Here is a 72,089-nt window from a genome sequence, read left to right on the forward strand (position 1 = left end):
TACTGCAGCATTGAGCTGTAGGAGGAACTCCCGATGGTCCTCCAGCACCTTGATGTCATGACATGGGACTTGAACCGGCCAACTGACTGTAGCAGAGGCAACGGGCCAAGCGCTCCACACCATTACACCACGGCACCTTTGGGCATTCAGCAGATGTCTCCGGGTGCTTTTGAGTTTTTATTTTTTATTCTAGCCTTGAAAAGTTCAAATTACTGCAGCATTGAGCTGTAGGAGGAACTCCCGATGGTCCTCCAGCACCTTGATGTCATGACATGGGACTTGAACCGGCTAACTGACTGTAGCAGAGGCATCGGGCCAAGCGCTCCACACCATTACGCCACGGCACCCTTGGGCATTCAGCAGATGTCTCCGGGTGCTTTTGAGTTTTTATTTTGTTATTCTAGCCTTGAAAAGTTCAAATTACTGCAGCATTGAGCTGTAGGAGGAACTCCCGATGGTCCTCCAGCACCTTGATGTCATGACATGGGACTTGAACCAGCTAACTGACTGTAGCAGAGGCATCGGGCCAAGCGCTCCACACCATTACGCCACGGCACCCTTGGGCATTCAGCAGATGTCTCCGGGTGCTTTTGAGTTTTTATTTTTTATTCTAGCCTTGAAAAGTTCAAATTACTGCAGCATTGAGCTGTAGGAGGAACTCCCGATGGTCCTCCAGCACCTTGATGTCATGACATGGGACTTGAACCGGCCAACTGACTGTAGCAGAGGCATCGGGCCAAGCGCTCCACACCATTACGCCACGGCACCTTTGGGCATTCAGCAGATGTCTCCGGGTGCTTTTGAGTTTTTATTTTTTATTCTAGCCTTGAAAGGTTCAAATTACTGCAGCATTGAGCTGTAGGAGGAACAGGCCTTGAACATGGAATGTCTGTACTGAAACCCTGATGATTAGACCACTGCACCATCAGTCAGACACTCTCAGGCAAAGTCTCCTGGTAATTTTGAAGTGATCTTTTGTTCGTTAGCCTTCAGTTAGTAAAGTTTAAATAACACAGCATCATATTAATCAGATCTTTCTTAGCGCTGTTGAGGTCTTCTTTTGTATGACAGTGTAACAGCCGGGAATCGAACCCTGGTCTCCCACGTGGAAAGCCAACATCTTAACCACTACAACAATTAGAGTTATCCTCGTTTCTCATCATTTTGGACCTGGCCCATATCGTACTGCATACTACAGCACGCCGTTTTTCATCATTTTTGAGGATTTGAAAAAAATGAAAAAATGAAAAAAACGATGGTTCTGAAATAAAATGGCCCATTTGGATACCAAATTCTAAATTCAATTTCCGCAATTTTTCAAAAAAATGAAAAAACATGGGCTATAACCCATCCTTTTTTTTCTAACACTCCGCAATTTGCTAATGTTTCCCATCCTTTCCGGTAAATACAACACATTGAGCAGGGCACTGCAGGGAGTTGAACCCCGTTCCGGTAAACCAGAAGTCCGACACCAGTGCCTTAGTTTTTGTGTTGTTCATTTACAGGTCCAGGTGTGCATACGCATGTGCGCCTGTGCGTGTGTAGGTGCACGCTTCAATATAACCCATCATTTTTTTCTTTTTTTCAATATTGTCAAATCATCAAAAATGATGAAAAACGGCGCGCTATAGTATGCCGTACGATATAGGCTATAGCCCACGGTCCAAAATGATGAGAAACGAGGATAACTTTTTTTTTCAAAATTTCAAAAAACATGGGCTATAACCCATCGTTTTTGTCATTTCGTCATTTTTTTCAAATCTTCAAAAATGATGAAAAAACTGCGCGCTATAGTATGCCGTACGATATGGGCTATAGCCCACGGTCCAAAATGAAGAGAAACGAGGCTAACTTTTTTTTTCAAAATTTCAAAAAAACATGGGCTATAACCCATCGTTTTTGTCAAATTGCGGAATTGCGGAAATTGAGGAAATTGAGGAAATGGTAATTGCGGAATTTGCGGAAATGGAAATTGTGGAAATTGCGGAAATTGCGGATTTTTTTTTTCATTTTTTCATTTTTTTTCAAATCCTCAAAAATGATGAAAAACGGCGCGCTATAGTATGCCGTACGATATGGGCTATAGCCCACGGTCCAAAATGATGAGAAACGAGGCTAACTTTTTTTTTCAAATTTTCAAAAAACATGGGCTATAACCCATCGTTTTTGTCATTTCGTCATTTTTTTCAAATCTTCAAAAATGATGAAAAACTGCGCGCTATAGTATGCCGTACGATATGGGCTATAGCCCACGGTCCAAAATGATGAGAAACGAGGCTAACATTTTTTTTCAAATTTTCAAAAAACATGGGCTATTACCCATCGTTTTTGTCATTTCGTCATTTTTTTCAAATCTTCAAAAATGATGAAAAACTGCGCGCTATAGTATGCCGTACGATATGGGCTATAGCCCACGGTCCAAAATGATGAGAAACGAGGCTAACTTTTTTTTTCAAAATTTCAAAAAACATGGGCTATAACCCATCGTTTTTGTCATTTCGTCATTTTTTTCAAATCTTCAAAAATGATGAAAAACTGCGCGCTATAGTATGCCGTACGATATGGGCTATAGCCCACGGTCCAAAATGATGAGAAACGAGGCTAACTTTTTTTTTCAAAATTTCAAAAAACATGGGCTATAACCCATCGTTTTTGTCATTTCGTCATTTTTTTCAAATCTTCAAAAATTATGAAAAACTGCGCGCTATAGTATGCCGTACGATATGGGCTATAGCCCACGGTCCAAAATGATGAGAAACGAGGCTAACTTTTTTTTTCAAATTTTCAAAAAACATGGGCTATAACCCATCGTTTTTGTCATTTCGTAATTTTTTTCAAATCTTCAAAAATGATGAAAAACTGCGCGCTATAGTATGCCGTACGATATGGGCTATAGCCCACGGTCCAAAATGATGAGAAACGAGGCTAACTTTTTTTTTCAAAATTTCAAAAAACATGGGCTATAACCCATCGTTTTTGTCATTTCGTCATTTTTTTCAAATCTTCAAAAATGATGAAAAATTGCGCGCTATAGTATGCCGTACGATATGGGCTATAGCCCACGGTCCAAAATGATGAGAAACGAGGCTAACTTTTTTTTTCAAATTTTCAAAAAACATGGGCTATTACCCATCGTTTTTGTCATTTCGTCATTTTTTTCAAATCTTCAAAAATGATGAAAAACTGCGCGCTATAGTATGCCGTACGATATGGGCTATAGCCCACGGTCCAAAATGATGAGAAACGAGGCTAACTTTTTTTTTCAAAATTTCAAAAAACATGGGCTATAACCCATCGTTTTTGTCATTTCGTCATTTTTTTCAAATCTTCAAAAATGATGAAAAACTGCGCGCTATAGTATGCCGTACGATATGGGCTATAGCCCACGGTCCAAAATGATGAGAAACGAGGCTAACTTTTTTTTTCAAAATTTCAAAAGACATGGGCTATAACCCATCGTTTTTGTCATTTCGTCATTTTTTTCAAATCTTCAAAAATGATGAAAAACTGCGCGCTATAGTATGCCGTACGATATGGGCTATAGCCCACGGTCCAAAATGATGAGAAACGAGGCTAACTTTTTTTTTCAAAATTTCAAAAAACATGGGCTATAACCCATCGTTTTTGTCATTTCGTCATTTTTTTCAAATCTTCAAAAATGATGAAAAACTGTGCGCTATAGTATGCCGTACGATATGGGCTATAGCCCATGGTCCAAAATGATGAGAAACGAGGCTAACTTTTTTTTTTCAAAATTTCAAAAAACATGGGCTATAACCCATCGTTTTTGTCATTTCGTCATTTTTTTCAAATCTTCAAAAATGATGAAAAACTGCGCGCTATAGTATGCCGTACGATATGGGCTATAGCCCACGGTCCAAAATGATGAGAAACGAGGCTAACTTTTTTTTTCAAAATTTCAAAAAACATGGGCTATAACCCATCGTTTTTGTCATTTCGTCATTTTTTTCAAATCTTCAAAAATGATGAAAAACTGCGCGCTATAGTATGCCGTACGATATGGGCTATAGCCCACGGTCCAAAATGATGAGAAACGAGGCTAACTTTTTTTTTCAAAATTTCAAAAAACATGGGCTATAACCCATCGTTTTTGTCATTTCGTCATTTTTTTAAAATCCTCAAAAATGATGAACAACTGCGCGCTATAGTATGCCGTACGATATAGGCTATAGCCCATGGTCCAAAATGATGAGAAACGAGGATAACTTTTTTTTTCAAAATTTCAAAAAACATGGGCTATAACCCATCGTTTTTGTCATTTCGTCATTTTTTTCAAATCTTCAAAAATGATGAAAAACGGCGCGCTATAGTATGCCGTACGATATGGGCTATAGCCCACGGTCCAAAATGATGAGAAACGAGGCTAACTTTTTTTTTCAAAATTTCAAAAAACATGGGCTATAACCCATCGTTTTTGTCATTTCGTCATTTTTTTCAAATCTTCAAAAATGATGAAAAACGGCGCGCTATAGTATGCCGTACGATATGGGCTATAGCCCACGGTCCAAAATGATGAGAAACGAGGCTAACTTTTTTTTTCAAAATTTCAAAAAACATGGGCTATAACCCATCGTTTTTGTCATTTCGTCATTTTTTTCAAATCTTCAAAAATGATGAAAAACTGTGCGCTATAGTATGCCGTACGATATGGGCTATAGCCCATGGTCCAAAATGATGAGAAACGAGGCTAACTTTTTTTTTTCAAAATTTCAAAAAACATGGGCTATAACCCATCGTTTTTGTCATTTCGTCATTTTTTTCAAATCTTCAAAAATGATGAAAAACTGCGCGCTATAGTATGCCGTACGATATGGGCTATAGCCCACGGTCCAAAATGATGAGAAACGAGGCTAACTTTTTTTTTCAAAATTTCAAAAAACATGGGCTATAACCCATCGTTTTTGTCATTTCGTCATTTTTTTCAAATCTTCAAAAATGATGAAAAACTGCGCGCTATAGTATGCCGTACGATATGGGCTATAGCCCACGGTCCAAAATGATGAGAAACGAGGCTAACTTTTTTTTTCAAAATTTCAAAAAACATGGGCTATAACCCATCGTTTTTGACATTTCGTCATTTTTTTCAAATCTTCAAAAATGATGAAAAACTGCGCGCTATAGTATGCCGTACGATATGGGCTATAGCCCACGGTCCAAAATGATGAGAAACGAGGCTAACTTTTTTTTTCAAAATTTCAAAAAACATGGGCTATAACCCATCGTTTTTGTCATTTTTTCATTTTTTTCAAATCCTCAAAAATGATGAAAAACGGTGCGCTATAGTATGCCGTACGATATGGGCTATAGCCCACGGTCCAAAATGATGAGAAACGAGGCTAACTTTTTTTTCAAATTTTCAAAAAACATGGGCTATAACCTATCGTTTTTGTCATTTCGTCATTTTTTTCAAATCTTCAAAAATGATGAAAAACTGCGCGCTATAGTATGCCGTACGATATGGGCTATAGCCCACGGTCCAAAATGATGAGAAACGAGGCTAACTTTTTTTTTCAAAATTTCAAAAAACATGGGCTATAACCCATCGTTTTTGTCATTTCGTCATTTTTTTCAAATCTTCAAAAATGATGAAAAACGGCGCGCTATAGTATGCCGTACGATATGGGCTATAGCCCACGGTCCAAAATGATGAGAAACGAGGCTAACTTTTTTTTTCAAAATTTCAAAAAACATGGGCTATAACCCATCGTTTTTGTCATTTTTTCATTTTTTTCAAATCCTCAAAAATGATGAAAAACGGTGCGCTATAGTATGCCGTACGATATGGGCTATAGCCCACGGTCCAAAATGATGAGAAACGAGGCTAACTTTTTTTTCAAATTTTCAAAAAACATGGGCTATAACCCATCGTTTTTGTCATTTCGTCATTTTTTTCAAATCCTCAAAAATGATGAAAAACTGCGCGCTATAGTATGCCGTACGATATAGGCTATAGCCCATGGTCCAAAATGATGAGAAACGAGGATAACTTTTTTTTTCAAAATTTCAAAAAACATGGGCTATAACCCATCGTTTTTGTCATTTCGTCATTTTTTTCAAATCCTCAAAAATGATGAAAAACGGCGCGCTATAGTATGCCGTACGATATGGGCTATAGCCCACGGTCCAAAATGATGAGAAACGAGGCTAACTTTTTTATTCAAAATTTCAAAAAACATGGGCTATAACCCATCGTTTTTGTCATTTCGTCATTTTTTTCAAATCTTCAAAAATGATGAAAAACGGCGCGCTATAGTATGCCGTACGATATGGGCTATAGCCCACGGTCCAAAATGATGAGAAACGAGGCTAATTTTTTTTCAAAATTTCAAAAAACATGGGCTATAACCCATCGTTTTTGTCATTTCGTAATTTTTTTCAAATCCTCAAAAATGATGAAAAACTGCGCGCTATAGTATGCCGTACGATATGGGCTATAGCCCACGGTCCAAAATGATGAGAAACGAGGCTAACTTTTTTTTTCAAAATTTCAAAAAACATGGGCTATAACCCATCGTTTTTGTCATTTCGTCATTTTTTTAAAATCTTCAAAAATGATGAAAAACGGCGCGCTATAGTATGCCGTACGATATGGGCTATAGCCCACGGTCCAAAATGATGAGAAACGAGGCTAACTTTTTTTTCAAATTTTCAAAAAACATGGGCTATAACCCATCGTTTTTGTCATTTCGTCATTTTTTTCAAATCCTCAAAAATGATGAAAAACTGCGCGCTATAGTATGCCGTACGATATAGGCTATAGCCCATGGTCCAAAATGATGAGAAACGAGGATAACTTTTTTTTTCAAAATTTCAAAAAACATGGGCTATAACCCATCGTTTTTGTCATTTCGTCATTTTTTTCAAATCTTCAAAAATGATGAAAAACGGCGCGCTATAGTATGCCGTACGATATGGGCTATAGCCCACGGTCCAAAATGATGAGAAACGAGGCTAACTTTTTTTTTCAAAATTTCAAAAAACATGGGCTATAACCCATCGTTTTTGTCATTTTTTCATTTTTTTCAAATCCTCAAAAATGATGAAAAACGGTGCGCTATAGTATGCCGTACGATATGGGCTATAGCCCACGGTCCAAAATGATGAGAAACGAGGCTAACTTTTTTTTCAAATTTTCAAAAAACATGGGCTATAACCCATCGTTTTTGTCATTTCGTCATTTTTTTCAAATCCTCAAAAATGATGAAAAACTGCGCGCTATAGTATGCCGTACGATATAGGCTATAGCCCATGGTCCAAAATGATGAGAAACGAGGATAACTTTTTTTTTCAAAATTTCAAAAAACATGGGCTATAACCCATCGTTTTTGTCATTTCGTCATTTTTTTCAAATCTTCAAAAATGATGAAAAACGGCGCGCTATAGTATGCCGTACGATATGGGCTATAGCCCACGGTCCAAAATGATGAGAAACGAGGCTAACTTTTTTATTCAAAATTTCAAAAAACATGGGCTATAACCCATCGTTTTTGTCATTTGTCATTTTTTTCAAATCTTCAAAAATGATGAAAAACGGCGCGCTATAGTATGCCGTACGATATGGGCTATAGCCCACGGTCCAAAATGATGAGAAACGAGGCAATTTTTTTTTCAAAATTTCAAAAAACATGGGCTATAACCCATCGTTTTTGTCATTTCGTCATTTTTTTCAAATCCTCAAAAATGATGAAAAACTGCGCGCTATAGTATGCCGTACGATATGGGCTATAGCCCACGGTCCAAAATGATGAGAAACGAGGCTAACTTTTTTTTTCAAAATTTCAAAAAACATGGGCTATAACCCATCGTTTTTGTCATTTCGTCATTTTTTTCAAATCTTCAAAAATGATTAAAAACGGCGCGCTATAGTATGCCGTACGATATGGGCTATAGCCCACGGTCCAAAATGATGAGAAACGAGGCTAACTTTTTTTTTCAAAATTTCGAAAAACATGGGCTATAACCCATCGTTTTTGTCATTTCGTCATTTTTTTCAAATCCTCAAAAATGATGAAAAACTGCGCGCTATAGTATGCCGTACGATATGGGCTATAGCCCATGGTCCAAAATGATGAGAAACGAGGATAACTTTTTTTTTCAAAATTTCAAAAAACATGGGCTATAACCCATCGTTTTTGTCATTTCGTCATTTTTTTCAAATCTTCAAAAATGATGAAAAACGGCGCGCTATAGTATGCCGTACGATATGGGCTATAGCCCACGGTCCAAAATGATGAGAAACGAGGCTAACTTTTTTTTTCAAAATTTCAAAAAACATGGGCTATAACCCATCGTTTTTGTCATTTCGTCATTTTTTTCAAATCCTCAAAAATGATGAAAAACTGCGCGCTATAGTATGCCGTACGATATAGGCTATAGCCCATGGTCCAAAATGATGAGAAACGAGGATAACTTTTTTTTTCAAAATTTCAAAAAACATGGGCTATAACCCATCGTTTTTGTCATTTGTCATTTTTTTCAAATCTTCAAAAATGATCAAAAACGGCGCGCTATAGTATGCCGTACGATATGGGCTATAGCCCACGGTCCAAAATGATGAGAAACGAGGCTAACTTTTTTTTTCAAAATTTCAAAAAACATGGGCTATAACCCATCGTTTTTGTCATTTCGTCATTTTTTTCAAATCTTCAAAAATGATGAAAAACTGCGCGCTATAGTATGCCGTACGATATGGGCTATAGCCCACGGTCCAAAATGATGAGAAACGAGGCTAACTTTTTTTTTCAAAATTTCAAAAAACATGGGCTATAACCCATCGTTTTTGTCATTTCGTCATTTTTTTCAAATCTTCAAAAATGATGAAAAACGGCGCGCTATAGTATGCCGTACGATATGGGCTATAGCCCACGGTCCAAAATGATGAGAAACGAGGCTAACTTTTTTTTTCAAAATTTCAAAAAACATGGGCTATAACCCATCGTTTTTGTCATTTTTTCATTTTTTTCAAATCCTCAAAAATGATGAAAAACGGTGCGCTATAGTATGCCGTACGATATGGGCTATAGCCCACGGTCCAAAAGGATGAGAAACGAGGCTAACTTTTTTTTCAAATTTTCAAAAAACATGGGCTATAACCCATCGTTTTTGTCATTTCGTCATTTTTTTCAAATCCTCAAAAATGATGAAAAACGGCGCGCTATAGTATGCCGTACGATATGGGCTATAGCCCACGGTCCAAAATGATGAGAAACGAGGCTAACTTTTTTATTCAAAATTTCAAAAAACATGGGCTATAACCCATCGTTTTTGTCATTTCGTCATTTTTTTCAAATCTTCAAAAATGATGAAAAACGGCGCGCTATAGTATGCCGTACGATATGGGCTATAGCCCACGGTCCAAAATGATGAGAAACGAGGCTAATTTTTTTTCAAAATTTCAAAAAACATGGGCTATAACCCATCGTTTTTGTCATTTCGTCATTTTTTTCAAATCCTCAAAAATGATGAAAAACTGCGCGCTATAGTATGCCGTACGATATGGGCTATAGCCCACGGTCCAAAATGATGAGAAACGAGGCTAACTTTTTTTTTCAAAATTTCAAAAAACATGGGCTATAACCCATCGTTTTTGTCATTTCGTCATTTTTTTAAAATCTTCAAAAATGATGAAAAACGGCGCGCTATAGTATGCCGTACGATATGGGCTATAGCCCACGGTCCAAAATGATGAGAAACGAGGCTAACTTTTTTTTCAAATTTTCAAAAAACATGGGCTATAACCCATCGTTTTTGTCATTTCGTCATTTTTTTCAAATCCTCAAAAATGATGAAAAACTGCGCGCTATAGTATGCCGTACGATATAGGCTATAGCCCATGGTCCAAAATGATGAGAAACGAGGATAACTTTTTTTTTCAAAATTTCAAAAAACATGGGCTATAACCCATCGTTTTTGTCATTTCGTCATTTTTTTCAAATCTTCAAAAATGATGAAAAACGGCGCGCTATAGTATGCCGTACGATATGGGCTATAGCCCACGGTCCAAAATGATGAGAAACGAGGCTAACTTTTTTTTTCAAAATTTCAAAAAACATGGGCTATAACCCATCGTTTTTGTCATTTTTTCATTTTTTTCAAATCCTCAAAAATGATGAAAAACGGTGCGCTATAGTATGCCGTACGATATGGGCTATAGCCCACGGTCCAAAATGATGAGAAACGAGGCTAACTTTTTTTTCAATTTTTCAAAAAACATGGGCTATAACCCATCGTTTTTGTCATTTCGTCATTTTTTTCAAATCCTCAAAAATGATGAAAAACTGCGCGCTATAGTATGCCGTACGATATAGGCTATAGCCCATGGTCCAAAATGATGAGAAACGAGGATAACTTTTTTTTTCAAAATTTCAAAAAACATGGGCTATAACCCATCGTTTTTGTCATTTCGTCATTTTTTTCAAATCTTCAAAAATGATGAAAAACGGCGCGCTATAGTATGCCGTACGATATGGGCTATAGCCCACGGTCCAAAATGATGAGAAACGAGGCTAACTTTTTTATTCAAAATTTCAAAAAACATGGGCTATAACCCATCGTTTTTGTCATTTGTCATTTTTTTCAAATCTTCAAAAATGATGAAAAACGGCGCGCTATAGTATGCCGTACGATATGGGCTATAGCCCACGGTCCAAAATGATGAGAAACGAGGCTAATTTTTTTTCAAAATTTCAAAAAACATGGGCTATAACCCATCGTTTTTGTCATTTCGTCATTTTTTTCAAATCCTCAAAAATGATGAAAAACTGCGCGCTATAGTATGCCGTACGATATGGGCTATAGCCCATGGTCCAAAATGATGAGAAACGAGGATAACTTTTTTTTTCAAAATTTCAAAAAACATGGGCTATAACCCATCGTTTTTGTCATTTCGTCATTTTTTTCAAATCTTCAAAAATGATGAAAAACGGCGCGCTATAGTATGCCGTACGATATGGGCTATAGCCCACGGTCCAAAATGATGAGAAACGAGGCTAACTTTTTTTTTCAAAATTTCGAAAAACATGGGCTATAACCCATCGTTTTTGTCATTTCGTCATTTTTTTCAAATCCTCAAAAATGATGAAAAACTGCGCGCTATAGTATGCCGTACGATATGGGCTATAGCCCATGGTCCAAAATGATGAGAAACGAGGATAACTTTTTTTTTCAAAATTTCAAAAAACATGGGCTATAACCCATCGTTTTTGTCATTTCGTCATTTTTTTCAAATCTTCAAAAATTATGAAAAACGGCGCGCTATAGTATGCCGTACGATATGGGCTATAGCCCACGGTCCAAAATGATGAGAAACGAGGCTAACTTTTTTTTTCAAAATTTCAAAAAACATGGGCTATAACCCATCGTTTTTGTCATTTCGTCATTTTTTTCAAATCCTCAAAAATGATGAAAAACTGCGCGCTATAGTATGCCGTACGATATAGGCTATAGCCCATGGTCCAAAATGATGAGAAACGAGGATAACTTTTTTTTTCAAAATTTCAAAAAACATGGGCTATAACCCATCGTTTTTGTCATTTCGTCATTTTTTTCAAATCTTCAAAAATGATGAAAAACGGCGCGCTATAGTATGCCGTACGATATGGGCTATAGCCCACGGTCCAAAATGATGAGAAACGAGGCTAACTTTATTATTCAAAATTTCAAAAAACATGGGCTATAACCCATCGTTTTTGTCATTTGTCATTTTTTTCAAATCTTCAAAAATGATGAAAAACGGCGCGCTATAGTATGCCGTACGATATGGGCTATAGCCCACGGTCCAAAATGATGAGAAACGAGGCTAATTTTTTTTCAAAATTTCAAAAAACATGGGCTATAACCCATCGTTTTTGTCATTTCGTCATTTTTTTCAAATCCTCAAAAATGATGAAAAACTGCGCGCTATAGTATGCCGTACGATATGGGCTATAGCCCACGGTCCAAAATGATGAGAAACGAGGCTAACTTTTTTTTTCAAAATTTCAAAAAACATGGGCTATAACCCATCGTTTTTGTCATTTCGTCATTTTTTTCAAATCTTCAAAAATGATTAAAAACGGCGCGCTATAGTATGCCGTACGATATGGGCTATAGCCCACGGTCCAAAATGATGAGAAACGAGGCTAACTTTTTTTTTCAAAATTTCGAAAAACATGGGCTATAACCCATCGTTTTTGTCATTTCGTCATTTTTTTCAAATCCTCAAAAATGATGAAAAACTGCGCGCTATAGTATGCCGTACGATATGGGCTATAGCCCATGGTCCAAAATGATGAGAAACGAGGATAACTTTTTTTTTCAAAATTTCAAAAAACATGGGCTATAACCCATCGTTTTTGTCATTTCGTCATTTTTTTCAAATCTTCAAAAATTATGAAAAACGGCGCGCTATAGTATGCCGTACGATATGGGCTATAGCCCACGGTCCAAAATGATGAGAAACGAGGCTAACTTTTTTTTTCAAAATTTCAAAAAACATGGGCTATAACCCATCGTTTTTGTCATTTCGTCATTTTTTTCAAATCCTCAAAAATGATGAAAAACTGCGCGCTATAGTATGCCGTACGATATAGGCTATAGCCCATGGTCCAAAATGATGAGAAACGAGGATAACTTTTTTTTTCAAAATTTCAAAAAACATGGGCTATAACCCATCGTTTTTGTCATTTCGTCATTTTTTTCAAATCTTCAAAAATGATGAAAAACGGCGCGCTATAGTATGCCGTACAATATGGGCTATAGCCCACGGTCCAAAATGATGAGAAACGAGGCTAACTTTTTTTTTCAAAATTTCAAAAAACATGGGCTATAACCCATCGTTTTTGTCATTTCGTCATTTTTTTAAAATCTTCAAAAATGATGAAAAACGGCGCGCTATAGTATGCCGTACGATATGGGCTATAGCCCACGGTCCAAAATGATGAGAAACGAGGCTAACTTTTTTTTCAAATTTTCAAAAAACATGGGCTATAACCCATCGTTTTTGTCATTTCGTCATTTTTTTCAAATCCTCAAAAATGATGAAAAACTGCGCGCTATAGTATGCCGTACGATATAGGCTATAGCCCATGGTCCAAAATGATGAGAAACGAGGATAACTTTTTTTTTCAAAATTTCAAAAAACATGGGCTATAACCCATCGTTTTTGTCATTTCGTCATTTTTTTCAAATCTTCAAAAATGATGAAAAACGGCGCGCTATAGTATGCCGTACGATATGGGCTATAGCCCACGGTCCAAAATGATGAGAAACGAGGCTAACTTTTTTTTTCAAAATTTCAAAAAACATGGGCTATAACCCATCGTTTTTGTCATTTTTTCATTTTTTTCAAATCCTCAAAAATGATGAAAAACGGTGCGCTATAGTATGCCGTACGATATGGGCTATAGCCCACGGTCCAAAATGATGAGAAACGAGGCTAACTTTTTTTTCAATTTTTCAAAAAACATGGGCTATAACCCATCGTTTTTGTCATTTCGTCATTTTTTTCAAATCCTCAAAAATGATGAAAAACTGCGCGCTATAGTATGCCGTACGATATAGGCTATAGCCCATGGTCCAAAATGATGAGAAACGAGGATAACTTTTTTTTTCAAAATTTCAAAAAACATGGGCTATAACCCATCGTTTTTGTCATTTCGTCATTTTTTTCAAATCTTCAAAAATGATGAAAAACGGCGCGCTATAGTATGCCGTACGATATGGGCTATAGCCCACGGTCCAAAATGATGAGAAACGAGGCTAACTTTTTTATTCAAAATTTCAAAAAACATGGGCTATAACCCATCGTTTTTGTCATTTGTCATTTTTTTCAAATCTTCAAAAATGATGAAAAACGGCGCGCTATAGTATGCCGTACGATATGGGCTATAGCCCACGTTCCAAAATGATGAGAAACGAGGCTAATTTTTTTTCAAAATTTCAAAAAACATGGGCTATAACCCATCGTTTTTGTCATTTCGTCATTTTTTTCAAATCCTCAAAAATGATGAAAAACTGCGCGCTATAGTATGCCGTACGATATGGGCTATAGCCCATGGTCCAAAATGATGAGAAACGAGGATAACTTTTTTTTTCAAAATTTCAAAAAACATGGGCTATAACCCATCGTTTTTGTCATTTCGTCATTTTTTTCAAATCTTCAAAAATGATGAAAAACGGCGCGCTATAGTATGCCGTACGATATGGGCTATAGCCCACGGTCCAAAATGATGAGAAACGAGGCTAACTTTTTTTTTCAAAATTTCGAAAAACATGGGCTATAACCCATCGTTTTTGTCATTTCGTCATTTTTTTCAAATCCTCAAAAATGATGAAAAACTGCGCGCTATAGTATGCCGTACGATATGGGCTATAGCCCATGGTCCAAAATGATGAGAAACGAGGATAACTTTTTTTTTCAAAATTTCAAAAAACATGGGCTATAACCCATCGTTTTTGTCATTTCGTCATTTTTTTCAAATCTTCAAAAATTATGAAAAACGGCGCGCTATAGTATGCCGTACGATATGGGCTATAGCCCACGGTCCAAAATGATGAGAAACGAGGCTAACTTTTTTTTTCAAAATTTCAAAAAACATGGGCTATAACCCATCGTTTTTGTCATTTCGTCATTTTTTTCAAATCCTCAAAAATGATGAAAAACTGCGCGCTATAGTATGCCGTACGATATAGGCTATAGCCCATGGTCCAAAATGATGAGAAACGAGGATAACTTTTTTTTTCAAAATTTCAAAAAACATGGGCTATAACCCATCGTTTTTGTCATTTCGTCATTTTTTTCAAATCTTCAAAAATGATGAAAAACGGCGCGCTATAGTATGCCGTACGATATGGGCTATAGCCCACGGTCCAAAATGATGAGAAACGAGGCTAACTTTATTATTCAAAATTTCAAAAAACATGGGCTATAACCCATCGTTTTTGTCATTTGTCATTTTTTTCAAATCTTCAAAAATGATGAAAAACGGCGCGCTATAGTATGCCGTACGATATGGGCTATAGCCCACGGTCCAAAATGATGAGAAACGAGGCTAATTTTTTTTCAAAATTTCAAAAAACATGGGCTATAACCCATCGTTTTTGTCATTTCGTCATTTTTTTCAAATCCTCAAAAATGATGAAAAACTGCGCGCTATAGTATGCCGTACGATATGGGCTATAGCCCACGGTCCAAAATGATGAGAAACGAGGCTAACTTTTTTTTTCAAAATTTCAAAAAACATGGGCTATAACCCATCGTTTTTGTCATTTCGTCATTTTTTTCAAATCTTCAAAAATGATTAAAAACGGCGCGCTATAGTATGCCGTACGATATGGGCTATAGCCCACGGTCCAAAATGATGAGAAACGAGGCTAACTTTTTTTTTCAAAATTTCGAAAAACATGGGCTATAACCCATCGTTTTTGTCATTTCGTCATTTTTTTCAAATCCTCAAAAATGATGAAAAACTGCGCGCTATAGTATGCCGTACGATATGGGCTATAGCCCATGGTCCAAAATGATGAGAAACGAGGATAACTTTTTTTTTCAAAATTTCAAAAAACATGGGCTATAACCCATCGTTTTTGTCATTTCGTCATTTTTTTCAAATCTTCAAAAATTATGAAAAACGGCGCGCTATAGTATGCCGTACGATATGGGCTATAGCCCACGGTCCAAAATGATGAGAAACGAGGCTAACTTTTTTTTTCAAAATTTCAAAAAACATGGGCTATAACCCATCGTTTTTGTCATTTCGTCATTTTTTTCAAATCCTCAAAAATGATGAAAAACTGCGCGCTATAGTATGCCGTACGATATAGGCTATAGCCCATGGTCCAAAATGATGAGAAACGAGGATAACTTTTTTTTTCAAAATTTCAAAAAACATGGGCTATAACCCATCGTTTTTGTCATTTCGTCATTTTTTTCAAATCTTCAAAAATGATGAAAAACGGCGCGCTATAGTATGCCGTACAATATGGGCTATAGCCCACGGTCCAAAATGATGAGAAACGAGGCTAACTTTTTTTTTCAAAATTTCAAAAAACATGGGCTATAACCCATCGTTTTTGTCATTTCGTCATTTTTTTCAAATCCTCAAAAATGATGAAAAACTGCGCGCTATAGTATGCCGTACGATATAGGCTATAGCCCATGGTCCAAAATGATGAGAAACGAGGATAACTTTTTTTTTCAAAATTTCAAAAAACATGGGCTATAACCCATCGTTTTTGTCATTTCGTCATTTTTTTCAAATCTTCAAAAATGATGAAAAACGGCGCGCTATAGTATGCCGTACGATATGGGCTATAGCCCACGGTCCAAAATGATGAGAAACGAGGCTAACTTTTTTATTCAAAATTTCAAAAAACATGGGCTATAACCCATCGTTTTTGTCATTTGTCATTTTTTTTAAATCTTCAAAAATGATGAAAAACGGCGCGCTATAGTATGCCGTACGATATGGGCTATAGCCCACGGTCCAAAATGATGAGAAACGAGGCAATTTTTTTTTCAAAATTTCAAAAAACATGGGCTATAACCCATCGTTTTTGTCATTTCGTCATTTTTTTCAAATCCTCAAAAATGATGAAAAACTGCGCGCTATAGTATGCCGTACGATATGGGCTATAGCCCACGGTCCAAAATGATGAGAAACGAGGCTAACTTTTTTTTTCAAAATTTCAAAAAACATGGGCTATAACCCATCGTTTTTGTCATTTCGTCATTTTTTTCAAATCTTCAAAAATGATTAAAAACGGCGCGCTATAGTATGCCGTACGATATGGGCTATAGCCCACGGTCCAAAATGATGAGAAACGAGGCTAACTTTTTTTTTCAAAATTTCGAAAAACATGGGCTATAACCCATCGTTTTTGTCATTTCGTCATTTTTTTCAAATCCTCAAAAATGATGAAAAACTGCGCGCTATAGTATGCCGTACGATATGGGCTATAGCCCATGGTCCAAAATGATGAGAAACGAGGATAACTTTTTTTTTCAAAATTTCAAAAAACATGGGCTATAACCCATCGTTTTTGTCATTTCGTCATTTTTTTCAAATCTTCAAAAATGATGAAAAACGGCGCGCTATAGTATGCCGTACGATATGGGCTATAGCCCACGGTCCAAAATGATGAGAAACGAGGCTAACTTTTTTTTTCAAAATTTCAAAAAACATGGGCTATAACCCATCGTTTTTGTCATTTCGTCATTTTTTTCAAATCCTCAAAAATGATGAAAAACTGCGCGCTATAGTATGCCGTACGATATAGGCTATAGCCCATGGTCCAAAATGATGAGAAACGAGGATAACTTTTTTTTTCAAAATTTCAAAAAACATGGGCTATAACCCATCGTTTTTGTCATTTGTCATTTTTTTCAAATCTTCAAAAATGATGAAAAACGGCGCGCTATAGTATGCCGTACGATATGGGCTATAGCCCACGGTCCAAAATGATGAGAAACGAGGCTAACTTTTTTTTTCAAAATTTCAAAAAACATGGGCTATAACCCATCGTTTTTGTCATTTCGTCATTTTTTTCAAATCTTCAAAAATGATGAAAAACTGCGCGCTATAGTATGCCGTACGATATGGGCTATAGCCCACGGTCCAAAATGATGAGAAACGAGGCTAACTTTTTTTTTCAAAATTTCAAAAAACATGGGCTATAACCCATCGTTTTTGTCATTTCGTCATTTTTTTCAAATCTTCAAAAATGATGAAAAACGGCGCGCTATAGTATGCCGTACGATATGGGCTATAGCCCACGGTCCAAAATGATGAGAAACGAGGCTAACTTTTTTTTTCAAAATTTCAAAAAACATGGGCTATAACCCATCGTTTTTGTCATTTTTTCATTTTTTTCAAATCCTCAAAAATGATGAAAAACGGTGCGCTATAGTATGCCGTACGATATGGGCTATAGCCCACGGTCCAAAAGGATGAGAAACGAGGCTAACTTTTTTTTCAAATTTTCAAAAAACATGGGCTATAACCCATCGTTTTTGTCATTTCGTCATTTTTTTCAAATCCTCAAAAATGATGAAAAACTGCGCGCTATAGTATGCCGTACGATATAGGCTATAGCCCATGGTCCAAAATGATGAGAAACGAGGATAACTTTTTTTTTCAAAATTTCAAAAAACATGGGCTATAACCCATCGTTTTTGTCATTTCGTCATTTTTTTCAAATCCTCAAAAATGATGAAAAACGGCGCGCTATAGTATGCCGTACGATATGGGCTATAGCCCACGGTCCAAAATGATGAGAAACGAGGCTAACTTTTTTATTCAAAATTTCAAAAAACATGGGCTATAACCCATCGTTTTTGTCATTTCGTCATTTTTTTCAAATCTTCAAAAATGATGAAAAACGGCGCGCTATAGTATGCCGTACGATATGGGCTATAGCCCACGGTCCAAAATGATGAGAAACGAGGCTAATTTTTTTTCAAAATTTCAAAAAACATGGGCTATAACCCATCGTTTTTGTCATTTCGTCATTTTTTTCAAATCCTCAAAAATGATGAAAAACTGCGCGCTATAGTATGCCGTACGATATGGGCTATAGCCCACGGTCCAAAATGATGAGAAACGAGGCTAACTTTTTTTTTCAAAATTTCAAAAAACATGGGCTATAACCCATCGTTTTTGTCATTTCGTCATTTTTTTAAAATCTTCAAAAATGATGAAAAACGGCGCGCTATAGTATGCCGTACGATATGGGCTATAGCCCACGGTCCAAAATGATGAGAAACGAGGCTAACTTTTTTTTCAAATTTTCAAAAAACATGGGCTATAACCCATCGTTTTTGTCATTTCGTCATTTTTTTCAAATCCTCAAAAATGATGAAAAACTGCGCGCTATAGTATGCCGTACGATATAGGCTATAGCCCATGGTCCAAAATGATGAGAAACGAGGATAACTTTTTTTTTCAAAATTTCAAAAAACATGGGCTATAACCCATCGTTTTTGTCATTTCGTCATTTTTTTCAAATCTTCAAAAATGATGAAAAACGGCGCGCTATAGTATGCCGTACGATATGGGCTATAGCCCACGGTCCAAAATGATGAGAAACGAGGCTAACTTTTTTTTTCAAAATTTCAAAAAACATGGGCTATAACCCATCGTTTTTGTCATTTTTTCATTTTTTTCAAATCCTCAAAAATGATGAAAAACGGTGCGCTATAGTATGCCGTACGATATGGGCTATAGCCCACGGTCCAAAATGATGAGAAACGAGGCTAACTTTTTTTTCAATTTTTCAAAAAACATGGGCTATAACCCATCGTTTTTGTCATTTCGTCATTTTTTTCAAATCCTCAAAAATGATGAAAAACTGCGCGCTATAGTATGCCGTACGATATAGGCTATAGCCCATGGTCCAAAATGATGAGAAACGAGGATAACTTTTTTTTTCAAAATTTCAAAAAACATGGGCTATAACCCATCGTTTTTGTCATTTCGTCATTTTTTTCAAATCTTCAAAAATGATGAAAAACGGCGCGCTATAGTATGCCGTACGATATGGGCTATAGCCCACGGTCCAAAATGATGAGAAACGAGGCTAACTTTTTTTTTCAAAATTTCAAAAAACATGGGCTATAACCCATCGTTTTTGTCATTTCGTCATTTTTTTAAAATCCTCAAAAATGATGAACAACTGCGCGCTATAGTATGCCGTACGATATAGGCTATAGCCCATGGTCCAAAATGATGAGAAACGAGGATAACTTTTTTTTTCAAAATTTCAAAAAACATGGGCTATAACCCATCGTTTTTGTCATTTCGTCATTTTTTTCAAATCTTCAAAAATGATGAAAAACGGCGCGCTATAGTATGCCGTACGATATGGGCTATAGCCCACGGTCCAAAATGATGAGAAACGAGGCTAACTTTTTTTTTCAAAATTTCAAAAAACATGGGCTATAACCCATCGTTTTTGTCATTTCGTCATTTTTTTCAAATCTTCAAAAATGATGAAAAACGGCGCGCTATAGTATGCCGTACGATATGGGCTATAGCCCACGGTCCAAAATGATGAGAAACGAGGCTAACTTTTTTTTTCAAAATTTCAAAAAACATGGGCTATAACCCATCGTTTTTGTCATTTCGTCATTTTTTTCAAATCTTCAAAAATGATGAAAAACTGTGCGCTATAGTATGCCGTACGATATGGGCTATAGCCCATGGTCCAAAATGATGAGAAACGAGGCTAACTTTTTTTTTTCAAAATTTCAAAAAACATGGGCTATAACCCATCGTTTTTGTCATTTCGTCATTTTTTTCAAATCTTCAAAAATGATGAAAAACTGCGCGCTATAGTATGCCGTACGATATGGGCTATAGCCCACGGTCCAAAATGATGAGAAACGAGGCTAACTTTTTTTTTCAAAATTTCAAAAAACATGGGCTATAACCCATCGTTTTTGTCATTTCGTCATTTTTTTCAAATCTTCAAAAATGATGAAAAACTGCGCGCTATAGTATGCCGTACGATATGGGCTATAGCCCACGGTCCAAAATGATGAGAAACGAGGCTAACTTTTTTTTTCAAAATTTCAAAAAACATGGGCTATAACCCATCGTTTTTGACATTTCGTCATTTTTTTCAAATCTTCAAAAATGATGAAAAACTGCGCGCTATAGTATGCCGTACGATATGGGCTATAGCCCACGGTCCAAAATGATGAGAAACGAGGCTAACTTTTTTTTTCAAAATTTCAAAAAACATGGGCTATAACCCATCGTTTTTGTCATTTTTTCATTTTTTTCAAATCCTCAAAAATGATGAAAAACGGTGCGCTATAGTATGCCGTACGATATGGGCTATAGCCCACGGTCCAAAATGATGAGAAACGAGGCTAACTTTTTTTTCAAATTTTCAAAAAACATGGGCTATAACCTATCGTTTTTGTCATTTCGTCATTTTTTTCAAATCTTCAAAAATGATGAAAAACTGCGCGCTATAGTATGCCGTACGATATGGGCTATAGCCCACGGTCCAAAATGATGAGAAACGAGGCTAACTTTTTTTTTCAAAATTTCAAAAAACATGGGCTATAACCCATCGTTTTTGTCATTTCGTCATTTTTTTCAAATCTTCAAAAATGATGAAAAACGGCGCGCTATAGTATGCCGTACGATATGGGCTATAGCCCACGGTCCAAAATGATGAGAAACGAGGCTAACTTTTTTTTTCAAAATTTCAAAAAACATGGGCTATAACCCATCGTTTTTGTCATTTTTTCATTTTTTTCAAATCCTCAAAAATGATGAAAAACGGTGCGCTATAGTATGCCGTACGATATGGGCTATAGCCCACGGTCCAAAATGATGAGAAACGAGGCTAACTTTTTTTTCAAATTTTCAAAAAACATGGGCTATAACCCATCGTTTTTGTCATTTCGTCATTTTTTTCAAATCCTCAAAAATGATGAAAAACTGCGCGCTATAGTATGCCGTACGATATAGGCTATAGCCCATGGTCCAAAATGATGAGAAACGAGGATAACTTTTTTTTTCAAAATTTCAAAAAACATGGGCTATAACCCATCGTTTTTGTCATTTCGTCATTTTTTTCAAATCCTCAAAAATGATGAAAAACGGCGCGCTATAGTATGCCGTACGATATGGGCTATAGCCCACGGTCCAAAATGATGAGAAACGAGGCTAACTTTTTTATTCAAAATTTCAAAAAACATGGGCTATAACCCATCGTTTTTGTCATTTCGTCATTTTTTTCAAATCTTCAAAAATGATGAAAAACGGCGCGCTATAGTATGCCGTACGATATGGGCTATAGCCCACGGTCCAAAATGATGAGAAACGAGGCTAATTTTTTTTCAAAATTTCAAAAAACATGGGCTATAACCCATCGTTTTTGTCATTTCGTAATTTTTTTCAAATCCTCAAAAATGATGAAAAACTGCGCGCTATAGTATGCCGTACGATATGGGCTATAGCCCACGGTCCAAAATGATGAGAAACGAGGCTAACTTTTTTTTTCAAAATTTCAAAAAACATGGGCTATAACCCATCGTTTTTGTCATTTCGTCATTTTTTTAAAATCTTCAAAAATGATGAAAAACGGCGCGCTATAGTATGCCGTACGATATGGGCTATAGCCCACGGTCCAAAATGATGAGAAACGAGGCTAACTTTTTTTTCAAATTTTCAAAAAACATGGGCTATAACCCATCGTTTTTGTCATTTCGTCATTTTTTTCAAATCCTCAAAAATGATGAAAAACTGCGCGCTATAGTATGCCGTACGATATAGGCTATAGCCCATGGTCCAAAATGATGAGAAACGAGGATAACTTTTTTTTTCAAAATTTCAAAAAACATGGGCTATAACCCATCGTTTTTGTCATTTCGTCATTTTTTTCAAATCTTCAAAAATGATGAAAAACGGCGCGCTATAGTATGCCGTACGATATGGGCTATAGCCCACGGTCCAAAATGATGAGAAACGAGGCTAACTTTTTTTTTCAAAATTTCAAAAAACATGGGCTATAACCCATCGTTTTTGTCATTTTTTCATTTTTTTCAAATCCTCAAAAATGATGAAAAACGGTGCGCTATAGTATGCCGTACGATATGGGCTATAGCCCACGGTCCAAAATGATGAGAAACGAGGCTAACTTTTTTTTCAAATTTTCAAAAAACATGGGCTATAACCCATCGTTTTTGTCATTTCGTCATTTTTTTCAAATCCTCAAAAATGATGAAAAACTGCGCGCTATAGTATGCCGTACGATATAGGCTATAGCCCATGGTCCAAAATGATGAGAAACGAGGATAACTTTTTTTTTCAAAATTTCAAAAAACATGGGCTATAACCCATCGTTTTTGTCATTTCGTCATTTTTTTCAAATCTTCAAAAATGATGAAAAACGGCGCGCTATAGTATGCCGTACGATATGGGCTATAGCCCACGGTCCAAAATGATGAGAAACGAGGCTAACTTTTTTATTCAAAATTTCAAAAAACATGGGCTATAACCCATCGTTTTTGTCATTTGTCATTTTTTTCAAATCTTCAAAAATGATGAAAAACGGCGCGCTATAGTATGCCGTACGATATGGGCTATAGCCCACGGTCCAAAATGATGAGAAACGAGGCAATTTTTTTTTCAAAATTTCAAAAAACATGGGCTATAACCCATCGTTTTTGTCATTTCGTCATTTTTTTCAAATCCTCAAAAATGATGAAAAACTGCGCGCTATAGTATGCCGTACGATATGGGCTATAGCCCACGGTCCAAAATGATGAGAAACGAGGCTAACTTTTTTTTTCAAAATTTCAAAAAACATGGGCTATAACCCATCGTTTTTGTCATTTCGTCATTTTTTTCAAATCTTCAAAAATGATTAAAAACGGCGCGCTATAGTATGCCGTACGATATGGGCTATAGCCCACGGTCCAAAATGATGAGAAACGAGGCTAACTTTTTTTTTCAAAATTTCGAAAAACATGGGCTATAACCCATCGTTTTTGTCATTTCGTCATTTTTTTCAAATCCTCAAAAATGATGAAAAACTGCGCGCTATAGTATGCCGTACGATATGGGCTATAGCCCATGGTCCAAAATGATGAGAAACGAGGATAACTTTTTTTTTCAAAATTTCAAAAAACATGGGCTATAACCCATCGTTTTTGTCATTTCGTCATTTTTTTCAAATCTTCAAAAATGATGAAAAACGGCGCGCTATAGTATGCCGTACGATATGGGCTATAGCCCACGGTCCAAAATGATGAGAAACGAGGCTAACTTTTTTTTTCAAAATTTCAAAAAACATGGGCTATAACCCATCGTTTTTGTCATTTCGTCATTTTTTTCAAATCCTCAAAAATGATGAAAAACTGCGCGCTATAGTATGCCGTACGATATAGGCTATAGCCCATGGTCCAAAATGATGAGAAACGAGGATAACTTTTTTTTTCAAAATTTCAAAAAACATGGGCTATAACCCATCGTTTTTGTCATTTGTCATTTTTTTCAAATCTTCAAAAATGATCAAAAACGGCGCGCTATAGTATGCCGTACGATATGGGCTATAGCCCACGGTCCAAAATGATGAGAAACGAGGCTAACTTTTTTTTTCAAAATTTCAAAAAACATGGGCTATAACCCATCGTTTTTGTCATTTCGTCATTTTTTTCAAATCTTCAAAAATGATGAAAAACTGCGCGCTATAGTATGCCGTACGATATGGGCTATAGCCCACGGTCCAAAATGATGAGAAACGAGGCTAACTTTTTTTTTCAAAATTTCAAAAAACATGGGCTATAACCCATCGTTTTTGTCATTTCGTCATTTTTTTCAAATCTTCAAAAATGATGAAAAACGGCGCGCTATAGTATGCCGTACGATATGGGCTATAGCCCACGGTCCAAAATGATGAGAAACGAGGCTAACTTTTTTTTTCAAAATTTCAAAAAACATGGGCTATAACCCATCGTTTTTGTCATTTTTTCATTTTTTTCAAATCCTCAAAAATGATGAAAAACGGTGCGCTATAGTATGCCGTACGATATGGGCTATAGCCCACGGTCCAAAAGGATGAGAAACGAGGCTAACTTTTTTTTCAAATTTTCAAAAAACATGGGCTATAACCCATCGTTTTTGTCATTTCGTCATTTTTTTCAAATCCTCAAAAATGATGAAAAACGGCGCGCTATAGTATGCCGTACGATATGGGCTATAGCCCACGGTCCAAAATGATGAGAAACGAGGCTAACTTTTTTATTCAAAATTTCAAAAAACATGGGCTATAACCCATCGTTTTTGTCATTTCGTCATTTTTTTCAAATCTTCAAAAATGATGAAAAACGGCGCGCTATAGTATGCCGTACGATATGGGCTATAGCCCACGGTCCAAAATGATGAGAAACGAGGCTAATTTTTTTTCAAAATTTCAAAAAACATGGGCTATAACCCATCGTTTTTGTCATTTCGTCATTTTTTTCAAATCCTCAAAAATGATGAAAAACTGCGCGCTATAGTATGCCGTACGATATGGGCTATAGCCCACGGTCCAAAATGATGAGAAACGAGGCTAACTTTTTTTTTCAAAATTTCAAAAAACATGGGCTATAACCCATCGTTTTTGTCATTTCGTCATTTTTTTAAAATCTTCAAAAATGATGAAAAACGGCGCGCTATAGTATGCCGTACGATATGGGCTATAGCCCACGGTCCAAAATGATGAGAAACGAGGCTAACTTTTTTTTCAAATTTTCAAAAAACATGGGCTATAACCCATCGTTTTTGTCATTTCGTCATTTTTTTCAAATCCTCAAAAATGATGAAAAACTGCGCGCTATAGTATGCCGTACGATATAGGCTATAGCCCATGGTCCAAAATGATGAGAAACGAGGATAACTTTTTTTTTCAAAATTTCAAAAAACATGGGCTATAACCCATCGTTTTTGTCATTTCGTCATTTTTTTCAAATCTTCAAAAATGATGAAAAACGGCGCGCTATAGTATGCCGTACGATATGGGCTATAGCCCACGGTCCAAAATGATGAGAAACGAGGCTAACTTTTTTTTTCAAAATTTCAAAAAACATGGGCTATAACCCATCGTTTTTGTCATTTTTTCATTTTTTTCAAATCCTCAAAAATGATGAAAAACGGTGCGCTATAGTATGCCGTACGATATGGGCTATAGCCCACGGTCCAAAATGATGAGAAACGAGGCTAACTTTTTTTTCAATTTTTCAAAAAACATGGGCTATAACCCATCGTTTTTGTCATTTCGTCATTTTTTTCAAATCCTCAAAAATGATGAAAAACTGCGCGCTATAGTATGCCGTACGATATAGGCTATAGCCCATGGTCCAAAATGATGAGAAACGAGGATAACTTTTTTTTTCAAAATTTCAAAAAACATGGGCTATAACCCATCGTTTTTGTCATTTCGTCATTTTTTTCAAATCTTCAAAAATGATGAAAAACGGCGCGCTATAGTATGCCGTACGATATGGGCTATAGCCCACGGTCCAAAATGATGAGAAACGAGGCTAACTTTTTTATTCAAAATTTCAAAAAACATGGGCTATAACCCATCGTTTTTGTCATTTGTCATTTTTTTCAAATCTTCAAAAATGATGAAAAACGGCGCGCTATAGTATGCCGTACGATATGGGCTATAGCCCACGGTCCAAAATGATGAGAAACGAGGCTAATTTTTTTTCAAAATTTCAAAAAACATGGGCTATAACCCATCGTTTTTGTCATTTCGTCATTTTTTTCAAATCCTCAAAAATGATGAAAAACTGCGCGCTATAGTATGCCGTACGATATGGGCTATAGCCCATGGTCCAAAATGATGAGAAACGAGGATAACTTTTTTTTTCAAAATTTCAAAAAACATGGGCTATAACCCATCGTTTTTGTCATTTCGTCATTTTTTTCAAATCTTCAAAAATGATGAAAAACGGCGCGCTATAGTATGCCGTACGATATGGGCTATAGCCCACGGTCCAAAATGATGAGAAACGAGGCTAACTTTTTTTTTCAAAATTTCGAAAAACATGGGCTATAACCCATCGTTTTTGTCATTTCGTCATTTTTTTCAAATCCTCAAAAATGATGAAAAACTGCGCGCTATAGTATGCCGTACGATATGGGCTATAGCCCATGGTCCAAAATGATGAGAAACGAGGATAACTTTTTTTTTCAAAATTTCAAAAAACATGGGCTATAACCCATCGTTTTTGTCATTTCGTCATTTTTTTCAAATCTTCAAAAATTATGAAAAACGGCGCGCTATAGTATGCCGTACGATATGGGCTATAGCCCACGGTCCAAAATGATGAGAAACGAGGCTAACTTTTTTTTTCAAAATTTCAAAAAACATGGGCTATAACCCATCGTTTTTGTCATTTCGTCATTTTTTTCAAATCCTCAAAAATGATGAAAAACTGCGCGCTATAGTATGCCGTACGATATAGGCTATAGCCCATGGTCCAAAATGATGAGAAACGAGGATAACTTTTTTTTTCAAAATTTCAAAAAACATGGGCTATAACCCATCGTTTTTGTCATTTCGTCATTTTTTTCAAATCTTCAAAAATGATGAAAAACGGCGCGCTATAGTATGCCGTACGATATGGGCTATAGCCCACGGTCCAAAATGATGAGAAACGAGGCTAACTTTATTATTCAAAATTTCAAAAAACATGGGCTATAACCCATCGTTTTTGTCATTTGTCATTTTTTTCAAATCTTCAAAAATGATGAAAAACGGCGCGCTATAGTATGCCGTACGATATGGGCTATAGCCCACGGTCCAAAATGATGAGAAACGAGGCTAATTTTTTTTCAAAATTTCAAAAAACATGGGCTATAACCCATCGTTTTTGTCATTTCGTCATTTTTTTCAAATCCTCAAAAATGATGAAAAACTGCGCGCTATAGTATGCCGTACGATATGGGCTATAGCCCACGGTCCAAAATGATGAGAAACGAGGCTAACTTTTTTTTTCAAAATTTCAAAAAACATGGGCTATAACCCATCGTTTTTGTCATTTCGTCATTTTTTTCAAATCTTCAAAAATGATTAAAAACGGCGCGCTATAGTATGCCGTACGATATGGGCTATAGCCCACGGTCCAAAATGATGAGAAACGAGGCTAACTTTTTTTTTCAAAATTTCGAAAAACATGGGCTATAACCCATCGTTTTTGTCATTTCGTCATTTTTTTCAAATCCTCAAAAATGATGAAAAACTGCGCGCTATAGTATGCCGTACGATATGGGCTATAGCCCATGGTCCAAAATGATGAGAAACGAGGATAACTTTTTTTTTCAAAATTTCAAAAAACATGGGCTATAACCCATCGTTTTTGTCATTTCGTCATTTTTTTCAAATCTTCAAAAATTATGAAAAACGGCGCGCTATAGTATGCCGTACGATATGGGCTATAGCCCACGGTCCAAAATGATGAGAAACGAGGCTAACTTTTTTTTTCAAAATTTCAAAAAACATGGGCTATAACCCATCGTTTTTGTCATTTCGTCATTTTTTTCAAATCCTCAAAAATGATGAAAAACTGCGCGCTATAGTATGCCGTACGATATAGGCTATAGCCCATGGTCCAAAATGATGAGAAACGAGGATAACTTTTTTTTTCAAAATTTCAAAAAACATGGGCTATAACCCATCGTTTTTGTCATTTCGTCATTTTTTTCAAATCTTCAAAAATGATGAAAAACGGCGCGCTATAGTATGCCGTACAATATGGGCTATAGCCCACGGTCCAAAATGATGAGAAACGAGGCTAACTTTTTTTTTCAAAATTTCAAAAAACATGGGCTATAACCCATCGTTTTTGTCATTTCGTCATTTTTTTAAAATCTTCAAAAATGATGAAAAACGGCGCGCTATAGTATGCCGTACGATATGGGCTATAGCCCACGGTCCAAAATGATGAGAAACGAGGCTAACTTTTTTTTCAAATTTTCAAAAAACATGGGCTATAACCCATCGTTTTTGTCATTTCGTCATTTTTTTCAAATCCTCAAAAATGATGAAAAACTGCGCGCTATAGTATGCCGTACGATATAGGCTATAGCCCATGGTCCAAAATGATGAGAAACGAGGATAACTTTTTTTTTCAAAATTTCAAAAAACATGGGCTATAACCCATCGTTTTTGTCATTTCGTCATTTTTTTCAAATCTTCAAAAATGATGAAAAACGGCGCGCTATAGTATGCCGTACGATATGGGCTATAGCCCACGGTCCAAAATGATGAGAAACGAGGCTAACTTTTTTTTTCAAAATTTCAAAAAACATGGGCTATAACCCATCGTTTTTGTCATTTTTTCATTTTTTTCAAATCCTCAAAAATGATGAAAAACGGTGCGCTATAGTATGCCGTACGATATGGGCTATAGCCCACGGTCCAAAATGATGAGAAACGAGGCTAACTTTTTTTTCAATTTTTCAAAAAACATGGGCTATAACCCATCGTTTTTGTCATTTCGTCATTTTTTTCAAATCCTCAAAAATGATGAAAAACTGCGCGCTATAGTATGCCGTACGATATAGGCTATAGCCCATGGTCCAAAATGATGAGAAACGAGGATAACTTTTTTTTTCAAAATTTCAAAAAACATGGGCTATAACCCATCGTTTTTGTCATTTCGTCATTTTTTTCAAATCTTCAAAAATGATGAAAAACGGCGCGCTATAGTATGCCGTACGATATGGGCTATAGCCCACGGTCCAAAATGATGAGAAACGAGGCTAACTTTTTTATTCAAAATTTCAAAAAACATGGGCTATAACCCATCGTTTTTGTCATTTGTCATTTTTTTCAAATCTTCAAAAATGATGAAAAACGGCGCGCTATAGTATGCCGTACGATATGGGCTATAGCCCACGTTCCAAAATGATGAGAAACGAGGCTAATTTTTTTTCAAAATTTCAAAAAACATGGGCTATAACCCATCGTTTTTGTCATTTCGTCATTTTTTTCAAATCCTCAAAAATGATGAAAAACTGCGCGCTATAGTATGCCGTACGATATGGGCTATAGCCCATGGTCCAAAATGATGAGAAACGAGGATAACTTTTTTTTTCAAAATTTCAAAAAACATGGGCTATAACCCATCGTTTTTGTCATTTCGTCATTTTTTTCAAATCTTCAAAAATGATGAAAAACGGCGCGCTATAGTATGCCGTACGATATGGGCTATAGCCCACGGTCCAAAATGATGAGAAACGAGGCTAACTTTTTTTTTCAAAATTTCGAAAAACATGGGCTATAACCCATCGTTTTTGTCATTTCGTCATTTTTTTCAAATCCTCAAAAATGATGAAAAACTGCGCGCTATAGTATGCCGTACGATATGGGCTATAGCCCATGGTCCAAAATGATGAGAAACGAGGATAACTTTTTTTTTCAAAATTTCAAAAAACATGGGCTATAACCCATCGTTTTTGTCATTTCGTCATTTTTTTCAAATCTTCAAAAATTATGAAAAACGGCGCGCTATAGTATGCCGTACGATATGGGCTATAGCCCACGGTCCAAAATGATGAGAAACGAGGCTAACTTTTTTTTTCAAAATTTCAAAAAACATGGGCTATAACCCATCGTTTTTGTCATTTCGTCATTTTTTTCAAATCCTCAAAAATGATGAAAAACTGCGCGCTATAGTATGCCGTACGATATAGGCTATAGCCCATGGTCCAAAATGATGAGAAACGAGGATAACTTTTTTTTTCAAAATTTCAAAAAACATGGGCTATAACCCATCGTTTTTGTCATTTCGTCATTTTTTTCAAATCTTCAAAAATGATGAAAAACGGCGCGCTATAGTATGCCGTACGATATGGGCTATAGCCCACGGTCCAAAATGATGAGAAACGAGGCTAACTTTATTATTCAAAATTTCAAAAAACATGGGCTATAACCCATCGTTTTTGTCATTTGTCATTTTTTTCAAATCTTCAAAAATGATGAAAAACGGCGCGCTATAGTATGCCGTACGATATGGGCTATAGCCCACGGTCCAAAATGATGAGAAACGAGGCTAATTTTTTTTCAAAATTTCAAAAAACATGGGCTATAACCCATCGTTTTTGTCATTTCGTCATTTTTTTCAAATCCTCAAAAATGATGAAAAACTGCGCGCTATAGTATGCCGTACGATATGGGCTATAGCCCACGGTCCAAAATGATGAGAAACGAGGCTAACTTTTTTTTTCAAAATTTCAAAAAACATGGGCTATAACCCATCGTTTTTGTCATTTCGTCATTTTTTTCAAATCTTCAAAAATGATTAAAAACGGCGCGCTATAGTATGCCGTACGATATGGGCTATAGCCCACGGTCCAAAATGATGAGAAACGAGGCTAACTTTTTTTTTCAAAATTTCGAAAAACATGGGCTATAACCCATCGTTTTTGTCATTTCGTCATTTTTTTCAAATCCTCAAAAATGATGAAAAACTGCGCGCTATAGTATGCCGTACGATATGGGCTATAGCCCATGGTCCAAAATGATGAGAAACGAGGATAACTTTTTTTTTCAAAATTTCAAAAAACATGGGCTATAACCCATCGTTTTTGTCATTTCGTCATTTTTTTCAAATCTTCAAAAATTATGAAAAACGGCGCGCTATAGTATGCCGTACGATATGGGCTATAGCCCACGGTCCAAAATGATGAGAAACGAGGCTAACTTTTTTTTTCAAAATTTCAAAAAACATGGGCTATAACCCATCGTTTTTGTCATTTCGTCATTTTTTTCAAATCCTCAAAAATGATGAAAAACTGCGCGCTATAGTATGCCGTACGATATAGGCTATAGCCCATGGTCCAAAATGATGAGAAACGAGGATAACTTTTTTTTTCAAAATTTCAAAAAACATGGGCTATAACCCATCGTTTTTGTCATTTCGTCATTTTTTTCAAATCTTCAAAAATGATGAAAAACGGCGCGCTATAGTATGCCGTACAATATGGGCTATAGCCCACGGTCCAAAATGATGAGAAACGAGGCTAACTTTTTTTTTCAAAATTTCAAAAAACATGGGCTATAACCCATCGTTTTTGTCATTTCGTCATTTTTTTCAAATCCTCAAAAATGATGAAAAACTGCGCGCTATAGTATGCCGTACGATATAGGCTATAGCCCATGGTCCAAAATGATGAGAAACGAGGATAACTTTTTTTTTCAAAATTTCAAAAAACATGGGCTATAACCCATCGTTTTTGTCATTTCGTCATTTTTTTCAAATCTTCAAAAATGATGAAAAACGGCGCGCTATAGTATGCCGTACGATATGGGCTATAGCCCACGGTCCAAAATGATGAGAAACGAGGCTAACTTTTTTATTCAAAATTTCAAAAAACATGGGCTATAACCCATCGTTTTTGTCATTTGTCATTTTTTTTAAATCTTCAAAAATGATGAAAAACGGCGCGCTATAGTATGCCGTACGATATGGGCTATAGCCCACGGTCCAAAATGATGAGAAACGAGGCAATTTTTTTTTCAAAATTTCAAAAAACATGGGCTATAACCCATCGTTTTTGTCATTTCGTCATTTTTTTCAAATCCTCAAAAATGATGAAAAACTGCGCGCTATAGTATGCCGTACGATATGGGCTATAGCCCACGGTCCAAAATGATGAGAAACGAGGCTAACTTTTTTTTTCAAAATTTCAAAAAACATGGGCTATAACCCATCGTTTTTGTCATTTCGTCATTTTTTTCAAATCTTCAAAAATGATTAAAAACGGCGCGCTATAGTATGCCGTACGATATGGGCTATAGCCCACGGTCCAAAATGATGAGAAACGAGGCTAACTTTTTTTTTCAAAATTTCGAAAAACATGGGCTATAACCCATCGTTTTTGTCATTTCGTCATTTTTTTCAAATCCTCAAAAATGATGAAAAACTGCGCGCTATAGTATGCCGTACGATATGGGCTATAGCCCATGGTCCAAAATGATGAGAAACGAGGATAACTTTTTTTTTCAAAATTTCAAAAAACATGGGCTATAACCCATCGTTTTTGTCATTTCGTCATTTTTTTCAAATCTTCAAAAATGATGAAAAACGGCGCGCTATAGTATGCCGTACGATATGGGCTATAGCCCACGGTCCAAAATGATGAGAAACGAGGCTAACTTTTTTTTTCAAAATTTCAAAAAACATGGGCTATAACCCATCGTTTTTGTCATTTCGTCATTTTTTTCAAATCCTCAAAAATGATGAAAAACTGCGCGCTATAGTATGCCGTACGATATAGGCTATAGCCCATGGTCCAAAATGATGAGAAACGAGGATAACTTTTTTTTTCAAAATTTCAAAAAACATGGGCTATAACCCATCGTTTTTGTCATTTGTCATTTTTTTCAAATCTTCAAAAATGATGAAAAACGGCGCGCTATAGTATGCCGTACGATATGGGCTATAGCCCACGGTCCAAAATGATGAGAAACGAGGCTAACTTTTTTTTTCAAAATTTCAAAAAACATGGGCTATAACCCATCGTTTTTGTCATTTCGTCATTTTTTTCAAATCTTCAAAAATGATGAAAAACTGCGCGCTATAGTATGCCGTACGATATGGGCTATAGCCCACGGTCCAAAATGATGAGAAACGAGGCTAACTTTTTTTTTCAAAATTTCAAAAAACATGGGCTATAACCCATCGTTTTTGTCATTTCGTCATTTTTTTCAAATCTTCAAAAATGATGAAAAACGGCGCGCTATAGTATGCCGTACGATATGGGCTATAGCCCACGGTCCAAAATGATGAGAAACGAGGCTAACTTTTTTTTTCAAAATTTCAAAAAACATGGGCTATAACCCATCGTTTTTGTCATTTTTTCATTTTTTTCAAATCCTCAAAAATGATGAAAAACGGTGCGCTATAGTATGCCGTACGATATGGGCTATAGCCCACGGTCCAAAAGGATGAGAAACGAGGCTAACTTTTTTTTCAAATTTTCAAAAAACATGGGCTATAACCCATCGTTTTTGTCATTTCGTCATTTTTTTCAAATCCTCAAAAATGATGAAAAACTGCGCGCTATAGTATGCCGTACGATATAGGCTATAGCCCATGGTCCAAAATGATGAGAAACGAGGATAACTTTTTTTTTCAAAATTTCAAAAAACATGGGCTATAACCCATCGTTTTTGTCATTTCGTCATTTTTTTCAAATCCTCAAAAATGATGAAAAACGGCGCGCTATAGTATGCCGTACGATATGGGCTATAGCCCACGGTCCAAAATGATGAGAAACGAGGCTAACTTTTTTATTCAAAATTTCAAAAAACATGGGCTATAACCCATCGTTTTTGTCATTTCGTCATTTTTTTCAAATCTTCAAAAATGATGAAAAACGGCGCGCTATAGTATGCCGTACGATATGGGCTATAGCCCACGGTCCAAAATGATGAGAAACGAGGCTAATTTTTTTTCAAAATTTCAAAAAACATGGGCTATAACCCATCGTTTTTGTCATTTCGTCATTTTTTTCAAATCCTCAAAAATGATGAAAAACTGCGCGCTATAGTATGCCGTACGATATGGGCTATAGCCCACGGTCCAAAATGATGAGAAACGAGGCTAACTTTTTTTTTCAAAATTTCAAAAAACATGGGCTATAACCCATCGTTTTTGTCATTTCGTCATTTTTTTAAAATCTTCAAAAATGATGAAAAACGGCGCGCTATAGTATGCCGTACGATATGGGCTATAGCCCACGGTCCAAAATGATGAGAAACGAGGCTAACTTTTTTTTCAAATTTTCAAAAAACATGGGCTATAACCCATCGTTTTTGTCATTTCGTCATTTTTTTCAAATCCTCAAAAATGATGAAAAACTGCGCGCTATAGTATGCCGTACGATATAGGCTATAGCCCATGGTCCAAAATGATGAGAAACGAGGATAACTTTTTTTTTCAAAATTTCAAAAAACATGGGCTATAACCCATCGTTTTTGTCATTTCGTCATTTTTTTCAAATCTTCAAAAATGATGAAAAACGGCGCGCTATAGTATGCCGTACGATATGGGCTATAGCCCACGGTCCAAAATGATGAGAAACGAGGCTAACTTTTTTTTTCAAAATTTCAAAAAACATGGGCTATAACCCATCGTTTTTGTCATTTTTTCATTTTTTTCAAATCCTCAAAAATGATGAAAAACGGTGCGCTATAGTATGCCGTACGATATGGGCTATAGCCCACGGTCCAAAATGATGAGAAACGAGGCTAACTTTTTTTTCAATTTTTCAAAAAACATGGGCTATAACCCATCGTTTTTGTCATTTCGTCATTTTTTTCAAATCCTCAAAAATGATGAAAAACTGCGCGCTATAGTATGCCGTACGATATAGGCTATAGCCCATGGTCCAAAATGATGAGAAACGAGGATAACTTTTTTTTTCAAAATTTCAAAAAACATGGGCTATAACCCATCGTTTTTGTCATTTCGTCATTTTTTTCAAATCTTCAAAAATGATGAAAAACGGCGCGCTATAGTATGCCGTACGATATGGGCTATAGCCCACGGTCCAAAATGATGAGAAACGAGGCTAACTTTTTTATTCAAAATTTCAAAAAACATGGGCTATAACCCATCGTTTTTGTCATTTGTCATTTTTTTCAAATCTTCAAAAATGATGAAAAACGGCGCGCTATAGTATGCCGTACGATATGGGCTATAGCCCACGGTCCAAAATGATGAGAAACGAGGCTAATTTTTTTTCAAAATTTCAAAAAACATGGGCTATAACCCATCGTTTTTGTCATTTCGTCATTTTTTTCAAATCCTCAAAAATGATGAAAAACTGCGCGCTATAGTATGCCGTACGATATGGGCTATAGCCCACGGTCCAAAATGATGAGAAACGAGGCTAACTTTTTTTTTCAAAATTTCGAAAAACATGGGCTATAACCCATCGTTTTTGTCATTTCGTCATTTTTTTCAAATCCTCAAAAATGATGAAAAACTGCGCGCTATAGTATGCCGTACGATATGGGCTATAGCCCATGGTCCAAAATGATGAGAAACGAGGATAACTTTTTTTTTCAAAATTTCAAAAAACATGGGCTATAACCCATCGTTTTTGTCATTTCGTCATTTTTTTCAAATCTTCAAAAATTATGAAAAACGGCGCGCTATAGTATGCCGTACGATATGGGCTATAGCCCACGGTCCAAAATGATGAGAAACGAGGCTAACTTTTTTTTTCAAAATTTCAAAAAACATGGGCTATAACCCATCGTTTTTGTCATTTCGTCATTTTTTTCAAATCCTCAAAAATGATGAAAAACTGCGCGCTATAGTATGCCGTACGATATAGGCTATAGCCCATGGTCCAAAATGATGAGAAACGAGGATAACTTTTTTTTTCAAAATTTCAAAAAACATGGGCTATAACCCATCGTTTTTGTCATCTCGTCATTTTTTTCAAATCTTCAAAAATGATGAAAAACGGCGCGCTATAGTATGCCGTACAATATGGGCTATAGCCCACGGTCCAAAATGATGAGAAACGAGGCTAACTTTTTTTTTCAAAATTTCAAAAAACATGGGCTATAACCCATCGTTTTTGTCATTTTTTCATTTTTTTCAAATCCTCAAAAATGATGAAAAACGGTGCGCTATAGTATGCCGTACGATATGGGCTATAGCCCACGGTCCAAAATGATGAGAAACGAGGCTAACTTTTTTTTCAAATTTTCAAAAAACATGGGCTATAACCCATCGTTTTTGTCATTTCGTCATTTTTTTCAAATCCTCAAAAATGATGAAAAACTGCGCGCTATAGTATGCCGTACGATATAGGCTATAGCCCATGGTCCAAAATGATGAGAAACGAGGATAACTTTTTTTTTCAAAATTTCAAAAAACATGGGCTATAACCCATCGTTTTTGTCATTTCGTCATTTTTTTCAAATCTTCAAAAATGATGAAAAACGGCGCGCTATAGTATGCCGTACGATATGGGCTATAGCCCACGGTCCAAAATGATGAGAAACGAGGCTAACTTTTTTATTCAAAATTTCAAAAAACATGGGCTATAACCCATCGTTTTTGTCATTTGTCATTTTTTTCAAATCTTCAAAAATGATGAAAAACGGCGCGCTATAGTATGCCGTACGATATAGGCTATAGCCCATGGTCCAAAATGATGAGAAACGAGGATAACTTTTTTTTTCAAAATTTCAAAAAACATGGGCTATAACCCATCGTTTTTGTCATTTGTCATTTTTTTCAAATCTTCAAAAATGATGAAAAACGGCGCGCTATAGTATGCCGTACGATATGGGCTATAGCCCACGGTCCAAAATGATGAGAAACGAGGCTAACTTTTTTATTCAAAATTTCAAAAAACATGGGCTATAACCCATCGTTTTTGTCATTTGTCATTTTTTTCAAATCTTCAAAAATGATGAAAAACGGCGCGCTATAGTATGCCGTACGATATGGGCTATAGCCCACGGTCCAAAATGATGAGAAACGAGGCTAACTTTTTTTTTCAAAATTTCGAAAAACATGGGCTATAACCCATCGTTTTTGTCATTTCGTCATTTTTTTCAAATCCTCAAAAATGATGAAAAACTGCGCGCTATAGTATGCCGTACGATATGGGCTATAGCCCATGGTCCAAAATGATGAGAAACGAGGATAACTTTTTTTTTCAAAATTTCAAAAAACATGGGCTATAACCCATCGTTTTTGTCATTTCGTCATTTTTTTCAAATCTTCAAAAATTATGAAAAACGGCGCGCTATAGTATGCCGTACGATATGGGCTATAGCCCACGGTCCAAAATGATGAGAAACGAGGCTAACTTTTTTTTTCAAAATTTCAAAAAACATGGGCTATAACCCATCGTTTTTGTCATTTCGTCATTTTTTTCAAATCCTCAAAAATGATGAAAAACTGCGCGCTATAGTATGCCGTACGATATAGGCTATAGCCCATGGTCCAAAATGATGAGAAACGAGGATAACTTTTTTTTTCAAAATTTCAAAAAACATGGGCTATAACCCATCGTTTTTGTCATTTCGTCATTTTTTTCAAATCTTCAAAAATGATGAAAAACGGCGCGCTATAGTATGCCGTACAATATGGGCTATAGCCCACGGTCCAAAATGATGAGAAACGAGGCTAACTTTTTTTTTCAAAATTTCAAAAAACATGGGCTATAACCCATCGTTTTTGTCATTTTTTCATTTTTTTCAAATCCTCAAAAATGATGAAAAACGGTGCGCTATAGTATGCCGTACGATATGGGCTATAGCCCACGGTCCAAAATGATGAGAAACGAGGCTAACTTTTTTTTCAAATTTTCAAAAAACATGGGCTATAACCCATCGTTTTTGTCATTTCGTCATTTTTTTCAAATCCTCAAAAATGATGAAAAACTGCGCGCTATAGTATGCCGTACGATATAGGCTATAGCCCATGGTCCAAAATGATGAGAAACGAGGATAACTTTTTTTTTCAAAATTTCAAAAAACATGGGCTATAACCCATCGTTTTTGTCATTTCGTCATTTTTTTAAAATCTTCAAAAATGATGAAAAACGGCGCGCTATAGTATGCCGTACGATATGGGCTATAGCCCACGGTCCAAAATGATGAGAAACGAGGCTAACTTTTTTATTCAAAATTTCAAAAAACATGGGCTATAACCCATCGTTTTTGTCATTTGTCATTTTTTTCAAATCTTCAAAAATGATGAAAAACGGCGCGCTATAGTATGCCGTACGATATAGGCTATAGCCCATGGTCCAAAATGATGAGAAACGAGGATAACTTTTTTTTTCAAAATTTCAAAAAACATGGGCTATAACCCATCGTTTTTGTCATTTGTCATTTTTTTCAAATCTTCAAAAATGATGAAAAACGGCGCGCTATAGTATGCCGTACGATATGGGCTATAGCCCACGGTCCAAAATGATGAGAAACGAGGCTAACTTTTTTATTCAAAATTTCAAAAAACATGGGCTATAACCCATCGTTTTTGTCATTTGTCATTTTTTTCAAATCTTCAAAAATGATGAAAAACGGCGCGCTATAGTATGCCGTACGATATGGGCTATAGCCCACGGTCCAAAATGATGAGAAACGAGGCTAATTTTTTTTCAAAATTTCAAAAAACATGGGCTATAACCCATCGTTTTTGTCATTTCGTCATTTTTTTCAAATCCTCAAAAATGATGAAAAACTGCGCGCTATAGTATGCCGTACGATATGGGCTATAGCCCACGGTCCAAAATGATGAGAAACGAGGCTAACTTTTTTTTTCAAAATTTCAAAAAACATGGGCTATAACCCATCGTTTTTGTCATTTCGTCATTTTTTTCAAATCTTCAAAAATGATTAAAAACGGCGCGCTATAGTATGCCGTACGATATGGGCTATAGCCCACGGTCCAAAATGATGAGAAACGAGGCTAACTTTTTTTTTCAAAATTTCGAAAAACATGGGCTATAACCCATCGTTTTTGTCATTTCGTCATTTTTTTCAAATCCTCAAAAATGATGAAAAACTGCGCGCTATAGTATGCCGTACGATATGGGCTATAGCCCATGGTCCAAAATGATGAGAAACGAGGATAACTTTTTTTTTCAAAATTTCAAAAAACATGGGCTATAACCCATCGTTTTTGTCATTTCGTCATTTTTTTCAAATCTTCAAAAATTATGAAAAACGGCGCGCTATAGTATGCCGTACGATATGGGCTATAGCCCACGGTCCAAAATGATGAGAAACGAGGCTAACTTTTTTTTTCAAAATTTCAAAAAACATGGGCTATAACCCATCGTTTTTGTCATTTCGTCATTTTTTTCAAATCCTCAAAAATGATGAAAAACTGCGCGCTATAGTATGCCGTACGATATAGGCTATAGCCCATGGTCCAAAATGATGAGAAACGAGGATAACTTTTTTTTTCAAAATTTCAAAAAACATGGGCTATAACCCATCGTTTTTGTCATTTCGTCATTTTTTTCAAATCTTCAAAAATGATGAAAAACGGCGCGCTATAGTATGCCGTACAATATGGGCTATAGCCCACGGTCCAAAATGATGAGAAACGAGGCTAACTTTTTTTTTCAAAATTTCAAAAAACATGGGCTATAACCCATCGTTTTTGTCATTTTTTCATTTTTTTCAAATCCTCAAAAATGATGAAAAACGGTGCGCTATAGTATGCCGTACGATATGGGCTATAGCCCACGGTCCAAAATGATGAGAAACGAGGCTAACTTTTTTTTCAAATTTTCAAAAAACATGGGCTATAACCCATCGTTTTTGTCATTTCGTCATTTTTTTCAAATCCTCAAAAATGATGAAAAACTGCGCGCTATAGTATGCCGTACGATATAGGCTATAGCCCATGGTCCAAAATGATGAGAAACGAGGATAACTTTTTTTTTCAAAATTTCAAAAAACATGGGCTATAACCCATCGTTTTTGTCATTTCGTCATTTTTTTCAAATCTTCAAAAATGATGAAAAACGGCGCGCTATAGTATGCCGTACGATATGGGCTATAGCCCACGGTCCAAAATGATGAGAAACGAGGCTAACTTTTTTATTCAAAATTTCAAAAAACATGGGCTATAACCCATCGTTTTTGTCATTTGTCATTTTTTTCAAATCTTCAAAAATGATGAAAAACGGCGCGCTATAGTATGCCGTACGATATAGGCTATAGCCCATGGTCCAAAATGATGAGAAACGAGGATAACTTTTTTTTTCAAAATTTCAAAAAACATGGGCTATAACCCATCGTTTTTGTCATTTGTCATTTTTTTCAAATCTTCAAAAATGATGAAAAACGGCGCGCTATAGTATGCCGTACGATATGGGCTATAGCCCACGGTCCAAAATGATGAGAAACGAGGCTAACTTTTTTTTTCAAAATTTCAAAAAACATGGGCTATAACCCATCGTTTTTGTCATTTCGTCATTTTTTTCAAATCCTCAAAAATGATGAAAAACTGCGCGCTATAGTATGCCGTACGATATAGGCTATAGCCCATGGTCCAAAATGATGAGAAACGAGGATAACTTTTTTTTTCAAAATTTCAAAAAACATGGGCTATAACCCATCGTTTTTGTCATTTCGTCATTTTTTTCAAATCTTCAAAAATGATGAAAAACGGCGCGCTATAGTATGCCGTACGATATGGGCTATAGCCCACGGTCCAAAATGATGAGAAACGAGGCTAACTTTTTTTTTCAAAATTTCAAAAAACATGGGCTATAACCCATCGTTTTTGTCATTTCGTAATTTTTTTCAAATCCTCAAAAATGATGAAAAACTGCGCGCTATAGTATGCCGTACGATATAGGCTATAGCCCATGGTCCAAAATGATGAGAAACGAGGATAACTTTTTTTTTCAAAATTTCAAAAAACATGGGCTATAACCCATCGTTTTTGTCGTTTCGTCATTTTTTTCAAATCTTCAAAAATGATGAAAAACTGCGCGCTATAGTATGCCGTACGATATGGGCTATAGCCCACGGTCCAAAATGATGAGAAACGAGGCTAACTTTTTTTTTCAAAATTTCAAAAAACATGGGCTATAACCCATCGTTTTTGTCATTTCGTCATTTTTTTCAAATCTTCAAAAATGATGAAAAACGGCGCGCTATAGTATGCCGTACGATATGGGCTATAGCCCACGGTCCAAAATGATGAGAAACGAGGCTAACTTTCTTTTTCAAAATTTCAAAAAACATGGGCTATAACCCATCGTTTTTGTCATTTCGTCATTTTTTTCAAATCCTCAAAAATGATGAAAAACTGCGCGCTATAGTATGCCGTACGATATGGGCTATAGCCCACGGTCCAAAATGATGAGAAACGAGGCTAACTTTTTTTTTCAAAATTTCAAAAAACATGGGCTATAACCCATCGTTTTTGTCATTTCGTCATTTTTTTCAAATCTTCAAAAATGATGAAAAACGGCGCGCTATAGTATGCCGTACGATATGGGCTATAGCCCACGGTCCAAAATGATGAGAAACGAGGCTAACCTTTTTTTTCAAAATTTCAAAAAACATGGGCTATAACCCATCGTTTTTGTCATTTCGTCATTTTTTCAAATCCTCAAAAATGATGAAAAACTGCGCGCTATAGTATGCCGTACGATATGGGCTATAGCCCATGGTCCAAAATGATGAGAAACGAGGATAACTTTTTTTTTCAAAATTTCAAAAAACATGGGCTATAACCCATCGTTTTTGTCATTTCGTCATTTTTTTCAAATCTTCAAAAATGATGAAAAACGGCGCGCTATAGTATGCCGTACGATATGGGCTATAGCCCATGGTCCAAAATGATGAGAAACGAGGCTAACTTTTTTATTCAAAATTTCAAAAAACATGGGCTATAACCCATCGTTTTTGTCATTTCGTAATTTTTTTCAAATCTTCAAAAATGATGAAAAACGGCGCGCTATAGTATGCCGTACGATATGGGCTATAGCCCACGGTCCAAAATGATGAGAAACGAGGCTAACTTTTTTTTTCAAAATTTCAAAAAACATGGGCTATAACCCATCGTTTTTGTCATTTCGTCATTTTTTTCAAATCCTCAAAAATGATGAAAAACTGCGCGCTATAGTATGCCGTACGATATAGGCTATAGCCCATGGTCCAAAATGATGAGAAACGAGGATAACTCTTTTTTTCAAAATTAAAAAAAACATGGGCTAGCCTATAACCCATCGTTTTTGTCAAATTGCGGAATTGCGGAAATTGCGGATTCTTTTTTCTCCATTTTTTTCAAATCCTCAAAAATTATGAAAAACGGCGCGCTATAGTATGCCGTACGATATGGGCTATAGCCCATGGTCCAAAATGATGAGAAACGAGGATAACTTTTTTTTTCAAAATTTCAAAAAACATGGGCTATAACCCAATTTTTTTTGTAATTTCGTCATTTTTTTCAAATCCTCAAAAATGGCCAAAGTGGTTGCAATCCACAAACCTGGCAAAGACCCATCATCCCCAAAGAGCTACCGACCCATGTCCCTCCTTTGCATCACCTACAAGCTCTATGAGAGGCTGCTACTCCAACGCCTCGTTGTCACTCTTAGATACAAAGCTGACTAAAGACCAAGCTGGCTTCCGTCCCGGCCGCTCCTGTGCTGGACAGAGCTCAACCTCACCCAACACATTGAGGATGGGTTTTAGGGAAAACAAATAACTGCAGCAGCATTCAGAGATCTCTCTGCCTGTCCTCTCGAACGGAACAGTTTAACGTCATGCCCAGGACTAAAAGATATAGAGAACACCAACATGACAAATAACAGCAGGAAGGCATGGGCCACAATCCACCGTCTTGGCAAAGACCACACCACCCATAATTCACAACGGTCACAGCAAACTATTGCATCACAACTGGTGTAGGTACACCACAGGTATAAGAAAGACGTTCTTTATTGAAATACTGCAGTGACAACGTTTCGATCTATTTGATCTTCATCAGGTCATGTGTACACAAAACATACACTTTTATACTAAGGGAGTGCCCCCATTAACCAATCAAAACACCACATTTTGGTGCCCCTCCAATCACTGCAGGTGTCACAAGTCAACCCTGAGTGAGTAGGTGGGGACCCAGACATATTGATGTAAATATAGTCCAACATAACATCAGTATAGCATTACAAAGTTATTGTGACTGTAATAATTGCTATAGTGTGTGTTCGGTAACACTGAACACACACTATAGTGTTAAGTGTTCAGTAACAGGGATATTCCTGTCTCTCCAGCTCTTTAATAAATAGAAAAGGGTTTAATCAGGAGTTGTAGTAGCCACAGGGTAATCTAAGCGGTGGATATTGCTCTTGTCTTCATGTCTTTATGTATGTCACTTGTCTTGTTGTTTGTGTTATGTCAAATGCGTGTATATGTGTTCTGCATACTTGGCTGCTGTGTTGCAAGATACATTTCAGTGTGAACTGACAATCAATTACTATTAAACTAATGACCCAAGTCATTTTTTGCCAATTATTTTGGCCTAAATCACCACCTGGTGATGCTGGCCACCTCTGGTAAAATCGCCCAAACCCTAATGTAAAAGGCCTTCCTGTTACACCCTATTAAAACGAATTAAAACCTATGTCAAGAGGGAGACTTAGGCCATATTATTTTGCCTAAGTCATAATAAAATGTGACATTTTAACACACCTTTCAAAATGGGACTGAATGGGACTGAATGGGAGGTACTGTTACTATGGGACTGATAGAATGGGAGTGAAAGGGAGGTACTGTTACTACGGGACTGATACTATGGGAGTGCATGGGACTGAATGGGAGGTACTGTTACTATGGGACTGATACTATGGGAGTGCATTGGACTGAATGGGAGTGAATGGGAGGTACTGTTACTATGGGACTGATACTATGGGAGTGAAAGGGAAGTACTGTTACTATGGGACTGATACTATTGGAGTGCATGGGAGTGAATGGGAGGTACTGTTACTATGGGTAACAGTACCCGGCCAGGAGACAACCCACAGAGCCTAGTCCCTCCATGTGCCAGAAGTGTACCTCCCAGCCTTGGCAGAATAGTTTTGGAGTAGTTCCAACGGATTGTGTGCCCCTGAATTTCCCTAGTGGGATAGATTGAGCAAAAAGTGGTAATACATCAGTGGGTTCTCATAGCAGCATGCACTGTATGTTACATGAGATTAGACATACGGTAAAAAAATTAAAAGCACATAGGGCAGAAACGTATGTAAAAGGTCACATGGCAGATCGACAGGGAAAGTAAAGTCAGCATAGAAGAACAGATCCACACAAAGGGCACGCTGGGAAAGACGTACGCTGTAGAGTGTATCATTTTTGGGGGCGGACTTTTCCAGGATTTTGGCAGAAATACCGCTCAGGGAAATGACGTTGACACTTCAGTTGACACAAATCATTTATAGTACATTCTCTGCGAATGAAATGAAAACTGTGTGCAATGTATGAATGTATGTCCTCCTTCCGAAAATAAACTGAACTGAACTGAACTGATATATATATGTGTGTATGTATGTATTTATTTTTCTCCTTCTGTACCCATTGGAATATTTTCTGGTGTGCAGATTTCCTTTTTTTGCTGCTGAAAGTTCATGAAATATTAAAATGTATATAATTTATGCAGCAGATTACCAAGATTATTCTAGTTTTCCTCCAGCGCTCATTTCATTAATTAGCACAACTTCGACCAGAGAAGGGGCAGCTAATTAGTGAGAACACCTGGTGAAGTGCTTGGTTGAAAACATACATACACAGAATCATAGTTTTAGTTTCAGACAGCAAATTTAGATTTTTGTTTTTAGTCTCTTGATTCTTGAATAGTTTTCATTTAGTTTTAGTCACATTTTAGTCACCATGGAATGTTTTAGTGTTCTACAGTTGATTTAGTCGACTAAAATTTATTTTGGCGGGCCTTGATGCCGTCGTAATGACAGATTTTACACTTGCCGAAAATAGCCGATCTTGTAGATCTGCTATTTACACTGCTGTGTAAAATGAGTGGCTCTTTTGTCCACTAGTACCTTCCTAACATTTTAGTCTAGTTTTTATTTGTTGACGAAATTGTCAATATACTTAGTCTTAGTTTTAGTCATCATAGCTTAGCTTTCATTTAGTTTCCATTAAGTTTTCGTCAGTGAAAAAAGGTAGTCGAGGAACATTTTTTGTCATAGTATTAGTCCACTGTTTTAGTATTTATTCATCTTTATTCATCCAAGTTAGTCCCATCAGACACCTGCAGCCCACCCAACCTTTAACATCCAAAACGTTAAAGAAAAGGAAAACATATGGAGGGAAGGGGGAAATGAACCGTGAGAGCTTTTCTGCAAAATTTGGCGTATATTGCATTCTTATATTATATTGTTTTACAAACAAATGTACAACAAATACATCAAAAACAGACTTCTTATTGTGAGCCACTGGGAAGTCCAGCTTGTGTTAATTGTTTTCATGTGTGCTCATACGACGTGGACAGAGTACTCTGATTCACACTTGAATACGCGCCACGTGTCTCGCAGCGGGAAAGAAACAGCGGATCTATATAGTAGCTCACAATGCGTTGTGCTGCAACACATTGTGAGCTATAGTAGATTGGCTATTTTCAGTGTGAGACACGATGTGAAACTAAGTATATAAATCAGGCTTATGAGCTGTGACAATCCTCTATGAGGAGTACTCGTATTCCTCAGCGCTGCGTCGTCCAAAGTCCATCCAGCCCAAGTAGTCCCTGTCTTTTATCCGATGGTTGGCACTCAGGCCGCTGGCTCTGCTGTTCACCACTGAGTTTCGACGGACAGAGCCTGCATGGGACGAAACGTGGGAGGAGAAAGGGAGAGGAGAGAGAGGTGATGGAGGCAGAGGTGAAGTAATGAGTGGGAGGGTGGTCGGGAGAGGAGAGAGAGGTGATGGAGGCAGAGGTGAAGTAATGGGTGGGAGGGTGGTCGGGAGAGAAGAAGAGCATCATGAGGGAAATTAGTATTCTTCATCCAAGCTGCTGTCCAAAGGGTCAGAGAGCATGACAAAAGGTGGAAGGATATGAAGTCTCTGCAACACACTATGGAGGACACACTATTTCTTCACCTAAGGCTTGTCCGTTCACTAAGTAAGGATTTATATAAATATGTACAGTGTACATACTAGCATCATGTCATCATGAATCATACATAAGAACCTAACAGTGGAATATCTACTGTATATATTGAAACTATGCGTATACACTATAGAGTGCTATGTCTACATAAAATGCTATCTACTGTAAGTTACATAAGTTTAGCCTTTGCATAGGCCTGTAAGGTCGCAGATGGGCAAGTGTTACGGCAAGTGCTAAGGGCTACGATCAGGCGACGGCGAATCTGCCAGCCTGATTGCAATGGGAAGTGCATTCCAAAGTTTTGATCCAGAAGGTGGAAGCGTTTGGGACGTGTGGAGCGTTGTCCCGGCTTTTGTAGTGAAGGTACTTCCAGCTTCCCTGCGTTGGCTGATCTGAGCGTGCGGAAGGGTGCGCGTCAGTGTGCTACTGCTACAGTGTGAGGACATAGAGTATCTCTCTACGACAGAACCACTTTAGCCAGCCTAGCATGAAATAATTATCTTAGATAGATAGATAGATAGATAGATAGATAGATAGATAGATAGATAGATAGATAGATAGATAGATAGATAGATAGATAGATAGATAGATAGATAGATAGATAGATAGATAGATAGATAGATTCTTTATTTGTGTCATGCACCAAAGGTCCACATGGACTTATAGGACACAGCATATAAATTGTTGCATCAACGACATATCAACGACTTAAGACATGGTAAAAACGAAAATACCTTTGCTGAAACATAATTCATGTTTTTCATACTCATTTAACCAAAAAACGTTAACACAAATAGTTAGACATTTTTTGATTTCTTCTAAATCACACAATGAATAAATTCTGCCTTCCTCAGGAGTAGCCTACCTATGAATATACCTGTTTATAAAGGTCCCAGAATGCAACTTTGTGCACAAAAAGATCTTTGACTTTTGGATACATTTTGTGTATAACACCAACACTATAAGGCTGTAGAACTAACTAGATACTAGAACCACAAGTTACATTCAATAGTGGGAGGTATTATTCGCTCGGCAGAACATAATGTTCTTTTGTTGATTCATATGTTTAATATAAATCGAGTGCCAGCAAGGCTGCAGCCTTGTGGCAAGACTGCTTGACCTGAGATTGTGATTTAATGAGTTCAACAATTCCCAGCTGGGTCATATAGTAGCCTACAATATTGTATCATAGAAATTACACATAGGACATACGGTAAGACAAAGAGGTATGCCATACAGAGGTTATAACTCCTATTAGGAAGGGCATCTGCAATATTCATGTTTTTTTATTTTATTCTCTTGAGCTCGTGTCCATGTCACACACACGTCCACCACACACGCACGCACACTCACACGCACACGCACACGCACACGCACACACACACACACACACACACACACACACACACACACACACACACACACACACACACACACACGAGCACAGATGGCATTTAGAATAACACCATGCTCACCACTTAACACTTTCATCGCCCCCTGGTGTTCATGTGAAATTATCGCAGGCAGCCAGGCAATATCTGTGAATTTGCGCCAACTACTTCCGGCCCACACAGCCCAATACAATAGAGGAGGAGCAAAAAGTTTTACGAGCAGCAGCCGACATGTCTTAGTTTTCACCACAAGCGGTAATATGGCTTGCGCGATGCGATCAGAAATCACTATTTACATCTGAACGTCGGGTGGATTGGACTAAAACAATAACTGTGGAGTATTTTTTGGAGAAAACAAGCAGCAAAGAAACGACAATGAGTGGATCCTTATGGGAGGCGCGCGCATTGATCCTCACGAAAGGTTAGTGTTGAGCTTCGGCTGCTTGCAATTGATATAAACCTTACAACCCGCCATCTGAATGGTATGGCGACCTTCAGGGTTAAATCTTAACCCGTCATCTGACGGGTTCCGAAGCGACATTAACCGATGGCAGTAGCCGATATTTATCTGTTGTTGTTGATAAGCATACATTTTTCGTTTGCTAGGTTGGTGTGTTGTTATCTGTAGTCTACCAAGCTGTAGATTCTGAACATTAATTTCTTGTATGTAAGATGTATTTGTTTCCCTGGCACAAAAGGGAGTATGAAATAAACATTTATCGGTATGAGTATCGGCTATCGGCTAACTTGTTATTTTAAACATGCATATCGGCCAAGAATTTCCATATTCACTGTTGATACCAAGGATCCAAGGATCCACGGATCATGGATCATGCATACTGTATACCCACCCATGATATAAATAAGTGTTCATGTTATTGCAGTGGCCATTTGCAGTGAACCAATTGCCTGTACCACGTACCACGTTCTCGACACTGAAATCGACCCAAGAAATACGTACTGTATACTTAGCAGCATGCTGGTGTCCCGCATCAAAATATTGCAGATGTAGATCACAACGTGTTGAGCTGTGATGTAGGCATAATATAGTATAGTGTAGTATAGTGCAGTGTCTGTTCAGGGCAGTGGCTCTGGTCCATAACTCTAATGCCTTTGCAAGTTGCATTAGAGCTATAATGCTACTTTGTCTTGCTGCGCTCGCATGAAATACAGACCAGCCTCTCGACTGTAGCGAAAATAAGAATAACATTTTCGCTACTCACCAGTACAAAGGCAGCTTGTGTTATTAGAAAGCCGCAGGAAGATAGCTCTAATATAGATATATAATATAGATAGCAAAGGCACTAGAGCTATGGACCAGAGCTAGGCAGTGGTGTATAATAAATAAGTACATTTAATAAAGTACTGTAGGTTAGTTCTTAGAGGCAACGTTTTTAAGCAACTTTTAATTACAAAACAAACCATGTTGAGCCCTATTTTATACTTTTGTTATTTGTAAATGTATGGTGGCATCACTTGCAATTACAGGTGTAACAATATAGTAACTGTAACGAAATGTAATCAATACTAAGTACTTGTGCATTGTATTTAGCAATTTTAAGATGAAAAAATAAAAAGACAGGTTTAATTATTTTTCCATTCCATATATCTGCAATTGGTCTATCGAACAATTTGTGTATTCTCTGTGTTCATGTCAAGGCGTGGGTTTGTCTATTATGTGTTTAAAACTTCAAATACAATGTCCACCATAATGAACCAATATCGTCCATGTATCGTATCATGAACCATGTATCGTATCGCTGTTAAGATGTATCATTACACCACTCCTTTCACTCCTTCCCCAACACATATGCACGCACATGCGCACACACATCACAAGCACAGAGCGTGTTCATTCCCTGGTATGACGAGAAGATTGGCTGTAAAAGAGCTTATTGACACCTCCTACACTGAGGCGCAACTGAACAACAAGCACTGCACACACTCAAAGACTCACACACACAGACAGAGCACCCACACACACACACACACACACACACACACACACACACACACACACACACACACACACACACACACACACACACACACACACACACACACACACACACACACACACACAAATACAAATGCAAGTTCAATTGCGACTCTAATGAAGATACAACAATCTAACCCTACGGCTCTTATATTGGGCAAGCTCACAGTCACAACCTGTCACATTTGTCACTAGGGCTTAAGTGGATAAAATACTTTTACAGTTTACACTGTCTGAGTGAATCCGTTACTCATATCACTGACATGTGGATATTCAAAATGGTGGCTTTTGTGTGCGTGCGAATGCGTATGTGTATTGTGCACTCATGCATTAGGATATTATATCTGGATGCTTACTGTATGTGATTTTTAATGTAAATCGCTCTGGATTAAGAGTGTCTGCTAAATGATTTAATTGTAATTGTAAATTGATGCTGTTTGGTAGCCATAGTCTCTGGAGACAGAGCGAGAAGACAGTTCGGCCAGGGCTTTCTGACAGAGATGCTGTTTCCGCGCTGTGAAAGCTCAGACTCAGATATTCTACTCTCCTGTCACACAACCCGCAGATCACAGCACTTACGGCCCATGAGCACAAGATCACAAAACGTGATGAGCTGAAGTGAATACAATTCTGACCGAGACAGAGAAAAGGAACGGAAAAGGAAACCAGAAACGAAGGAGAATGGCCGGAAGACCCTGCACTCTAATACACTCTTTCAGACCACAAAAGCTTTTCGGAACCATTCATAATTTATTTTACAAACTTAGGCGTATACACTAATTCCAGTAATAAGGAGTGGGTGCGGAGGAGAGGGTATATGGTGCCGGGCAGGAAAATGCATTTGCATGTTAACTTACAAACAAGGACTCTTTTTGGCCATTGTTAAATATGTGTATAAACGCATACAAACACGCTCACTCACTCACACACATGCACACACACACACACACACACACACACACACACACACACACACACACAGTATATTCAAAAGGACATGAGAAACCGGGACAGAGGCACAAAGCCTCGCTCACACACAGAAGTATAGTGAATCACATGAGCACTGCCCACACACCTTTCCTGGAGATGAGTCTTGCCAGTAGTTCGCTGAGGTTGGCCCTCGAGTCTCCTTCCTCCTCTGCCAGCTGCTGGGTCACAGAGCGGGCGCGTCGAAGATGGGGCTCCGACGCCATGCGAGTGTCAGTCTTAAGGAGAGCTGTTAAAAAAAACCCACAAAAGGGTCCACAAGCAACGAACAAGAACATGAGAAGACCAAAAACAAAAAAACATGATACGAAAATGTATTTAGTGTGCTTTTCTTTGGGGATTTTCATCTGATCATCTGGGGCCTCTATAGCGTTATAACTACCATCAGAAGAAGGGGAAATCAGCCGATGGCCATTGTCTAGCTGGGGTCGAGACGTGTAGGGGAGCCCCAAGCAGGTTGTGCACAGGACTACCAGGAGAACACACACGCACAGCCCTGCAGTCATCTGAAAGAAAAAAACAAGTGGACAGAGGAAAGAGATGGAGAAATGCGATGAAAAAATTGAGGCACCTAAAATAAAAAACAGAAGGAACATATAGATCTTTCCACTTTTGCAAAGCAAAAACTGTATATAAAATGTTTTGTGATAACTAGTAAACTATACTGCAAAAAAATTTATTTCTCAGTGAAGAGAAGATAATGGCTTGGTTTGGTTTCGGATTCACAGAGACAAACTACTACTGCTGAGACGCACTCATCTGTCAGATGAATGCTTTTTTCACGGTTAATGATCATTCTGACGGTACCGGGGGGGGGGGGGATACATATAAAGGCACTCAGGTGGTGGTGCACTGTTAAAGTACCCATGCATGCCCACCACTGCAAAGTCTGGGGGTTCGAATCCACCGCGGCACATCCGGCTTCGTCAAGTGTTAATATGAACACAATTGGCCTGTTTTGGGGGGTGGGAAAAGAGGCAGGGAGGATGCTAATTTGTCACTGCACAGACTCTTATACGGGCTGGGAATGTTGGACAGGAGGAGTAGGACGGAGGCTCTATACTGTACATCCTCCCGCTGGGGGCTCCTCACTGGCAGGTGAGCCAGTATATGTGACAACACATATAAATGTACTATAGGGAGGAAATCATTGGCATATTAACGACTAAATTGAGTATAAAAGCGGTTGGAAAAACAACAACATATAAAACCAAACCATGCATAAAATGCTACTTTCTCCTAGCACAGCATACAACATGAAGTTCTTTTTTGTATTTTGCAATATTTAGCTTTTAAAATCCCAGCCTAAGTTGTATAGTTAAAATAAGCTTCTCATCCTCATCGACAATTAGACTTGTTTTCCTTTAAATAACCTTCTCATCCTCATCGACAATTAGACTTGTTTTCCTTTCTTTCCTATTTGGAAGATCTAATAAAATATCACATACTATAAAATACCAAGTATTATGACCTTTATTATGAACTAAATTTCCAGATTTTCCATAACTGTATAATATAATGTAATAATCTAAATTCTGCACTCTGTCATTAAAAATGCATACAATATTAAGATTCTTACCTTGAGAAAGAGTAGGAATTCTGTATGTTTGTGTGTGTGCGTGTAAGAGAGAGAGAGAGAGAGAGAGAGAGAGAGAGAGAACGAGAGAGAGAACGAGAGAGAGGATACTTCTCTGTTGAGTGGAAAGGACGTCCCTTTTATACTCCCTGCTCAGTGCCCCGTGTGTGTGTGTGTGTGTGTGTGTGTGTGTGTGTGTGTGTGTGTGTGCGCGCGTGCGTGCGTGTGTGTACGTGTGCATGCATGTCTGAGCACATGTTGAAATAGTGTGCTCTTGTGGGCTTCTCTACGCTTGTGTGCTTATATGACTCATTTATAACCTCAACACGGTTGTGTTGTTGTTATAACCCAATTGTATCACCTAATAACTCTGAGTAGAAATGTACAACGACATTTACTGAATATGTATCAATTCAGTATCATACATGTATTCATATATTTTCTCTCTCTCCCTCTCTCTCTGTGCGTGCGTGCGTGTGTGCATTGAGGTGGAAAGTTATCAAGCACTCACAGACATGAAACTGGGAATTGTCTCTCTATTTTAGAGTGTAATCTTGTCACATTGCCCTCTAACCCTGGAGCGCCACAGCATATTATCCGCAAACATCATTAAACGTGTGTGTGTGTGTGTGTGTGTGTGTGTGTGTGTGTGTGTGTGTGTGTGTGTGTGTGTGTGTGTGTGTGTGTGTGTGTGTGTGCGCGCGCGAGCGAGCGTGTGCATGCAGTCCTCACAGGGTTAGAAGTAGAAACGAGGCTCTTCACTTTCAGCCACTTAACAGGTGAGGCACGCTGTTTGAAACACCTCTCTCATCCTCTCTCATCCTCCCCCAGTCTCTCTCTCTCTCTCTCTCCCTCTCTATCTCCATCTCTCCTTCTCCAACTCTGTCCCTTCAGAGAACATTCCCTGTCAAGGCTGTCCTTCACAATTCTTCTTTCTGCCATCTCAATCTTTTGTTCTTCACCGGATCCCGGGAGCACAATCTTTCCCTTTTTATCTCTCTCTCTCCCCTCCGAGCTCAGCACCGTCTCTCTCATCTCATCTCCTCTCCGCTCCCAGTAACTACGTAGGATTAACCTGCCTCATCGATCATCAGGTGGACCCTAATCAATGCGCCAGAATCAATAAGTATTGATCAGGCATCGCGGGTTAATGTCCTTGTTAATGAGGCTGACAGTACGGCAATCGGTCACAGTGTTATATCTCTATAGCCTATATTAAAACAGAAAAGGCTTTTTCATTATGCAGACACAACCCTGTTCCCGGATGCCAACTAGCTGCCATTAAACCACAGTGAGACAATGTTATGTCATAGTGTAATATGTCATAGTGTAATACATTGATGTGTGTGTGTGCACAGACAGACAGACAGACAAGACACAGCGGTAGTCACAGTGAAACACACCTGGAACCTCCAGTACGTAATCCCCTAAAGAAAGACACACACACACACACACACACACACACACACACACACACACACACACACACACACACACACACACACACACACACACACACACACACACACACACACACACACACACACACACACACACACACACACACACACACACACACACACACACACACACACACACACACACACACACACTTTCTAGAAGCCTATGAAACAGCCATTTATTGTATCCGTCTCATAGAACACCTGGAGAGATTCAGGTAATATATCTGCAAGGAACTGGCTACATTTCCCAAAGCATTTTTGGCTAGTACAGCATCAGCTTGGTGTCAATTTCCCGACTAGTTAGCAAGTATTGAGCTTAAGGGCAATAGCACCCCAGAGCGTCAAAATCAATGAAATATGCCTCACGCACCCCCTCATGGGCAAAAGAGATTGATTTAACTCAAAAAAGGTACAAGCTGCCCTGTGGCATTCAATACAATGTTTTTATTTAAGACAAATTTGCAAGGTTTTCCTGTCTTGCCAATTTGCCAAAGCACTAGTTGGAAGGTTTGTAGAGCTTGTAAAACAAATCTATTGTTGTTGTCAAAGAAGACAGCGAAGACACATGCTAAAGTAACAACCATCTCTCCAGTTCTCCTCTGGTTTCTTTCCTCTCTGTTGTAGGCCTACCTGCATGTGTTTCTTTCCGCTCCATCTCATCGAGTTTCCATGAATCTGTCTCTATTTCACAATAGCTGAAGATGCTGTAATAGTTTCTTTCTTTAGACTAAATTAAAGACGTGTGCAGTGTAGGAGGTGAGGGCAACAGTATTCCAATTAATTAATTAACCGCATTGTGTAGGAGGTGTGAGTGTGTGGGTGTGCACGTGTACTAATACTGCACCTTTTGTGTTAGCCTTAGCCATGGTTACTGACTGTTACGCCTGGTGTGCACCTCTCAAATTGATGGCAGCCACAGGGCATACAACCTGTTGGACATGATTCTTCTCTCTTGGTGCAGGCGAGAATGACACTGGCGTCTGTGAATAAAAGGATTCATTTCAGTGTCTGCAAATGCATTTAAGATTGAGAGATCGACCCTGGATGCTCTGCAAATATGTGAATGGTAAGGCTGGAAGGGGTTATATTGAAAAGTACAGGACTCAGGCAATGAATAAAAACAAGACAAAAGCAGAGAGAAATTGTGAGAAAGAGAGAAAGCGACAGACAGAAAAATCCCTTGCCAAGAGCATGTTGGTGGCAGGATTGCAATACAGCTATAGTAAACATACTAAATAATGCATACAGATCTATTAATGCATATGTCTTTGTGGCATTATCTCACCTCCCAACACTCACAAACACATGCTCGCATACACACATATAAGCATCCAAAGTTTTATCTATATTGCGTTTCTACTCACAGTATGGGTCTTTTTTTCCCACAGCAAGTGATACACATACCCATCTGTCAACCTATAATAGCATCTCTGTGGTATTTGAAGTGCGTGCGTGCGTGCGTGTGTGCCGAGAGGAGAATAATGAGAATTCGGTAGATAATTATTTATTCAAGACCTACCAGATTGGTAAGGGAAGCTTATTATTTCTTGACCTAGTGCAGTCCTCTGCTTGTATAATGCATGTGTGTGTGACTGCGCGTACACACGAGCGATCGTATGTTAGAAAGGAAAAGCTGGTTAAAATATTCAGCTTTCTGTGTGAACACGTGTGTGTACATGTTACAGTTGAAAGGCTGGTCAAAAATGGAGGTACATTTTATTAAAAAAAATAAATTATAGAACACTTATGCCATATCACAATAGTACAATATCTAAAATCACACTAAGCATTTAAAGTATGAGGTATAAAGTACCCTTGTGTTCATGAAACAGAAAGATTGGGTATTGGGTAAGACTGACGTTATGTATCTTTCAGGACCCTTCACTGCTTCGTCTCAACCATTACGCTATGGCTCTGGTCTCAGCCACCGCGGTGGATATTTTGACATTCCGTTTTTTTTTTATGTTGCCACAACTGTTTGTGTTAGTAAAAAGCTGGTAAAAGAGTAACGTTTGAGGCAGACTAACATCAGTCACTCTACCGTTCACTGTAGTAGAAGAGATGCGCCTGGTGAGGGTTTAAACCCCGCAGCTATGTCGAGTCCGCCTACAGGAAATACGTAAGCTGCGACCATTAGACCCGTTTCTGAATTAGTCTATATGAAACGACCTCAATGAAAATAAAAATATACATGAACCTGTGCCCGCTACTGAAAGTGACGTTAGACTTCGGTGCTCTACAGCCAGCCTAATATCATGGAATGGATATAATATTGATACTAGGGATGTCCCGATCACGTTTTTTTGTTCACGATCCGATTCCGATCATTTGAAAATGACTTCACTGACGCTTCAACACGTTTCACTATTATATGGTTTGAATAGAGAGAGAGAGAGAGAGAGAGAGAGAGAGAGAGAGAGAGAGAGAGAGAGAGAGAGAGAGAGAGAGAGAGAGAGAGAGAGAGAGAGAGAGAGAGAGAGATACAACATTTGTCTCTGTGACACCTATAGGGGCCGGCGGGGCGCAGTCTGCATTCAAAGATTTTACCATAGAAGCTTTGTCATTGGTCCAAACCTTTTCTGCTGTCAAATCAGCCAACCAATCAGTAAGTGGACAGTCAAATGCATGCATTGTTCCTCATCTTTGAAGGCAGGCAGAAAAAAGTCATTAGTCATTGAGTAAGGGATTACCCACCTCCGCTTCGCATCGGTGGTTAAACCCCCTGTCGGTGAATTATCTCCCGACAATGACCACCTAGGCATATATTATCCCGCTTATTACATGGCTACTTAAAACATAATTTATTAAATTGACAAAAACAAAACGAGATATTTCCTTGCTTGCGGTAATGGAAGTATTCCATAAGTGTCGCGCTGGCTGGTGTCTGCCCAAACAAGGAAATGAGTTGATCAAATAGAATCCATTTTCGGGTACTCAAATGTTTAGCTGTAAATTACATTTTGTGCGTGTTTACATGCTTGGAAACAGCAGTAAATCAAGCAGGGCGCAGCAGGTGCTCCGAGGGTTTGATTAGGCATCGGTCTGTTATAGAGTGGCACTGTCATTATCAAGAAATAACAGACCACTGAATTCCGTGATTGACCAATCAGAATCAAGCATTCAACCAAGCCATGTAATAACATATTATAGCTACCGGTACTTTAGCTATGGTGAGGTAGTGGTACATAATATGAAAAGAAGGAATTGGGTGCAGTGCACATCCAAACCCGAGGTTGGGCAGCTGCAAAAGAGCGAAGGTGATTTCACCCTTCATCAGTGAAGGGTGAAATCTCCAAATGTCACATAGCAGCACTTAGGTCCAAAACGTTTTTTGCAACTTTTGCGTTTGTGTGCGAGTGTTTCTTTTTGTTTTACCATGGATTTAACATAACGCACACATATTGTACACATCTTGTACCTATACACATGGTGGCTGTAGGCTGTTCTATACACATGCATGCATGCACACATCTATGCATGCGTTCGAGCGTGAACACGCATGCACGCACGCATGCACGCACACAACCACATTATTGATTGTCATTGGTGATGGACACAGAGGAGGCTATAGTAGCCCCTCGGTGTACTTGAATCCTGATGCAGTCTGAAGTGGGCTGTTGAGTCGCAGCGAAACAGACCTGGAACCTCCAGTGCATGCAGAGTAGTGCTGTATGTATCCCCTAAAGATACACACTTTTCTTTTTTTAAGAATCAGCCTCAGGTCTAAATGAGTTAAGTAAAAAAAATGTAGTACTTTTCCCACCACTGCTCATGTGCATTCTCTCGGGTCCGGCACACTAGTGTTCTCCCTGTTAACTACGAGCAGATGGGCTTCATTGCCACACATTCCAATTTCCTATAGGCCTTATTTCACAGTCTACAGGTGGCTGCTCTTTCTGGTGTGACAATCAGAGCCCCGGGAGATCAAACAGCAATGCAGAGCGGATTGGAGGACATAATGCATGACCTATATGCTCCCCATTCGTTGCTCTGACAAGCGGTCTGACAAGACAGAACTGGTCCAATTCGGAACTCGGTGGCCCCATTGTGATGGAGATGGTCACAGATATTACCATGTGCAAATTGCCAAAACGCAATGTTCTGAAGGTTTGCAGCATCCCCTGTGGTGGATGTAAATGAAGATGCGTCTAAAATGTGACAAATGAGTCTAAAGTGTATTGATTTCCTTTTTGCCAACTCATTTCTACCAATTTGTGGTGAGAAATTACTTTGAACCTGAATAGGGGGTCCTATATTCTTCACAGTGTGTGTGTGTGTGTGTGTGTGTGTGTGTGTGTGTGTGTGTGTGTGTGTGTGTGTGTGTGTGTGTGTGTGTGTGCGCACGTGCATGTTTTTTTTTTGGGGGGGGGGGTAGAAGAAAATCATTGTGTAATTACAGAGTAATTAAAACAGAAACAGACAGAGAACTTCTTTGTTAAATTGAAAGGATCTCAGGAGAAGTCAATACTATCGATTAGTGCTAATGAAAACATTGTTTGACCTGGCCAATAGAAGGCTGTTGTTGGAGATTGTATGTACGCTCAGCTGTAGCAGGCTGGGCACACAGATGTAATGCTGTCTAGAGGAGATGCGATCTGCTAAAGCCACACACATTCCAATACTTTCCATTGTTAATGTTAATGCCATAGTTAATACTTAGTATTAAGTGCTGCTGGTATACTACTATTACTGTATATAGAGGGGTGGGAGTTTATACGTTTTTACTTCTTCTCACTCCTTTTCGGATATGCTTAGATTTCTTTCTATTTGATTAGTTGATTTGACCCCCCAATCCAACCCATTGAGTGTTAGTGTCAAGCAGGGAGGCATTGGGAGCCATTTTTACAGTCTTTGGTATGACCCGACCTCCCAGTTTCAGGGCGGACATTCTAACCACTAACCACAAGGCCTTGGTTCTGACATACCGGTATATCCAGTCTTTGGTACATGCACACAGAGAGACAGAAACAGAGGGTCAGAGAGAGAGAGAGAGAGAGCAGAGAGAGAGAGAGAGAGCTGCGACCTGAGCTACAAGAACTACTAGCTGCTCTGTGAACATACAGATGGAAGTTATTGTTTGTCTGTCCCAATTATGTTTTTATATTCCCCAAATGCCTAGTCTCGCGTACTAGACACCTCTCATGTGAGCATGAAACCTGTTGCATCTAACATGGGAGCAGTTACACCAATGACACCATGATAGCCTACTAAAATGTTCAGAGGGCAATGTGGGGATGACTCGGGTGGCCATAGCTGAATAAGTATAGAGGCCACCTGGGAAACTGAAGGTCCCAGATTTGATCCTTGGCCCCAGCAATGTACCGAGGTGTCCCTGAGTGAGTAATGCACTTAACCCCTAACTGCCTCCCTGTGCTCAAGTCCTGAGCACTTGGGCAACAATCAGCTGGGTGAAACTGAAAACTGAATTTCCTCTGCGGGATCAAATAAGTCTATTATTAGCCTACTCTGCCCAATCCTGGAAATGTATGTAAATGTAGCTGAGATAAATGTTCCCCCTTCAAACGATTAAAAAAACATAATTCAGGCCCATTTATCACAAATCTGAGCTGGCAGTGAGCTGTCAGAATGTTCTTGTTCTTCCCCCTGTGTTTTTGGGCAAAGCATAGTTGCATATAGTCCTGCGTTGCGTTCCTGTCACGATTGCAAGCTGCGATTAGTGGCTTGGCAGTTGACCATAGCCTCCAAAGGGGCAATAGCAGTAACCATGCCATCATCATTTTAGATGAGGGATACAGATCCTCTGCTATCTACTGATCAATGCATCTGTGACAAGATATCCAACCGAGCAGGGAAGTAAATGCATGACCGTTCTTTCAAAAGCATCAATTTCCCAATTACAGATTTTGAAAAGGGTTCAGCATCTGCCTGCTATTCCCTGCACATTCACAATGGCAGCAATAACAAATTGCCTTCATACTTAGCCACTCTGTTAAGTTGTGTGTGTGTGTGTGTGCGTGTGTGTGTGTGTGTGTGTGTGTGTGTGTGTGTGTGTGTGTGTGTGTGTGTGTGTGTGTGTGTGTGTGTGTGTGTGTGTGTGTTTGCTCTTTTGTTTGTCATGGCCAATCAATTTTGTGCGAATTATCTTTGATTACCCACTTACAATTTTAAGGGTTATTCAAATCACACCATCAGAGCATTTCTAAGCTCACTGCAATTAAAATAAAATAAATAAATAAATAAAAATTAACGCTTTTTTATGAAGCAATATAATTGAACTTAATAAGACTTAATAAGTAACTTACGAATAAATAAACAAATAACAGCAACCCTAGCAACCATTCTGGTGTGCTCATGACTCAAATCACCTCAGCTGAGAGGCTATCACTGAAGTGTCTCGGCCCTGAGCTGATGTATGGGGGAACGGTTGAATATCTCTGCATGACCATTATGAAATGAAAATCTCTTATGTCAGATTACTGTTCATATAGTTCCGCATTCAACACTATTGTACCATCTAAATTAGTGTTGAAACTCAGTGGCCTTGGTGTGGGCAGCTCCATCTGTAATTGGCTATTTGATTTTCTGACAGGCAGGCCCCAGTGTGTACGCATAGGAGAGAGATGCTCATCCACAATTCTCACCAGAACCGGTGTGCCCCAAGGCTGCTGCCTCAGTCCTTTGTTGAACAGTTTGTTTACATTTGATTGTGTCGCCAGATATGAGAATAACAGCATAATTACATTTGCAGATGATACCACAGTGATCGGACTAATACCTGACGGTGATGAGAGGGCCTATAGGAGGGAGATAGAAGATCTAACTCTATGGTGCGATAACAACAACCTCTCACTTAACACCAATAAGACCAAAGAAATCATTGTAGACTTTAAGAAGTCCAAAGGCATCCACACCCCCATTTCCATCAAAGGGTCATCTGTCGACATAGTTGATAACTTTAAATTCCTGGGCATACACATCACAGACACATTCACATGGTCACTCATACATATCACAGACACATTCACATGGTCACTCATACACATCACAGACACATTCACATGGTCACTCATACACATCACAGACACATTCACATGGTCACTCATACACATCACAGACACATTCACATGGTCACTCATACACATCACAGACACATTCACATGGTCACTCATGCACATCACAGACACATTCACATGGTCACTCATACACATCAGACACATTCACATGGTCACTCATACACATCACAGACACATTCACATGGTCACTCATACACATCACAGACACATTCACATGGTCACTCATACACATCACAGACACATTCACATGGTCACTCAACAACGAGTACATCCTCAAGAAGGCGCAGCAGCGACTATACTTTCTGAGGCGCCTTACAAAATCCGGCTTGAGTACAAAAGGACTAGTGAACTTTTATCGCTGTATAATTGAAAGTGTCTTAACTGGCTGCATCACAGTGTGGTACGGTAACCTCTCAGGACCTCTCAGGACTGCAACAGGTTGCAGAGGACCGTTAAAACAGCAGCTAAAATCATCGGCAGCACAGAATTACCCAGTCTCCATAACATCTACACCACTCGTTGTATGAAAAAAGCCCACAACATCATGGAAGACACCAGCCATCCCGCAAATACCCTGTTCAAACTACTCCCTTCCAAAAAACGCTACCAGAGCATCAAATCTCGTACCACCCGTCTCAGTAACAGTTTCTACCCCCAGGCAGTCAGGCTGCTGAACAGCTGACCTTGAACTGTATTGCACTGTTTTGTCACTTCACTTGCACTTTCTGTTTCTTTTGTCTTTTCTTTTTTTGTTTGTTTATGTCCTGTGTATGTAAGACTGAGAGTGCTCTGAGCTAAATAATTTTCATTGTATTTATACTCTGTATCTAGATAGCCTACACATGACAAATAAACCTGAACCTGAGAGATTGTGTGTGTGTGTGTGTGTGTGTGTGTGTGTGCAGCCTAGGACATGTACACAGTTTGGTCGTAAGAGGCTTCCAACAACTTGGGATGCCGAAAAAAGCAGCCAAACGGCTTGCGAAATTCTGTGCAATATCTTCCACTATCGGTAGCCGCCAAATATGGCGAAGACGCTGTTACCTGTACCCCTGAAGGGTGTGTGGGTATTTATTTGTTCAGGATTTGCTGACTGCACCTTGTAAATATTTGTGTCCTTGTATTTGTATCTCTTATGTGGACATAAATAAATGATTAAAATGTGTGTGTGTGTGTGTGTGTGTGTGTGTGTGTGTGTGTGTGTGTGTGTGTGTGTGTGTGTGTGTGTGTGTGTGTGTGTGTGTGTGTGTGTGTGTGTGTGTGTGTGTGTGTGTGTGTGCGTGCATGCGTGCGTGTGTGCGTGCACGCGAGCGAGCGAGCTTATACGTCTACGTATGTGTGCGTGACCAGTACATCACTGGTCAGATATAAGAGCGGTCAAGAATGATAACCCTGTCTTAGATGATAGTTCCATTAACGCTGGGTCTCATTATGTCAGTGTCACCACATATGTCTATATATGCGGGGGACGTGGCGGGGGCAAAATCTGTGCAAGAACCGTGAAATGTCACTCCGGTTACAATGTCGTCGGTAAGAGAACCATCCCTGTGCGTCCCCTCTTGACTACTGTGTGTCGCTGTTGAATTATAAATGACCCCAGACAGAGTTGAATGGATAGGTTACTCCCAGCAAGCACACGACACACCACAGGGTGAAGATATCCATGATGACTAATACTATTATTACATACCCTTGTTTTGTTTTGTTTTGTTTTACAAACAAAGCCAATTTCATTACATTATAGATGAGAGGGAGTTTGTGTTGCTCCGTTTTGAGTTGACACGGAGCGAGGCACGTCAAACTGCCACAATCACGTCGAAATGTACACAAATGTCACGGAGGTAGGTTATTACCATACCTCAGCCAAAGAGGTAATTTTTGTTTTTTTGGTCCCAGAATAGGGAAGAACTGATTAAAACTGGGGTGCAGTTAATTGGAAGGCTTGACCTTTTGAACTTCTTGAACAGATTAACATAACCCTGTAGCCACAATACTTTAAACTGCATCATCATCATGAAGTTCTATCTGTCAAAAGGGGACGTGGTTCCAGAAGCATTGCACATGCACAACAACACACTGCACCACAGGAATTTGATGTATGAAAATAACAGATCTAAAAGATGATTAACGCATTCTGGACGGGAACCCCTTTTGGTGTTTTAAGCATTATGTTACACTTTAGCTATTGAAAAATAGCAGATCTACAAGCTCATAGCGCGGCACCGAGTGTCGTGGTACAACATATTTTCTGATGGGGGTCAGCGGCCAATTACATATAATTTCTGGGATCCTTGACATGAAATAGTTTGAGAACCACTGATATAGAAACACAGGTTATTCAGAAAACTAGAAGACATTAGTACTTATAGGTATATTTAAGCTCACATTTGCAGTGTGTCTATACTCTATAGTCTGGAGGTGGCTGCGGAGGGGAGGATTGAACCGCTTTATAATGTGCTAGAGCGGGGATGAGGAGGAGCACATTCAGTCACAGACCCATCTCCCCTTCACTCCACAAAGTGACCTTGACATCTCTTCTTGTGCCATGCAGTATAGCCATTAGCCATCATGCTCCACATACCAAGCCTGATGTTCATGCACACCTATTAGGCTAGTATACATTCATTGTTGATATGTATACACATTAATAACTGTTGATGTGGTATATTATTCACATACCCACTGCTGAAGGCCAACTGACACTGGACATACAGTACGGCATACCAAGGAGGCAGATTCAATTAGAGGCTCTAATTGTTTTTGTAGAAACATGCTCTAATTTAGAGCATGTTTCTACAAAAACAATTGATAACAATTATATAGTCTCTATATAGTTGAGTATACTATCCTATACTTTAAAAACATGTCTGGGTGGGAAATGTATGTGTATATATTAGTCACAGTAATGTTTAGTTCAACCAGCTAGTTAAACCCCACCCACTTCCTTCTTGGCAGAGTATTGAGACCGTTTTACAATGTTAAACAGGATTGAACCCAGAAAGGCCTTGGAGAAAAGAAACAAGAAATGACAGAGTTACCGTGTTGCAGCTTTCCGTGCTTGTACGGACAGACGTACACATAATAGGGACACACATTGCTGCATGGGCATTGGAGTGGTTGCACCACTCCAATGAAAAAAGATTAGTTGCTAAATGTAATTATTGATGATGCATAAGAACATTATGTAATTAGGGGATAGATTTCAATTCAGGCCAATTACTTGCACTCTTTTGGAAGAGTTACTAATAGCAGTTTTTTGTCCCTTTACATGGAGTGTAGAAAGAGATGGATGTGTGTAAGCTCACTGACTCACATGTCTCCATAACTCATGATTGCAAATCCATTATAAGAAACAGCTCATCAAATATTAATATGCAAATGAATTAATGTGCCTCTTTAAACATGTGCGTGTGCTCCTGTGTGTGTGTGCTCCTGTGTGTGTGTGTGTGTGTGTGTGTGTGTGTGTGTGCACGTGTGCGTGTGTGCGCGTGTGCGTGTGTGCTCCTGTGTGTGTGTGCTCCTGTGTGTGTGTGCTCCTGTGTGTGTGTGTGTGTGTGTGTGTGTGTGTGTGTGTGTGTGTGTGTGTGTGTGTGTGTGTGTGTGTGCGCGCGCACGTGTGCGTGTGTGCGCGTGTATGCAAGCGCTTGCCAGGAATACAGGAAGGAATTAGCCAATAAAGGGAGATAAACAGTTGCCATTATTGCTCATCATGGAAAACCATTACATGAATGCATAACTGCTGCGCAGAGATCCCATTGATCCCCGCAGTCGTAAATACAACCAGGCAGAACCTTAACAATGGGCCAGATCGCAGACAGTATATCGACCACCTGGGGAGACGTTATCATTTCATTCATTCCGAATATCTCTGTCCACACATGGGGCTCGAAGGACGCCGTCCAGCTGCACGCAGTACTGTATTTGTTCCTACACTTCAGTGCACAAACTGCACATGCAGGCTGCAATTACGAGTTACATCCTCAACCCATTTACATGGCCGTCCCAGTGCTTTGGCAATGTCCATAATAACATCAGCATCATCATACTATAATTCACTCAATGTCTGAATGAATGTCTGAATGTCTGTCTGTCTGAAACACTGTCGTAGCTCCTCACTGGCTGCACCAATCGCTCCAACTTTTCACACAGGCATTGACCAGAGTATTATGGTGGTCTTAACGAAGCCCTTTTTTTCAATTTAACAACTTATTAATGAAAAAGTAATTTATTAGTTAATTAAAATGTCCCATCGACTTACATGGGAAAATGCAAAAACTCACATCAAGTCTTTTTCTCTCAGAAACGGTCGGAGCTACAGTTACAACACTTGGAATGGAGGTCCATAATAATTATTCAAATTAATGTAATACATCATTTTTACATCAGTCGGCCTCATGGTGGCGCTATAACAGCCCACTTTACATTACGGCTTATAACTCTTGAACCGTATACGTAGGTCGTAAAATCAAAATTTCACTTTCCCATGATTCCTTGGGTCATCTCCCCATATAGGCCACGTTCCATTTGCGTCAGGATAGATTTTCCGCCATTTTGACTTTTCTTCAAAACACACTTTTTGCTCTTCCACCTATAGCTTTTGTGCAAATCTCACAAAAAACGGTACACATGATCTCTGGACCTATCCGATTAAAACACCACAGGCAGAATTTCCATAGTCTGTATCGTTCGGCTGTAATCGGATTCCAAAGTTAGTGGGAGGGGCCTGTTTCACGCAAAATGACACAAATCACGAACGGAATGTCCAATCCACCCCAAATTTTATTCACATGTCGAGGGTTGTTTAATCAACGGAGAGCCCAAAGCAATTCCTTTTGCATCTATAGGGGGCACCGCAAATGCAGAATCTTTATTGCAAAAACATGCTTTTTGGGGGATAAATCAGGTTTGCGATAGCATAGCCTATAGCGAGACAGGACAATACCCTCCCAATCAGTAATGTGATCTTATTACATTGCATCACCCACACTATCATATGGTGTTCATATATTCAGAACGGGTAAGGTCTAGTAGGCGAAAACACACCAATCTTCAGGTCTACAAGCTCACAACCCATTGTGCACTGTGAGCTTTAGACTCATGCTGTTTCCACTATTCGTCGAAGAGCGATGTATATATAAACGGTTACATATCTCAGTCAACTGGTTGACAAAGAGAGAGAGAGAGAGAGAGAGAGAGAGAGAGAGAGATGGTCGTTGAAGATGTGTCAAAGTAAATCCTCCTTCTACTGCTCACCGAAACACTTTTGTTGAATGCTGAAGCCTGTGATGAATCAAATTAGTTCAAAGCTCGCACACACACACACACACACACACACACACACACACACACACACCCCTTCACTCTCAGAGGATGTATAATTCATTAGGCATTAACAGCTTGGCAGCCAATGACATCGTGAGAGCTGAAGAGAAGTTTAGATGTGACACGGATGTGGCAATTTCCAGGAGAATCTGGTCCAGTATGACTCAGAGATAAGCTCACACTGCATGTCCAACACTCTGGTCAATCCCAAGAGAGACAGAGAGAGAGAGAGAGAGAGATAGAAATGGAAAGAGTGACATTCATTCAGAAACAAACTACCTTAATATTACAAACTAAATCCTTCTCCTGCGGTTGCTTTGTTCTCTTCATATTGCACTCATTCTCTGCATGAAGTATACTTGGAAACACGTGTTGAATGTTGAAGCCTGTGATGGATGAGTGAGGAACACGGAACAACACAAAGAGGCAGACACACAGTCGTGTCCATGACAAATACCTAATGAATTATACATCCTCACTGAAGAGGTTTGTGTGTGTATGTGTGTGTGTGTGTGTGTGTGTGTGTGTGTGCATGCAACGACAACGTGCATGCATGGTTGCGTATGTGCCTGCGTGCGTGCGTGTGTGCGTGCGTGTGTTCCTGTCCTGGAACTGTGACCAGTTCACAGTTTTCTCTCTGTGCTCTTGTTATGCTATTAACGCTTGTTAACGTTTTATGTTCCACGGAATCCCTGCCTGCTTATCCCTCCATCCCTGCTAACACTGCTGGCTACAACTCCTTGCTGTTCACCATTCCATACCAGCCGTTTCCTCACCTCAACCTTTTCCACCAGTTCAATAAACCTGTGGCGCTTTTTTATTGCAACTGTAGGTCGCAGTTTATTATGAAAACCTGCATCTGCCATCAGTCAGTCACGCCTCGTGACACACTCCATATATGGCCAATTCAGAATTCATTCCATATGTTGATCTGACCTCACCAACCCTGTATACACTCAAGACACGCTCCAGATATGGCCAGTACAGAATTCATTGCATTTGTTGATCTGACCACATCAAACCCTGTACACTCAAGACACGCTCCATATATGGCCAGTACAGAATTCATTCCATATGTTGATCTGACCTCTTCAAACCCCTAGATCTCCATATATGTCTGTCCTGTGAGGACGTCCAGGACGTTATCAACAACCCTGATTAATAGATTAATAGTTTAACTCCTGCATCTTAAGTGTGCCTTATTAAGAAGCTGTTTTTTCAGCACGACCTCACCCTTTAGGCGTCTTACTGGTATATAATATACATACTGCTGTTTTCTGATTGATCTGATTTCTGATCTGTGCTTCAACTACAACCTGACAGCCTTAGCCGAGCAGGGCAGCCAATGGCATTGTGAGAACGGAGGAGAATGTACAGTAAGTACAGTAACTCACTTCAAAGGCTAGATGCGCTTAACCCATTTTGGCCCTAAAATAAAAAGAATCTTCTAAATCCTCCAGTTTTCTGAGGATTTATTGTCTTAATCATTAAGACAATACATCTGTCTCATCATGACAACGAATAACAATCAACAATAGAAACAAGTCTGCAGGACTTCTTTGTGTCGTCTAAATGTGCTGTTTATATTTCTGACTAATAGAGCTTCGCAGTCCCACCCCCTACAGGGACCAGGAAATGATTCCCCGTTCATTTTCCTCATAGACATTTCAAAAAGTATTTATTTAAAGACCTTTTAAGCCCCGTACAAAGCCAACTCGAGTTGTGACAAATCATGACAACAAACACAATTTTCTGGGCCAAACAAATAATTTGAAAGAAGAAAATGGCAGGTTACAACACTTTTTTTGTTGTTTTTCTTCTTTGTAATTATTTGTTCGGCCCAAAATGTTTGTTGTCATGATTTGTCACAACTCGAGTTGGCTTTTTTGTGGCGTAATCGTCTTTAAATAAATACTTTTTGAAATGTCTATGGGAAAAATGAATGAGGAATTCACTTCTGGTCCTATAGCGTCGTCATGAAAGGGGCGGGACTGCGACACTCTATAAAACATTCAATCAATCAATCATATATGCTATACATTACAATACAATTACAAAAACTACAAAGAGATCCTGTGAGAACACTGTGAGAACCACTGCTTTGGTGATGGGTGCAGCCCTTGACTGTGAGTGAGGATATCTGTGAGCCAAGAAAATTTCAGAAATGTTCTGTTTCTGGATCTAATGAGTTGGTGACAGCCAGGGAAAGAAGACTCTTGTCATGTTACATCTGAAATGACACCAATGAATGATGTATTTCCCTGGCCGATTCTCACCAATCAAAATGTGGGAACAGAAGCTACACTTTGAAGTCACCCTAAAAGATGGACTGCCGTGATTTTTTCCACCCTAAAACATGATCATCAGATATTTTTCCGCACCCACAGCTGTTGCTGTATGATAAAGGGGGAGGGGTTAGAAGAGGGGATGATATTGTGATGTCACTCACTATATCAATTTGTTTTATTGGCACGTTTGACTGTCAAGGTTTCGGCCACCAGGAAGAAACCCTAAATACAAAGGGAAGACATCATTCCACATAACAACCACACCAAGGGGCCTAATGAAGTACTGTCACCAGTCATAACCATATAAACAACTGAAAAAAAACAACAATCACGGCACGGCATGTATCTCTATTACAGTCTGTTACAGAAAACATTGTTCACTGAAAAGGACCCATCATATAGTATCGAGAACTGATTTATTTGTGCCTGAGTTCGTTATTTTATTTAATGGCTTATTGTGCTTTTCAATTTGGTGATGTGCTCGGAACAGATGGGTTTGTCTCACACACTCAACTACAAAGTAATAATCATGGTGTCCTTGTATGAATCATAATGAATATTTCATATTTGGCATGTCTTGTAGGTAAAGCAGATGGTGCGTCCTGCCGTCCCCAGCCTGTTTCAAGTGCTCCTGTATCTTGTACACACATTAGGAATGTCTGCCCCTTCGTCGTTCAGAATCTAAATGATGATGATTTTAGATGAACTTTAATGTTGTTTCATGGGTTAATGGAAGCTATCCGATTGAGGGGCTGAGGAGAATTTGTAATAACGGCAGAACTTGCAAATGCCTGTTTGCATACAAATACAGCATTTAATGTTACATACCATATGGGTCTGTAACTCTCAGAGTTAAATTAACATTGATTTTACAATATAAATTGGGGGTCCCAGAGAAAGAAATGCCATTAAATGGGGGACCGTAGACAAATGCATGTCAAACTGAGGGTCCTTGAAATTAAACGGGTTGAGAATCACTGCTAGAGCCGTAACAATCTTCTCTCATGGGGGTCCTTCACCGTACTTGGCATATATTTTCAAATGGGGGTCCGCGGGCTAATTACTGTCAATTTGGGGGTCCTTGACATGAAAAAGTTTTGGAACCACTGCTCTATTTAACCAAAGAAAAGTGAAACTTTTTGTTGTTCTTGAGTACTATAGACGAATAACAGTTTAAGTCCACACTAATTATCCATAATGTATAAATGATGGATAAGCGGTCAGGACAACGAGGCCTTTTCATGGAGGGGTCAGAATAAAATTCTGACTGTTATTCGTCTATAGTAGTACTCAAGATTTCCACCCGACAGCAACGATAATGCTTTGCCTCCTTATTTGTTTTGTATCTCTGTAAATACCATTTAAATACATTATCCTTCAAAGTAATCAAATCCTGATACATTTTCATTTGGTTTCCTATCCGCTTTTATGTATTGGCTTGACAGTTTACAAACGCCACAGACTTATTTGTTAGACAATTTATGAGCTGTAATAAAATGCGCTTCAACAAGGCATTTAAAAAAATGTTCTCAATAAGCTGAATGGACACGGTTATTATTCACCTGAGGATGTGTTATTATTCTGACTATAAAGCCATGCTGACAGCAACTCTTCATCTTTTTCCTTGCTCCCCCCCCCTCCCTCATCACACACAGCCATTATCTGGGGACTCTGGGGAGTGATAAAGGGATGAAAAGTTTGCATGGATCACTCAGCTACCGTATCATCTCATGTGGTTCTACAACAGCTGACCAACCAGGACAGCTTTTACACTGAATGAAATATTCTGTGGTTTGTTCTCCCAGTTGAGGTTAACCTCAAAGTGAAGTAAAACAATCGAAAAGTCACGTTTATGTTTTCTTGTGTTCTTGCGAAGCCTTTAACTTGCAAACTAATCAATGAGTGTGTTAGATTTTCATTGGTGTGTCCAGAGCCATGGTCGTGTCAAAGTGCAAGCATGATAGTATTTGACACACCCAAAATCTAACATGCATTTCTTTGGTACGCGCAGAGAAGTTGAGGGGTGACAACCGACAACTAGACCTGGATTTTATGCTTGTGTTGCCGTGCCCCTTATGAGCAGACCTAGAGCAGACCTGTCGGTGATCCAGGCGACAACGTCTGCATCACACACTGCCCATCTGAAAGGACCTTTCGTTAAACACTTCTACAATCTAAAAATCGAATAACCGAAAACACAAATCTAAAATCTACTATCATTTAAGAGTCTGCACGTGTATGGGATTGGTGACTTCTTGCATCTCTCAGTTCAGCATTGGGGGGGATCAGATGTCTAGTGTGTTTCGTTCCTTAGAGAAAATAGCCGACATACAAGCTCACAGCACAGCACAGTTATATTATAGTAGGCTACTTTGTGAAACATGGACGAATCTCTGCCACAAAACATGGTCGCTAGGTGGTTTGTTAAAATTCAGTAAAAATGTTGTGGGATTTCAAGAGATGCATGGACTTTATCTGGGTCCAAAGGACCAAAACAAAACACTTTGTGTTCTGAGGCAACTCTCTCACCACACTGTTGGGGAATCCCGGCGGAACACAATTTAAAAATGTAAATATTATTTCTGAAATTCTTTTCTTTTTATTGTATAGGAAAGTTTAAAACAAGGGATATTTAGATTATTTAGACACAAACATGGGTCCCGACCCATTGTTTGTGAAAACACTGGCCTATAGGCCTATACATATCTGTTGTATTGGGTGTTAACCACTTAAGATATACTTTGTTGTCTGACAAATAGCGAAAATAGTACACAACCCATCACAATGCCTGCTAAGTCTGCTATTCTTTAATATTTTGGGGTCCCAAAATAGGGACACGATCAGAGGTTAATGTGGTGTGGTTAAACAAAAAATATTATCTTAGCCTCTGGTTTACAAGCAACACAGAGTCAAAAAGGCTGTTCAAAAATAAACTGTACAAGTAATGGCCATAAACTTAAGTGTTTCTTCTGAGTTGGTAATTTCATATTGAACCCTGCTGGGTAAAGTTAAATCTGTGCATACGACCGTACGTCTTTGTACTCTGCTGCATTAATACCGTTACACACAAGGCCAAACTGAAGGGGCACAGCGGCCATGGCCTTCATCATGACCTCCATGAAACTCACCTTACCACACACATTGAGGTAATGGGACTCAAATGAATGAATGAAATGTGTGAAATATCACACAGAACCACTTGGTTATTGGCTAATAATTGAATCATTCAAATCATAACGGTTTTAGGAAACAACTGGATGTTTTGGTGACCGAGGCCATGATATCCGTACATGTGAAGTAAAGCATTCATTCTGGAGAGCAAATAAAAATGGGTCCCTATTGCAGTTTGGGGAAATTCAGAAGCTCATTAGCCACTGTTTTCTCTGCCACAGGCTTTTTACCATTCGTTACTAGGCTGCATCTATATCCAACTATAGGAGTGTGTTGTTGTATGACAACTGACAACTGCTACAAGGCACACAATGGTATACTGTAGGCTAGAGTAGACCTAAGCACTATTACAAAACAAATACACAACATGAGAAGCACAAGTGCTAATACCTCAATTTTCCAATCCAATTCCCTCCTCCTGTGCAGGCAGTGCTTGAAAAGGGATGATCCATGTATTTTGAATTGGGGTGAGTGTGATGAGCTCCCAACTATATGGATCACACAAGACTAGTGATTCATAGATAGCCGTCATAGAGTATCCTTACAAAATATAGGCTACATCATTATTTCATGACACGGGAAGAAAGGTAATTACCTCTACAATGATATTGCTTGTTCATTGCTTGTTAACAAGCAATGTAGAGCTCCCCTCTATTAACTCCTTGTACTGTGACAGAATCACAGCGATGTACTCAATCAGACATCGCTGTTCTACCG

The 72,089-nt window shown here is 38.5% G+C and overlaps 1 protein-coding gene across 1 annotated transcript; it reads right to left on the minus strand.

Moving 5' to 3' along the window:
- Nucleotides 1-45,648: 45,648 nt before the first annotated feature.
- LOC308332446 (cholecystokinin-like) lies at nt 45,649-58,186 on the minus strand (the record flags this gene model as incomplete). The annotated part of the gene is made up of 4 exons (XM_080788350.1): nt 45,649-45,854; nt 50,607-50,747; nt 50,901-51,024; nt 58,097-58,186. 4 exons carry the CDS (start codon nt 58,184-58,186, stop codon nt 45,718-45,720), a joined length of 492 nt encoding a protein of 163 aa, XP_080644476.1. The 3' UTR covers nt 45,649-45,717.
- Nucleotides 58,187-72,089: the final 13,903 nt, after the last annotated feature.

The sequence above is a fragment of the Protomyctophum bolini genome (genome assembly GCF_963924005.1).
Source record: "Protomyctophum bolini genome assembly, chromosome: 17".
Lineage (NCBI taxonomy): Eukaryota > Metazoa > Chordata > Actinopteri > Myctophiformes > Myctophidae > Protomyctophum > Protomyctophum bolini.